This window comes from Pinus tabuliformis, chromosome 2_2, assembly GCF_031772625.1.
Source record: "Pinus tabuliformis cultivar Carrire ecotype Pingquan chromosome 2_2, CPIR1, whole genome shotgun sequence".
Taxonomy (NCBI): Eukaryota; Viridiplantae; Streptophyta; class Pinopsida; order Pinales; family Pinaceae; genus Pinus; species Pinus tabuliformis.
Window position 1 is genome coordinate 715,184,524 of NC_142300.1, and position 72,089 is coordinate 715,256,612.

General features: G+C 35.7%; 1 pseudogene; it reads left to right on the forward strand.

Annotated features, from left to right (window-relative positions):
- The first annotated feature begins 40,982 nt into the window (after nucleotides 1–40,982).
- Nucleotides 40,983–50,772, forward strand: LOC149194669 (putative sucrose-phosphate synthase 2; annotated as a pseudogene).
- The last annotated feature ends 21,317 nt before the right edge of the window (nucleotides 50,773–72,089 follow it).

Below are 72,089 nucleotides of genomic sequence, written 5' to 3' on the forward strand. Positions count from 1 at the left end.
CATGTGTATAAAAACTTCTCTTGTTTTCAAACATATTCCTATTTATTTTTGCCGCTTTCTTTCCTTTCTCCTGATTTCTCTATAGGGACACTTAGTAGTGTAATGACCAACTCTACCACATGCAAAACATTTGAAAGGAAGCTTACCTCTGAATCTTCCAGTACCCACTTGGAGCTTCTTTACAAAGTTTACCTCTTATTCTTCTGATACATAACATGATTCTTCCTTTTCTTTCCTTTTGCAGTAGCTTTTGACGGTTTCGTATCTCATGTCTTAAGGACCACCCTTCCTCATTTAAAATGTTGTCAATATTCCATGGAGTTGATCAAGTGTGAGACTTTTCAGATTATGCATTTCTTCAACAGCAAAGACTTTCGATTCGAACTTTGGAGTCAGAGATCTCAAAATATTTTCAAAAATAGTAGCATCTTTTATTTCTTCCCCAAGATTTATCATGGAATTAAAAATTTCATATACTCTAAGAAAAAATGTTGTAATGCTTTCATCATCATGCATTTTAAATGTCTGATACTGTATTATGAATATTTGAAGTTTAGCACCTTTTACCTTGGTGTCGCCCTCATAACTTTGGATAATATTATCCCACATTCCCTTTGTTGTGTTCAGCTGCATTACCTTCACAAACACAAACTTGGCCAAACTTCCCAAGATGGCATTTACATCTTTTGCATTGGTTTCATACTATTTCTTTCCTACAGTATCTAAATGAATAGAGGTTGGATATTGATATCCACTTTGAACGATTTCCCATACAACAGCTCCTAGTGCCTGCAAGTATGCTCTCATCCTAAATTTCCAAAAGACAAAGTTAGTTCCATTAAGTATAGGAGGTTTGATAAAAAATACTCCTTCGTGGCTACTCATCTTGACAGATCTCCTTGAAGCGATCAAGATTTTGCTAAAGGACTGGCTTTGATTCCAATTACTGGGAAAAATACTAAGGGGGGGGGGGGGCTTGAATCAGTATTTTCAAAACATTAAAATTTTCAATTTCATTTCCTGATTTATGTATGTGACTTTACTAAAGGTAACCCACGTGTGTACACAACTATTTTTAAGACAACTAGCATATATCTAGTAAACTTACTTTTTTGTTAATTCATCTTCTATTTATATTAAGGCAATGCATCAGTACTTCATTCAACATTATACAAATAGTAACCATGTGCAATAAGAACAAAATAAACCATCACACATAATCAACACACATGAACACTAGGATTTAAGGTGGAAACCCAATGTGGGAAAAAATCGTCGTTGTTGTCGTCTCTATCTTCTTTTTAATATTAAGAAAAACTTCTTACAATCTTATACTAGTGCAGACTCATACTAGCACACAGGCACCCACCTGCAGAAGGCTACAACCTATACTCATTCTCCAACAGCCACTGGAAGGGAGCACCAACCCCCTAATCTCGTTTACCGACACCCACCGGAAGGGAGCTCCAACCCCTTGATCTGATTTACCAGCTACAACTGGAAGGGAGCTTCAACTCCCTCAATGAAGGCTCCAACCCTCAACACCTTCGGGGACCACGTTTCATAAATTTTCATACTAGATCCACCTACTACAACACATCACAACTTGTAGGCCATGTTTCATCAAATTTTCAAACTGGACCCACTACCAACATTTAAGCTCAAAACCAAATATCAAAACTCAAATTGATCACTATAAAAAACCACTCAATCATCAACTGAAACAATCAATCTCTGACCCAACTGAATCATCCGAATCAACCAATCAACTGAAACCAAAATAAATCACCTTAAATAACTAGAATGGTCAAATCACTATATCTAGAATACTAATCAACATACTGCACATCACAGAATCCATATTATATTACTGTAAGCCCTTATCAACCATTTATCAAAATGTATATGCTATTTTACAATATAAAACCTGCATGTTTATGTGCTTTCCATGAAGCATACCCGCATATAGATCTTAAACCACTGAATTCTGAAAACTGAACCATTGTCACTCTGAAATAAATACTAAATCACACACAAATCTACTACATCATTCTTAAACAATCACAAAACCTTCACTAAATTTCAATCACAAAAAATAAGTCTCTTCCAAATTATTCAATCAATCAATTCATATTTTAAACATTATGTTAAGCTCAGATCATCAATAATACTTCATTGACAGACAACAGAAACACATCAAGACTAATTAAACTGATCAAACATCCTTTTCATCAAAACCCTAGTTTTTTTATGTGCTTTCCTTAAGGAATATCCGCGTGTATATGTTCTTTTCAGGGAACAAAGTCGTGTATACATGACTTACCAGTATCACACCCATGTGTGTATGTGCCTTGCAGGCTATCAAACCTATGTACAGATATGCAATTTCTTATTCAAACCTTTGCTGCAGCACATAACTTCAGACATACCCAGATCTCAACATACACTGAAAAATCACGTGTTAAGACACTATCAACATAGATCACCTCATAATCAATATTGTCATCTCAAATATATTGGATCTAATCCATCATCAAATTCTCAGGTGCATACTTAGTTTTAGATCAAGCAAAATATCAACAACCCCACTACATGCATATTTTCTTCATATCTAACTCTTTCATAAAATATCCATCACTTGCACACCTATTACAACTTTTCTCTTTATCTCCTTATATAGCTTATCCCTTATCCAATACCACTGGTCAAAACCATACTCCAACTGTTGGTTTTCTTAGACGAGATCAAAACATCCATTACTGGGCTAAATACCACAGGGCAATACCATGGTAAGTACCTTTGGTATTTAGAATACCTTGGTGCGGAAATTGTGTGTTCCTTTGCTTCTTCATACCCGTGTGTGTACGTGGATTTTCTTAACAGAACCCGTGTATACTTCTTGAAATTTCAACTTTGTCATTCCTCTGCCTCTGAACTGTTATTCCTTTGATCAAATTCTCAATCACATGTAGACACATCCTATTTACATATCCATCAAGTTGGTTACCATTAAAGGACAACTCATTAGGTAGGTTTCCATCAAGGACAACACATAATTCATAATTCCAATAATGGATGGTTACTATTATGTGTTTATAGGTGACTCTATATACATTTTTTATAACCTACACGTTACCAATTTCCCAAGCTAATGTTCTTCGTTACAAGCGCTATGACAAAAGTTGTATGTTTTTATAGAAATTCACTCTTCTACACTTGTTATGCTAAGATTGTCATTTATGGTGTGCATTGACTTCAATGTGTCATCGAGCGTTCACATAGATGGGATTTTCGGAGCTTATGCTAAGAATCCTACACTTACTACAAGTTCACCAAAGCCTCATAGGCTTTTGGTGATAAATTCCAACTCACCTAGAGGATTATTTGGTCATATATATATATATATATATATATATATATATATATATATATATATATATATATATATATATATATATATATATATATATATATATATATATATATATATATATATATATATATATATATATATATATATATATATATATATATATATATATATATATATATATATATATATATATATATATATATATATATATATATATATATATATATATATATATATATATATATATATATATATATATATATATATATATATATATATATATATATATATATATATATATATATATATATTGAATACATGCAATGTGATGTGGGAACCCAGATTATACCACATCCTTGTATGTATGCTTTCGTATCTCATGACCATGTACATAATATGTATGTATGCCAAAACATATACATGTATATATATATGGTAAACATATATACATATATATAGGTTTACCATAGATATAAATATATGTGGCATGTATACGTATATTATCATGTGTAGCATATATGTGTGTGTGTGTACACCCATATAACTTATGGTGATTTACCATGTTGCTCTGACCTAGCACTTCCTACACCATATATACATATATAGATATCTAATGGTCAAGATTAAATGTGGCAGATTGACAGTTTGCGTGGGCAGTAACCTCCTAGATAACATCATGAGGGGGGAGGTCTCTGCTGAGATCCTAACCATCCATCCATCAAACGAGATCAATAGTTTGCACAAGGGGTATCCTCCCCACTAACAACACGGGGATGGGGGGCGAGGGAGGGGGGGTGTTGCTCATACTACAGATTTCGAGGTGCTAAATCACCACTTTCGATCGGTACATGGTGGTCCCTTCTCGTTGCCAAGACCCCACCATGGTTATACCTCCATGCACCACACCAATCCAAACTAAATGTTGTGACACTGAAATTAGTGTCTTATCATGGTGTTGTAACACTAGGTAAATGGTCTAGATCTGCATTCTATGAACAACAATGTTTTTCAACACCTTTGGCACAAAACTATGAGCTCACACCCACCAGGACTTATCTTTGTTAAAAAATGTACATAAACATATATACATATATATCGCATTTATGCTATAATCACAGGAAACCGAAAAATAAATATATATGTGGTCATATATTGGGACCAGTAGTCCTTGCTCGATGCCAAGATGCATCACCATAACCTCGCTTGAATTTTCCATGGAAAAGGCATAACACACCACAACAAGAAGCTATTATTCACTCATTAAAAGGGTCTTTTGCACATATGTATAAATAAAGAAATAGTCTACATGTGCCTTTCATTATTAAACTGAACTGTGCACGAGTATGTAGGTTATACAGTTGCGCCATGAGATTCAATGTATAAACATACAAATGCTAGAGTTGTGACAATATCATAAAGTAGTCATACTTAAAACTGGGTAATTATTTGACACCAGGATATGACCCAACTATATATCTTCTCAAACATATGGTTTATGTACATATGTATATGTGTTTCACATGTGATGGAGATGAGATAATGAGTACCATACACTAAAATCAAGCAATTGTCCATATTGTACACAATAACATGAATTTCCACTAGAAGCATTTGCAACCATAGTAGACATTGCACCATTATCTTTAACCAGGATTTATCCCACCCACATTATTCTGAACTATAACCAAATAATCACAGGAAATCATGATATATTCTAATTCCATTACTTGAAACCATAAGGGAATCATACATTCATTAATAACAAAAATGAGAAGAATACTTATCTTTACAATTTTTTTGCAACTAAGTATTGGGAAAGGACTATCCACCCAACCATAGATAGTTATAGCTAATCGTCATTTACAACTATATATGGTTGGGTGGATATCCGTTACCCAATACTAAGTTGCCCAAAATTTGCAAAGATAAGTGTACACCCCCGAGCTAGATTCCAAAGTCTGAGGGGTTAATGCTCAGGGACATATGAGCAGCTACCAAATGAACCAAGAACTAGAGATTATGCCATTTCCTCCCTTCAGTTGATCTACAAATCAACCAGTGCACATGGACTTTGTGGTTCCACCCAGATGCAGAGACTCCAGAACCAAGAACTAATCAAATAAACAGTGGTGGTCTTTAGAAAATTTCCAAGAATTTTCTAAAGACCATGGTATTTCTGATAAATCCCACATCCACCCTTTGGGTCATGGGGACTCGAGAGGAAAATTATCCCTCACCTAAAACATTTTCTTCATGCCAACTAGAAAGTTTGCTTCTCCAATGGAATGATGGAAACATAGTTCAACTTTCCTCTTCTGAACAACAGAACACACTTTGTTCTCTACTTATAAATTTTCCTCCTTGTTCCTCTGTTTTCTCTGACCTACTCTTGAATTAGCATAGAAATCTCATTCTATGCTCTCTTCTACCTTATAATTTGACTCTTGTTTTTCCCATTCTATCTATCGCCTCTGCAGTTCCAACATTATCCCATGGCTCCTGCATTGTCATCTCGAAAATCCAATTTTCTTTTTCTTTGGAAAACATTTAAGCAGCCTCCGTGACAGGAAATCTTGTTGGCCAATTAATTTTGTTGCACCTGTCTGCCTATTATCAGTAGTTGATTGTTGTCTTTAATTGGTTAGAAAGAATGGCTAGCACACTACACCAATATGAAAAATTTCCTTTCATTTTTTTTTTATTCTTTGTTCCTATTGCTTGTTCATTGTTGTAAAAGTACAGTTGAATGGAAAATTCACATTTACCATTTTTCCCAGCTACTGATAATTGTGTATTAGCTCATATTTTTTGTGATAAAGAACAATTTAACATTTTCCCTAGCAAGTAACCTCCCCAACTCTGGAATGTGTGTCCCATTATTCATACCATTTTATATTGCTTTTGTAAAAATCATTACATTGCATTTTATGAGAGAACATGGTTGGGGTTGTCACATTTTCCCACAATGTGCCTTTGTATGTGGTTCCACATGATTATTAAAGTGAGAAATAAGGATTTATACCAAACCAACTCACAATTTCAGTGACCATTTTTTATACCTTTGAAAGCACCAAAGGATGAAGAACCTCATGATCAACAAGTTGCAGCGCAAATCCATGAACTAGCACAAGGGAGATTTAATGCTCTATTTTTCTATAATAGAGCCAATGGTCTAGTTTTTACACTGATTAAGTGACATGACCAAATTAATAGTTGTAATAGTTTAATTTATATTTCTAGTTTAAAATTGTGCATTAAACTTCTAGGATCCCTACCACCCCATTTATGGAGTTGGTAGGCCCCCTTCATCACATATACATAGGTGGTCACTTCAAAATGGAGTTAATGACAATTTCTATGCATTTAATCAATAATTTTGTGAAACTTGGTTAACTTAATATAAATCGTGATATAATTCATGCATGGATCTCTAGAGTAGTGTTGTTTTGGTGATATTTTATTGCCTACATAGGCTAATCTTTGAGGTAGCCCACTTAAGGTAGGGCATTGTGCTAACTTCTTCATGTACAAGTATTTTATTTTTTTATTTTCTAATTAGTTAGTTGTTGTTTGCTCCTATTTATTTCTACCCTCGTGTATTGTTTATCTTTCTTGTAGAATAGATTTTGCTACAAAATTAAAATGTTGCAAAATTGCTCTATTCTCAAGTAGATCCTAGTATATAGAGTTTGATTATAATTTATGGGCATGGCCTCTATTAAATCTAACAAAAAAGGTGCCATCAACCTAGCCACAATTGAGAATATTTAGTTTCCTATGTGGTTAATTTAATTTCTTGTATGTTGTATGTGTGCTACAAAATCACCTTGTTCTTAGGCCATGCTTCATATATAGAGCTAAATGTTAATTTATGGGTGTGGTTACCAATGATTCTAACATGTGAGGTGCCACCAATTGGATTGCAACTTAAAACATTGTCAATTCCTCTAGTTTCATGATTTAATTTATATTTTTATTTGAAATTGCCTTTTATTTTTGTTGTGTGAAGATGGATAGGATTAACCAGTTGTTTAAGAAAAGTTCTTCTTCTATGTATATTGCACACAGAACCTCACAAGTTCAAATAGACTTTGGGTTGATAAATTAAACGTTCTTGTAAACCAAATTTATTCTCATAATAGGAAGACACGAAAACATTGTCACAACCAAATTGATAATTACAAAGGTTGACTTCTAGTCGACTAACCCCCCCAACAAGGTCTATGTCCACCACCCATTATTATTCTATTATTTCTTCTTAACTACCTACTAGGCCTATTTATTATCCATCAACTATAAACTGGTCCTATTCCATGATTATAGCAATGTTACATTATCCCCTTGGATACCTCCCAATGTACCCTATATTCTCCTCCCTATGTGCATTGTAGTTTCTCTATGGATACATATATATTTCTCTTTGGATGTGTTGGTGAGTAATGATTCCTTTGATTTATATTATCACTTCTTGAATTTCAACATATTCCATGGTTTTCTCTTCTTGAATGGATTATTGATCTTTCCCCATGCCTTGATCTTGATCCATTCTTCATTTTATTTTGCCAATGATTTAAGCTTTGTAGTATTAGCTTGAACTGATTGTGCTCCTATTGATCTTTCAACATCCTCTTATTATCATCTCTACAAGTGTAAAATTCCATCTTCAAGCTCCATATAGTTTCTACCAACTCTAATGACTCTATTCTCTTTCTATGCTCATCATAATATGCCTCTTATATACCAAAATCAAAGCCTCTAACAACTTCTTTGTGGATGTTACGTCATAATATATCTTCCATGTCTCATTTTTATGAATAGTATTAAACTTTATTATTTACTTATCCTTGTTAAGACTCTACCTCTACAAGAAGTATGCATATAATTAAATTTTTAGATACATCTCAATTTTGATTCTATAACATTTTCTTTGAAATGTTAGTGATTAACCACTTCATTAGATTTATCAAAACAAGGATACCACCCTCTTTATTCTCAAGTTCTAAATCATTCTAAATCACTTATTCAAGTTCTAGGCCATCAAAATTATTCCCATTTGAATGATACACCATCTTCATGCTTTCATAGTGGAAAAATTGAGGAATCGGCTTATAGGAGCAATTTTATCTTTGGAACCCATTTTGGAGAAGTGGTTCTAAAACATTCTCAGGCCAGCTCGAGGCCTTAAAGGTAAAATTTGTTGGTAATGTTGGAATTTATGTCAAATGGCTATGATTTTAATTTAAGACTCAAAGTTGATCTAATGAAGGTTCATTATAGTGATGTGTAAGCTGTGATGTGTAAGGTTAACCAACGAGTGTTGATTTGTGTAGATTGTAAGGTTGATATAATGAGGGTTCATTACGAGTAGTACTATGACTTCAAAGTAAATTTGTTGATTTTTTTATAAAAAAGGTAAGATTTGTGACTGTCTTACAAACATATGGCACATGAGAACTTGAGAACAAGGTCTGGAAAACTTGACATTTCCATTGAATATTATGAGTTTACAAAATGTTGAGTTTACATATACAAGAAGGAGCTATATAGTGCAATAATATTATGTGTTGGATGTACATTTCAAAGCCACATAGTGCAATAATTGTTGTCGGTTTATATTATTCTTTTTATTACAAAGTTCATTTTTCTTGACTTGATCTTCAAATTCGAAAATCAAGAGGTAGACTACAACTACAAAGAGCCTTGGAATACAAAGAGGAAACCTTTCACTTTAGATCCCTCCATGGAATATAAATAGTCAACAAACCTTGTATATAAAAGCATGCATTTTTGAATGACATATGAGTTAGAGAATTAAATTCCGAGAGTAGAAGTTTATGAATTACCTTGTAAAGAGAAAAAGAGAAAGAAGAGCAAAAGTGTAGCAGAATTGCTAAAGAAATGTTGAGGGTATGAGCAACTAATAGGAGAACAAAAGAAAACCTCAAAACAGAGACAAAGACTAGGTAGCCAACAAAGTTTATTCATAATTTTCTCAGGGGATTGTTATCTCCTTTTAGGTAGAAACCTGAGAAAGAGCATGTTGGTGCCTATGGAAGAGAAATTAGAAGCTTCCCAACACGTTACAGCTTGTAGAAGAAATTTAAGGTAGAAGCCTCATGTAGGTAGAAGCCTACAAAAAAAATTATGTAAAAGGAAGTAGGAGCTTTCCTTCACATCACTTTAGCCAAAATTTGTTGTTTTTCCCTTTATGGGTTTCCACTTATATATGTAGTCTTCCTGTGTTGAATTTTGAATGTATTTCTTGTGTGAATTTTTTTGAATTCATTGTTATATGTTTAATACATACGCAACTCTGCTAACTGTAAAAGAAAATATTAAGATTTGAATACATATATAATTCTTCTAAATGTAGAATAAAATATTAGAAGTTGCTGAATTAATTTGAATTTGGCCATCTAAAAGACACAATTACTAATTCACCCTCCCCCCTCCCCCCGCCTCTCAGTAATTTCCAAGTATTCATCAATTGGTATGAGATAATATGCCTTGATTGTCAGTCTAATAGGTGGAAGGAAGATCTAGATCATAAGAATCTCCAGTGATGATGGATGCTCAGAAAATAAATCCCCTTTATTTAATGGAATAAATTATACCTTCTATAAAGTAAGAATGAAGACATATCTAATGTCTCTTGGAGCATTTGTTTGGGTTGCAATGGAGAATGGATATGAAGAACCACCTGTAATAAGTAATAAAGATGACAAGGTTAAATTCGCACTTAATGCCAAAGATATGCATGTTATTCTTAGTGGACTAAATGAAACAAAATTTATATAAGTAATGCATTGTAAATCAGCTAAAGAAATGTGGGATAAACTAAAAAAAAATCATGAATGAGATGATAAAGTAAAAATGGCTAAATTACAAGTTTATAGAATGTAGTTTGAGTCCTTAAGAATGAATGATGATGAAGGCATTGCTAAGTTCTTTCTTAGAGTGGATGAAATTGTTAATGTCATGATGAGCCTAATTTAAAAATTCAAAGATACTATAATCGTGCAAAAAATACTAAGATCACTACCTACTAAGTTTAATCCCAAGATATCAGCAATTTAAGAAACAACCAACTTTGAAAATCTAAGAAGTGGTATTAGAGTGTAAGTCATGATTTTTATACACACCTTGCTTATGCTAGGGGAAGATTATTGCATGGATAAAATTAGCACTCTCTGGTGTATCTTGACATGGGCTAACTACCTATTGTGGAACCTTAACTCTATTAATGTGATCATTGACTAACACCTTTGAGTTTTGGTCTAACGAAAATCGTGATTTCAACAAAATTTTCCTTGTAAAGTTTGGGGACCCATGATGTTTGTCTAGACTTGAATACCTTTACAACTATGCAAAAATCACATCAATTGAAGTTTGGATGTAAAATTTATGCCTTTTGGAAGTTGTCCTATCATGATTGACCAGTACCATAATTCATGAGGATGTGATGTAAACCCCCATTTGTTAGGTCCCTATAATACTAGTGTATCCCCCCTATTGTTATTATTATGTAGGCTCTGATTATATTGTGACCCCTTAGAGTCCTATCTATACAAAGGAGGCCTTGACATTTGTATCATCCTATAATTTCTCATCTATGTAATGTGAAGGAGGTTTCCCCCTCGAATAGGATAATTTTTAAGTCATTGATCTATCTTTTCTTTGAGTTGGTTGCATAACATTTGGTATCAGATCCTCGGATTCTAGTGTTTCCTTGCTTCAAATAGGCTATCGTGCAATTTTCGCTATAATTTTTTTTATATGAAGTTTCAGAAGCTGAGATTAAAACCATGTGGAGCTGAAAACATGGTGAACTTTTTTCTGGAATATCAGATCTTGATTCACTATACTTTATGAGTTATGGTTTGAGGAAGTTAATGTTTTTTCATGATCTGGAATTCAGTCTCAAACAAGCGACCAAGGGACAATCGTCATAACTTTCTCTTAAAGCATTGGATTGGAATTTTGTAAAAAGTGACAAAAATAAAATGGACTTTAGTTTTTTGTTTATAAATTTCAAAGGCCTAATTCAGAAACAGTGACATGTGGAATTATGTACAAGTTCGCTCTACTAAACCAATCCATAATCAAGCCATTGTGGGAGTTTTGACATAATATTATCTTGAAGAATCCAATTATGATATGACTTATATAATTGGAAATAAGACTCAGAGGGCTACCCCAGGAAGGAATTTCAGACCTTGGAGATCTGAAATTACATAGTTACAATCATTTAAATATCGAGCTCCTAAAAGCAAGAAAAGGGTTTGTATTTGTTTTTAAAATTGCATAAATTTTGTTTGAAAAATCAGTTTGAAGTGATTAAAGGGGAATATTAAAGCATAGATATCATTGTTTGATTCCAAAATTCATTGAAACAAAAAAATGGATACACCTAGTAAACAACTAGAAAACTCGACTATGACGCATGAAGAAGATGAAGAAATGCAGCACAATATATCAAATTTACGAAACCAAGTGCAACAAATTTCGCTCTCGCAAAAATTAACAAAAAATGAATTGGAAGCCATGATGAATGTTAATATAGATGGTATAAAAAGGGACATGGGGGCTTTAAACGATGGTTTAAAAGAAAATATGGAAACAATGATGAATGTTAAGGTAGAGAGGTTGAAGGAAGGTTTGGCAAAGTTGCAAGAAGAAAGGATTCCAAGGGGTGACAAGGTAATCCATGAAAATCATGATGAGGAAAAAAGGAATATGAATTATGATTTCAGAGAATCCAATGTGGGATTTAAGAACCACCACATTCCAAATAAAGATATGAGGAATTTTAATGGTAAGTATCTGGTAACTTGGATACTACAGATGGAGCAATATTTTGATCTACAAGATGTGAAACCCTCACAAAAGGTATGTATTGCATATTTATATTTAGAACCCAATCAATTTGTATGTTATAGATGGCTTTGTTTTGGTAAACTAGTTGTCACCTAGTCAATTTTTACAAAGGAAACGATAGCACATTATGAAGATACAAAGAGCAACACCTTCTTTAGCCAAATGATACATCTCAAACAAAAGGGTTCAATGACGAAGCACATTGAAGACTTCCGAAAATTGAATATTAGGGTAATCGATATTCCATCGGAGCATAGGATTGATGTCTTCATAGGGACTTTAAAAGATAACATCCAACATGAGGTTCTCCTTTAGGAACCTGATTCATTGGAGAAGGCATTCATGGTGGCAAGAAAAGTTGAAAGTGAAATTATGGAAACAAGGAAGTATACCACTCACAAATATAAATATGGAATTGTTGTTTCTCCTAGTCTTCCACAACCTACCAGGTTCACACCACAACAATTGGAGGAAAAAAGAGCAAAAGGGCTTTGTTACAGTTGTGATAGAAAATACACTAAAGGTCATAAGTGTGCTGAGAAGAAATTATTCTACTTGGATTGTCAAGAGGAGGAAGAAAAGGAACAAGAAAGATCAAAAGAGGAGGATATACACCAGGAACCAACCCATATAAAGATGAAATGAATCTGACCATATCTTGTAATACATTGGTAGGAATTATGTCAGGTCCCTATACTACTAGTGTAGCCCCTTATTGTTATTAGTGCGACCCTCTTATTATATTTCTTTTCCCATATAGTCCCCATATCATTATTATTGTGCCCCATAGAAGCCCACTATTGTTATTATTGTGCCCTTACAATATTATTGTTATGTCGACTCTAATTATATTGTGACCCCTTAGACTCCTATATATAGAAAGGAGGTCTTGTCATTTGTATCATCCAAAAATTGTTCATTTGTGTAATGTAAACAAGGTTTCCCCCTCGAAGAGGCTTATTTTTAATTTTTTGATCTATCTCTTCTTCTATTTTGTGAGCTGGTTGCGTAACATTTGGTATCAGATGTTTAGATACTAGGGTTTCATTGCTTTAAACAAGACATCATGGAATTTTCGCTATAACATTTTTTATACAAAGTTTCAGAAGCTAAAATTAAAATCCATTTGAGAAAAACTCTTGATGAACCTTGTAACCCAATTTTAGATTTTGTCTCGCTATATTTTCGGATATATGATCCAAGGAAGTTAGGGTTTTTGCAGGCTCCCGAATTCCATCTCAAACGGGTGACCTTGCTAAAATCATCATAACTTTCTCTCTGAGCATCAGATTAAAATTTTGTAAAATGTGACAATGATAATACAGATTGTAGTTGTTTTAATATCATTTTTAGGGCCGAATGTCGAAACAGTGATACGTGGCACTTTGTACAAGTTAGCTCTACTCAACCAATCTATAATTAGGTCATCCAGTGAGATTGGAATAACTCTTTCTTGGAGAACCCAATCTCAATCAGACTTTTGGGGTTGGAAAGAGAACTCAGAGGGCTACCACAAGAAAAAATTTCCAACCTTAGAGATCCGAAATTACAGATATATAATAGATTCAATATCGAGCTCCTACAAAGCAGAAAAAGGTGTGTAGCTTTTTTTAAAATTTTCATAACTTTTGTTTGAAAAATTAGTTAAAGTGATTCAAAGGTCATAGTGAAGCATAATTATCATTAATTGATGCCCCAAATAAAAAAATGGAAACATCTAGTAAGCAAACTGAAATCTCTACTATGACACATGAAGAAGAGAAAGAAATGCAGCATGATATATCAAATTTACAAGACTAAGTGCAACAAATTTCGCTCTCGCAAAAAGTAATGACAAATGAATTGGAAGTCATGATGAATGTTAATATAGCTGGTATAGAAAGGGACATGGTATTTTTTAATGATGGTTTAAAAGCAGACATAGAAGAAATGATGAATGTCAATTTAGAAGGGTTGAAGGAAGGTTTGGCAAAGTTGCTAGAAGAAAGGCGTCCCAGTGGTGACAAGGCAATCCATGAAAATTATGATGAAGAAAAAAGGAATATCAATTACGATTTTAGAGACTCCAATGTGGGGATTAAGAATCACCACATTCCAAAGATATATATGAGTAAGTTTGATGGCAAGGATCCGGTAACTTGGATATTACAGATAAAGCAGTATTTTGATCTACATGATGTGCAACCATCACAAAAGGTATGTATTGAATCTTTATATTTAGAACCAAATCAGTTTGTATGCTATATATGGCTTTGTTCTCATAAATAAATTGTCACCTAGTCAATTTTTATGAAGGAAATGATATCATATTATGAATATAAAAAGAGCAACACCTTCTTTAGCCAATTGATAAATCTCAAACGAAAGGGTTCATTGGTGGAGCACATTGAATGCTTCCAAAAATTGAATATTAAGGTAACCAATATTCCACAGGAGCATATGATTGATTTATTTGTAGGGAATTTAAAAGATAACATCTAACCTGAGGTTCACATTTGGGAACCTGATTCATTAGAGAAGGCATTCCATGTGGCAAGAAAAGTTGAAAGAAAAAATTATGGAAACAAGGAAGCCTACCACTCATAACTATAAAGATGGAAGTGTTGTTGCTTCTAGCCATCCACAACCTACAAGGTTGACACCACAACAATTGGAAGAAAAAAGAGAAAAAGGTCTTTGTTACAATTGTGATATCAAATACACTAAAGGCCATAAGTGTGCTGAGAAGAAATTATTCTACATAGGTTATGAAGGGGAGGAAGAAAAGGATCAAGAAACATCAAAAGAAGAGGATATACACCAGGAAACAACTCCATAGAAAGAAGAAATGAATTTGACCATATATTGTAATGCATTAGTAGGAATTACCACTCCAAAAACTTTCAAGATAGAAGGACATATTAACAAGAAAAAGGTAATAGTGTTGATTGATTCGGGTAGTATCCATAATTTTACTCATTGTAGGATAGCCAAGGAATTGAATTTCATCCTCTATATAGCACCAGAGTGTCAAGTGATGGTTGCAAATGGAGGAACCATAAATTTCTCTAGAAAGTTACAGAATATAAAGTTATCCATGGGAGAATATGTATTGAATAGTCCAATTCTTTCCATTCAAATGGGACGTGTTGATGTTGTACTAGGAGTCCAATGGTTCCAATCTTTGGGTATGATAGCTTTTAATTTTAAAGAACTTTTTTTGAAATTTTTTTGGGAAGGAAAGGAAGTTGAATTAAGGAGTATTGCAGGGAAACTAGGAAATATAATCATCTATAATGGCATGCCAAATCTTCCAAAGAAAGAACACTAGGGTGTAATTGCACAATTATGTTCACTAGAGGATCAAACAATGAAATCATCTATTTCTATATATCTCCAAAAAGTCTTGGACAATCATTCTAAGGTTCAAGTAGTGGAAGATCACATTGAGCACCAACAAAAATTTCTCCAACTCTTAAATGATAACCTCACTTTAGCACATAATTAAATGAAATAACAGACAAATCAACATCGCAGTGAAAGAAGTTGTGATGTAGGAAACTAGGTGTTTTTACAGCTACAACCATACAAACAAATTTCCCTCACAAAAGCTAAGAATGGTAACAAATTATCACCAAAGTACTATGGTCCTTACAAGGTGTTGCAAACTATTGGTACTATGGCATACAAATTGGAGCTTCCTGCATCTTCCCGAGTGCTCCCAGTTCTCCATGTTTCATGCTTAAAGAAGGTTATAGATGACAAGATCCCAATTCAAACAATATTATCGGAACTTGATGAGGAAGGAAAAATCATATTGGAACCTGAAGTAGTCACATAAACGAGAACCTGATAGCTACGAAATCAATCAATTTCAGAGTATCTCATCAAGTGGAAGAATTTACCCGCTGAAGATTCCACATGGGAGGATGATAATTTTATACAAAAGCATCCATAACTACTCAAGCGTTGAGGACAACACTTTTTTGGAGGAGAGGGGTATGTTAGGTCCCTATACTACTAGTGTATCCCCTTATTGTTATTAGTGCAAGCCCATTATTTTATTGTTGTGCCCATGTAGTCCCCACAACGTTATTATTGTGCCCTTACAATGTTATTATTATATCAACTCTGATTATATTGTGACCCCTTAGACTCCTATATATATATATATATATATATATATATATATATATATATATATATATATATATATATATATATATATAAAGTAGGTATTTCCATTTGTATCATCCAAATATTGTTCATTTGTGTAATGTAAAGGAGGTTACCCCCTCGAAGAGGCTTATTTTGAAGTTGTTGATCTATCTATCTCTTCTTCTATTTTGTGAGCTAGTTGCATAACAAATTACCACTCCTCAAACTCTCAAGATAGAAGGATATATCAAGAAGAAAAAGGTAATAGTGTTTATTGATTCAGATAGTACCCATAATTTTATTCATTGTAAGATACCCAAGGAATTGAATTACTTCCTATATCTAGCACCAGAGTGTCAAGTAATGGTTGCAAATGGAGGAACTATAAATTACTTTATAAAGTTCCATGATATCAAGCTAACCATGGGGGAATATGTATTGAATAGTCCAATTATTTCCATTCTAATGAGTGGTGTTTAGTTTGTACTAGGAGTCCAATGGTTACAATCTTTGGGGATGATAGCTATAAATTTTCAAGAACTTTTCTTTTTTGGAAGGAAAGGAAGTTGAATTAAGGGGTATCACAGGGAAACCAGGAAAGATAATGAACTCTAATGGCATGACAAAGCTTCTGAAGAAAGAACAATGAGGCATAATTTCACAGTTACGCTCACTAGGGGTTCAAACAATGAAATCATCTATTTCTCAAGATCTCCAAAAATTCTTGGACAATCATTCCAAGGTGTTTTAGACTCCCAAAGGCCTCCCACCTATTTGTGATCATGATCATGTGATTCACTTGATTCCAGGAAGTGTTCCTCCAAACATCAGGCTTACATATGTCCTTATGCCCAAAAGAGTGAAATTGAACGTATGGTTATAGAAATGCTAGAGGCTAGTATAATTCAACCTAGTCAAATTTCTTTATTTGCTCTAGTAGTATTGGTGCACAAGAAGTATGGATCATGGCGTATGTGTCCATGTTATAGGGAGTTCAAAAAGCTAACTATTAAAGATAAATTTCCCATTCCTGTCATTGATGAATTGTTGGATGAATTACATGGAGCAATTTACTTCACCAAGCTATATCTTCGTTCATGATATCATCAAATTAGGATGAAGACTGAAGACATTCTGAAAAAAGAATTCAGAATTCACGAAGGTCATTATGAATTTTTGGTCATGTCTTTTGGCCTTATTGATGCACCTTCCAAATTTCAAGGTTTGATGAATTCCATTTTCAAACCCTTCCTTAGAAAATTTGTGTTAGTATTTTTTGACGATATACTAATCTACATAAAGTCTTGGAGGGATCGTGTTCAACATGTTGACGAGGTGCTCAAAATATTGGTGGAGAAACAACTATATGCAAAAACCTTCAAATGTTTCTTTGGAGTACAGGAGGTGGAATATTTGGGTCATATTTTATCTCACGCAGGTGTTAAGGTAGACCCTAACAAAAATAAAACCATTAAGGACTGTAAAATCTCCACAACCATAAAGCATCTTCAAGGATTTCTAGGCTTAACAAGTTATCGCAAGTTTGTTAAGAATTATGGGAAAATAGCACCTTTAACATCATTACTAAAGAAAGATTAATTTTCTTGGACTCTAGAAGCAACGAAGGCCTTTAAATATTTTAAATAGGCAATGTGCCAAGCACCAGTCTTAGCTATGCCAAACTTCAAAGAAACTTTTATTGTGGAATGTGATGCTTCAGGAAATGGAATTGGTGTTGTTCTAATGCAAGAAGGAAGACCCATTTCTTTTGAAAGTCGTCCAATCAAAGGAAAGTATTTACACAAACCTATTTATGATAAGGAAATGTTGGCAATACTACATGCACTAAAGAAATGGTGACCTTACCTAATGGGAAGACAATTCAAGGTAAAAACAGATCAAAATAGTCTTATTATCTTCAAAAGAGTAGAAAAAATGGGTGACAAAGATGTTGGGTTATGACTTTCAAAACATCTACAAGAAAGGGAAGAAAAATGTTGTTGTAGACGCACTCTCAAGAAAGGATGAGTATGTGGAAGCATTTCTTTATGCAATTTATATTATCCAACCTGAGTGGATAACCAAAGAAAGGGATGAATGGAATAATGATGAAGGGGTGTGGTCACTCATTCAAAAGTTGCAGCAAAATCCTAGTACATCTGATACATTTAGCTAGAAAATGATTCATTATGGTATAAAGATCACTTATATCTTTGTAATAATTCCCAACTCAAACAAAATATTATTTTGGAATTGTACACCTCTCCCTTAGAAGGGCACTCATGATTTTTATAAAATTACCATAGGGTCAAGAAGGAATTTTTTTGGGATGGCCTTAAATCTAATATTAAGTAGTTTGTGGCAGAATTTTTGATTTGCCAACAAAATAAAGTTTAGACAATTAAGACCCCAAGTCAGTTACAACCTTTATCCATTCCAAGTCAGGTTGGGAGGAGGTATGAATGGATTTTATCACAGGTTTACCCAAGTCTGAAGGAAAGAATGCCATCATGGTGGTAGTTGATAGACTTACCAAGTATGCACACTTTTGTGAATTATCTCATCCTTTTAAATCAAATACATTTTCTACTGCATTTATGGAAACAATTCAAAAGATTCATGGAAATCCAAAGATTATAGTAAGTGACAAAGATCCCATTTTCACTGGAAATTTTTGGAAGAAACTATTTTTTTGTCATGGTACTCAATTAGCTCATAGCTCATTTTATCATCCTCAATCTGATGGCCAAACTAATATATTGAACAAATGTTTGGAAGAATATATTCATTGCTTTGTATCTGATAAACAAACACAATGGGTCAAGTGGTTACCTCTAGCTGAATGGTGGTATAACACTTCATTCCATACTTAGCAAAAATGACCCCATTTATGGAACTTTATGGATATCATCCATCATCCATCACATCATCTTTAAGAGAAAATTCTAAGTTTCAAGCAATGGAAGATCACATCGAGCATCAACAACAAGTTCTCCAACTCTTAAAGGATAACCTCACTCTAGCGCAGAATCAAATGAAACAACAGGAAGATCAACATCATAGTGAAAGAAGTTTTTATGTAAGTGATTGGGTATTTTTATGACTACAACCATACAAACAAATGTCTCTCAAGTATTATAGGAATTTTGAGGTCTAAAATGGGCCTCATAAGGAAATTATAAAATAATAGTGGAAATAATAAAATAATATTAGATTACATCATCAAATTTTAGAGGGAAAAAATAAAATATTGTTTTTCAACTCATATTTTCAACTTATCTCCCTATTGGTTTACTTAATTTTTGAGTGGAAACACTCATTGGATGCAAAATTTGATTCCTCATCCAAGGAGTACCCATGTTTCATACTTTTAATGGGCCCTGCTACATGAAAATGAGAAATACATGAAAAACATGAATGCAATCACGTTTTTTCATATATTTTTCATTTTTTGTGTAGCAGGGTCCATTGAAAGTATGAAACATGGGTACTCCTTAGATGAGGAATTAAATTTTACATCCAGAGAGTACTCCCACTCGAAATTTGAGTAAAACATTAGGGAGATAAGTTGAAAATACGAGTTAAAAAAATATTTATTATTTTTTAATCTTTTTACTTTTTTGCTCCAAAAATGGTGAATCATACCCCATGGCTGACATCATCATCTTGAATCCTATTGGTTCTTATAAAGTTTATTTTGGTTGTACATTTTTCTTAGGAGGCCCATTTTAGACCTCAAAATTCCCCTAATGCTAAGAAGGATAACAAATTATCACCCAGGTACTATGGTCCTTACAAGGGGTTGCAAAATATTGGTACTATGGCATACAAATTGGAGTTTCCTGCATCTTCTCGAGTACACCCAATTTTCCATGTTTCATGCTTAAATAAGGTTATTGGTGACAAGCTTCCACTTCAAACAGTGTTGCTAGAACTTGATGAAGAAGGAAAATCATATTTGATCCTGAAGCAGTCATGGAAACAAGAACCCGAAAACTACGGAATCGATCAATTTTAGAGTATCTCATTAACTGGAAGAACTTACCCATTGAAGATTCCACATGGGAGGATGATAATTTTATATAGAAGCATCAAGAACTACTCCAGCGTTGAGGACAAGACTTTTTTGAAGTAGAGGGGCATGTTAGGTCCCTATAATACTAGTGTGTCCCACATATTGTTATTGTTATGTAGCCTATGATTGTATTGTGACCCCTTAGACTCCTATATATAAAAATAAGATCTTATCATTTGTATCATCCAAGAATTGTTCATTTATGTAATGTAAAGGAGTTTTCCTCCTCGAAGAGGATAATTTGTAAGTCATTGATCTATATTTTGTGTGAGTTGGCTGCATAACACTATTACTCATGGAAAATTGGCTATCCATGTCCGGACTATGAAGAATACTCTACAAGGGTCGACTTATAACTCATGTTGATGGTTGAATGGGTTAAAATGAACCCCTAGTTGGCTATTGATATATGTTATAATTAGGGCACTAGGAGAAAAAGGGGTTTGATTCTATTAAACTACCTTTTGTTCCATGGTAGAGTAGTGTAGCTAAGAGTGGATATAAAGAGAGCAAAAGAGAGGGGGTTTGTGTTCTTTAGTAGCCCACGAGCCATAGTATCAAGTAACTCCATAGAGAATTCCTTATCCTTTTTATTTGCATCATTCCCATTCCATATAAAAGAGAGTAGAGAAGCCTCACTTTCTAGTGAGGTTTTGTCTCAAAAGGTTTTCCCAGAGAATATCTTGGTGTTCATTTTGGTTTTTGACTGATTTTATTCACATCTTCCCTATTTTCCACATATTATCTATTACATGCATAAACCACAAAATTGTAATAATAGAAATGGAATCTAAAGGAATTAACCCTTCATAGTGTAGGCTTGGATTTATATTAATAGATTTGATGAGATGAACTATCCAATGGAATATCCATAATAGTTTACATATCTTATTATTATTAAATAAATTTTCATTGGGTATTTTGTGGGAAGTTGTAACAGATCATATAGGTTTAAGTAAAAGTTCATAAAGCCATAGAAATGGCTCACGAATTGGTTTATGATAACCCTCAAGATCTAGTAGAGGATAGGTTTGTGTGGTTGGAAGTGTAGACCATAAATAAAAATAGTAATGTGAACCTCCACATGGTGGCCTAACTAGTAAGATTGGGTTGATCAAAGAAGATTCGGGTTCCCAATCAGAGGTTAAATCATAGGGGAAAATGGGGGATTAGGAAGAACCAGAGAAGGATTCCAAGAAACTCGAAAAAGAGCACCCAAGTTTGAGCATTGTGAACTTGGTTTATAGTCCCTCTCTAAAATGGAAGAAAATGTGGCTGTCAAGCCATACTAAGGCGAGGTATATGCTTTGAAATTAAATCATTGGTTGTAGCATTTAGAGATTTATTTTAGTGTTCAACATATAGAGGAGGGTCTGAAAATTCCATTGGCTCATTTGAAATTAGAGAGCCATGAATTGACCTGGTGGGAAATCCACATAGAAACCCTTAGGATGGATAGGATTCCTCTAGTAATTAAGTGGAATTATTTTAAAAGTATAATAAATTTTTATTCTATTATATCAAATATATCAAGGACCAATGGATCCGATGGCATTACTTCATGCAAATACAAGGGAAGAGTGTACAAGAGTATGCCACAAAATTTAGAAATATGGAAATAATGTTGGGTATCTCTTCCAATAACCCAGACATACTCCTAAAGTACCTAGAGGGTCTACACAACCATCTACGAAAAAAATTGATGTTGTTCAAACCCAAAGAAATGGATGAAGCTTGTGTAGAGGCACAATACCTAGAAAACATAGGCCAAAAGAAATGGTAGTCAAGTGGTTCAAATTAGAAGGAACACCAATAAGCTTCCAAGAAGGCAAAGAAAGTGGAATGGGAGGAAGAATAAGAATACATAGTCGTAGCACATCAATGTAAATATAATGTTATGTAATTTAATTAGCTCTTGAATTACATGCTTTAAATGTCAATTCAAGATTCGTATTCTTGTGAATCAAAATTCCAATATATATGCGAGGGAATTAACTTTCGATTTAAAAAGAAATCTAATCTATTGAAAGGAATTACAAAGATTGAAATAATTTCCTATCTATGAAATTATATCCAAAATCAGTACACATAACATTTTCTAAAGCAAGACAAAACTTCAATGTGGTTTAATCTATGAAAGCAATAAATTCTAAACTAGAAAGCACTAGAATTTTAATCTATTGAATTGAAATGAAAGTTCTATTCTAGGAAGAATAAATGTGATTTTTATGAAACTAATTCTATGCTATGATTTTTTTTTTTAAGTTTTAGGTTCTTATTCTAAATTCTAGTCTAATGGGCCATGAAAATCAATCTATTCTATGAAAACCATAAAATTTATTCTATGAAAATTCAATTGACATTCTATTCTAGGAAACAATCAAACTTTGTTTCTAAGAAATCAATACAATCTATGCTATCAAACTCTTATTCTAGAAAGAAACCAAAATTCTACCTTATCTGATGAAAGAAACCAGACTTTTATTCTGTAGAGAAAGCAATCAATTTATATTCTAAGAATATTAAATATAACAATTAACTACTTGAAAAAATCATAAAAAGGCTAACTTTGTAAGACCGGTGAATATGTGTACATCAATTAGAGTTCATTCATATGCAAACTTAACATCTATCAATCTATTCTATGAAATATTAAGAAGAGTAAATGCGGGACTAAAAATAAAGCAAATGTTTTTTTTTTTTTTTTTTACTCAATCGCTTGACCTATAAAAGAGGATAGAAACATGTAAGTAAAAGATAGAGAAAAAACTGACTAAATAAAACAGAGCATTAATCTAAAGCTTTAAATAAAATAGAGCATTGGAAATCGAATGAATTCTAAATGAAAATCAAACTAATCTAGATCATACTTTTGTAAGGCAACCTCCTGAGATGCATGAGTAATTGTAAAGCTCAGATCATGAACTTAAATCAAAAACCAATACTTAAAAATGTGTAGCCATAACTAATATTATATTACTGGAAGTGCATACACAAAGTTCGATATAATAACAAGTCAGAAATTGAACTTGATTGTCAAGACTATTTTTCGCTTCCAAGTAATTTATAAGGTTTTCAAATGATAGTACTAAGAGTCTATTGGCTAGAAACTAGATACATAAGTGACATCTCAGTGTTTGATTCCTAACAAAGTTCTTGCTTTTCATGATTTTTAATCAAAAGTGAATCATGAAAGGAACACATCATCAATATTTATGTATTGTTTTTTCTTCAACTCATAAGATCTTGCTCACTTGACAAACTATTTCTCACTTCATGTCCTTCCTTCTAAAGATGCACTAAGTAGTGCTTTGACTGAAGTTTGAATTTAGTGTTGTGGTTGATCCATGGAGTTCCATCTGTGTCTGATAAGTGGATCATGATCTTGGCACCATTTGGAAACTTCCTATATGCTTCAACTAATTTGTAACTTATGGAATCATATAGAACCTTCGAATTAGTTACAAAATGTTAATGGAGCTAGGAAATATGCAAGATTCAGTAACTTATGTTTAATTAAGTCAATTTCATAAAGAAAAAAAAATATAGACTTGAGAAACAACAAAATTTTACCTTATTACTTCATTTGTATGGTTTTGATGTCTTCTAAATCAAAAAATAGAGTTACGATGATATGAAGATGTTGAAGCCCCGAAAATCGAGTCGACAACAAGGGGGATACCCACCCGGTCCGGACCTTGGTTGGCAGCTCCTTATCCGTTTGGTATAGCGGGTCCGACTGGGGATAATGGGACCAGTTTCCCAATCTAAGGGTGTGTGTGTGTGCAGAGTTGGATGTTGCTGATCTAAGAATACTTAAAGCTAATCTAATTCAAACTTTTAAACTAACTTTATGCTATTGTAATCTAATGAAAAACAACACATCTAATCTATGCTAACCCGGGGTGTATTTCTTCTATTATGCGATCTAAAGAGATTTCAAACAATAACTGGTAATAAAGATCATTCAGCTATCATAAGAATAGAAATCAATTAAGATGAACTACTTTGCATAAAAAGTTAGGCAAAACAGTTGTGAACAACATATCACATAATAAGTTATTCATATATCAGACATAAATAAATGGCTCCACCGTACAAAAGTGAAAAATGGTAACTCACACATTCATGCAATAACATATAAACAACTAAAACTGTATATCACTTTAAGAATATAAGCAGAAATGGCCAAGAGATAAAAGTACCATTTATGACTGATCCTACTCATAAGCTTCAAGCAACAATGATTTATCTCTCCTTGCTCTAACATCTACTAAGAGTACAGAAGTGCAACATCAGTAGCAGATATCAAATGCAAACATTAATAAACCTTGATCCATCCATTCATCAAAACCCCCTCCGAGGGTGCAAAAGTGCATGTTCTGAGGACAAATTTTTGAAAAATTTCTGGACCCTTCTCCAAATGCATGAGAAGGGTTTAAATACTGCTAACTAATTAACTTAATTACATAAATTTAGGATACGGTTTAAATGACCGCCCTTCTTCTAAAGCAAAACTATTTCTAAAAACTGAATCTAATTCCTAACTATTTCTGCATTTGCTCCTTAAATGTTGCGAGCATTCAACATTCGCCTGGGAAGAGTCGGCTGGTTTCCTTCTGCTTTTGTTCGAGCTATGAAAATAGAAATGGCAAGCGCTGGTATCACTTTTTAGTACACTAGAAGATATTTTTAAGAATTATCTTCTGGTTGGGCGAATTTACTGCATATATACTTGGCAACAACCCAAATTTCCCTCAAACTGCTTCTGCTTTTGCTATTTCATTTTCCGGACTTGCGAATGACTAAGCAAGTTAGAGACTTTGCTTTCTAAACAATTTTCTTAGCGATGCGCGATTAGCGCTAGGCGCTAATCGCGCATCGAAAACTGCCTCTGTTCTTTGATCCGGGCTTTTCTGGTGCGTTTTCCTTCTTTAGCACCTTTTTCCTTTACCGGGTAGAAGTTTCAGGATTTTTTGTAAACATGCTACTTTTGTGAGCTTTCTGACCCTAAATGTTGAATCACCTATCGACCTCAGCACCTGGTGAGTGATACTCTGGAATCTGTGGTTCTGTTGCATGCGGCATCTGTTCATGAAGGCATCTCTTCCGAGCATTGACGCTTTCCCCTTTTCTTTAGATGTTTCCTGTTTTTTATTCCTGCAGTTCACGCAAAGGAAAAAGAGTAATGATAATAAATACTGATACGAAAGCTCTAACCTCTATGAATGTATAAAATCATGACACCCATCGTGAACTGACTCTTCGAAAAACACAAAACTGTCCTTCATTAACACTTTGGCATATGTTCATTAATTTCTTTTAAGGCGCGCGCCTAATTTTTGGTTTGCGGACAGCTTTTCTTGAATGTTGAGCCGAGGAAATTTGCAATGGGCGATAGCAGCATCGCGTCATTGCAAGCTTTTTCAGATCGCATTTATCGCAGATTGCAGATATCGCCAGATCGCAGATATCGCAGATCGCAGATATCGCCAGATCGCAGATATCGCAGATCGCAGATATCGCCAGATCGCAGCATCGCAGATCGCATGAGTCATTAAATCATTGTGTGCTGCTTATGCGATATTGCGATATGCGACATCGCACATCGGCCGTCGGAGATTTCTTAAGATTTTCATTTAAGAGCGCTTCTTAATGTGTGCAATGCGATGAATTTCGCGTCGCTTCTTCACAGTTTTTATTATGCTCATAAGGGGATGTTTTATCTTCTCCACGCAATGCGACATAATTTCAAGGAGTAGAATACAAAAAGTTTTATAAAATGTTTTTTGGATTTTTTATTAAGGGTCCCCATTTGCTTAGTGTTATTGCTAATACTAAACAAAGAGGGGGGTTGTTGGTGGCCACAACAGAAGATAAGTGGAAAAATGAGATAAATATAGGAGATAAACTATCAAAAAGAGGAAATTTTGGAGGCTCGATAGATCCAAGGAACCATTACAACATTTATGGTCACACAGAGGAGAATTTATGGAAATTACATCCATAACTCAACCTAAAAAATTGAAAGGACATGAAAAAGAAAAATATCATAGCCACAAATTCAATTAAGCATGTGGACAGTAGCTCAAATTTGGATGAGAATATTTTATGCACATGAAATTAGAAGGGGGTGACTCTAAGTAGCCTTCAACAATAGGAAGAGAAGGAGATGAGGAGGCATTTATGGAAAATGAAGCATTGGCTGAAAGTAAGCCTTTTTCTTTGGCTTCTCAATAACAAGAAAGCATTAACCTAGGAGAATCTAAGGAAGCAAAGTTTCATTGGTCCTTTGTTGAAAATGTAGCAAGAAAATCTAGTTTTGATTTTGCCTTGGTCAAACTAGATTAAAATTCAAATTTATATTTCAGCAGAATACTTGGAGGTAGTTAACTGAGGTGACATGGCTCTTGTCACTCTATTAACTCAGTAAATTCAAGTTGGGGAAGCTTGAGTTCAGTTCTACATGATTTATTACTAATTTGTAGCGATATATTTAAGATAATTTGAGTTATTGTCAATTTAACTAGTTCTAAATGTCAGAAGAACTAATGGAGGTAAAGTTGTGGAAGTTGAACTTCAACCACACTCAATGATCAACCAGTTAACTAATCAATGAGCCCAAAATAATTGTTACATGCAAAGAATTCGAGTTACTCAGTTGAGATGGATATTATAAGGAAATGTACTACCAGCTGTAGCATATTCCCATGTGTACACATGGTGCATGCAGTCATAGATTGACCTAATGCTATTGTGCAATTCCAGAGTGTGAAATTCCTAAAAAAATAGGGGCAATTTCCCAAGGGAATAGTGCAATGAAGTAGGATCTTGGGAAGGCTTAAAATTGGCTAAGTGTTGGCCAGGTTCAGTCAGTCAAGCAGAGGGATAGGCTATACACTTGTAGGGTGTCCTAAATCTTGAGAAAGCATTATATTTATTCTATATTCTCTGATTAATGCAATATAAATAATAAGGGGTTTTGAGCAGTTCCTTTCCCTTAGATAAATCTTTGTGTATGTGTGATGTTTCCTTTTGCATGTCTATGATTCTTGTTTTAGATGGTGAATTTACTTCTGCAGATAAGTAGAGTAGCTTCAAATCTTGTGATTTAGCAAATTTCATGAGAAATATTGAATCTACACATTAATTTCTACATGGTATTAGAGTTGGAGTCGCTGTAGATCAGATATTTCGAAGTTGTCATTACAGGAGATTTGAATTTGCAGATCAGGGTTGCAAGCTTTATTTAGGATTTAGAAGATGGCTTTCAATGGACTAAGGCTCGAGTATGCCCTTGAGGGAATCTTGAATTATGTTTCATGGAAGGACCACATGGAGGAATTTCTGGAGGATAATGGGTTGAAGGAATCCATTGATAATGATATTCCAAAACCAACTGCATCTGATGCAAAGGATCCTGCAGAATGGAAGAAGTTTGTTGCTAAAGCAAGGAGGATCGTATTGGATGGAATATGAGACAATATTTTCTCTAATCTCCATGGGAGAGAGAACTTATATGCAATTTTGCAAGCGCTGAAAGATTTGTTCTAAAATAGTAGTGACCACGGGAAATTGGCACTCAAGGACAAGCTTCGAAATATCAAGATGCAGAGGAACGAGACCATTCCATAGTACCTGAACAAGTTCACAAAGTGTTGTGATGAACTTGGTCAAGTTGGTGTTACTGTAGCAAAGGATGATTTGGTGAGCCTAACTCTTATAGGCCTTCCCAAGAGCTAGCACAACTACTAAGATTCGGTGAACGTGAGGGAGAAAATACCAAATTGGGAACACTTGTACTCCGATTTGAAATGGGAGGAGATAAGGCGAAATACCAGAGATGGGACTTCATCCAAGGGTGAGGATGAGGAGAAATGTGCCATGGATGGAAAATCAAAAGAGGGAAAGGGGATAAATCCCAATCCAAAGAAGATTTGAGACATGGGGGAAAGAAGAAATACTTGTCCATAATCAAGTGCTTTCACTGTCATGAATTCGGGTGCTATGCAACAAAGTGTCCACACAAGAAGGCATGCAAGAAGACTGCGGGAGGAACAATGGTGAAGCCTTGGCTTCATAGTTCAAACTTTATTTTACTCTCATTACATGCATGGCCATCATAGTGACGGCAAGTGTGTGGGATCTCGATAAGAGTGCCTCATTCCATATGATGGGGAACATAGATTTTTTCAGTGATTTGGAGGAAAAGGGTCTCCATATGCAAATTGAGGTGGGAGATGATGGAAGGTACAACACGACCAGGATTGGTACCGTCAAGTTTCATAGGGAGTTGAGCTCCCCTCTTAGGCTCAAGGATTTTTATCTTCATTGCAGTTTTGGAAGATCGTAGCTATGATGTGATCTTCAGCAAAGGAAATGCATTCATGAGACATGTAGCCATGGGACAAGTGAAGCATATCAGGGTTCGAGTGAAGAACCTCTCCAAGATATATGTGGATGATTGTGTTACATTGAGCACAAAGGTGGAGAAGGTGTAGAGCCGAGATGTCGACAGATTTTTCCATAGAAGACTTGGCCATTTTCATCATGGTGCTTTGAAGATCATGCAACAGTTTACCACAAGCCTACCCAAAGGAGCACTAGAGAAGCAAGACACATGAAAAGGGTGTACCTTGGGGAAGTACAAAAAATCCACTTTCCATGATCAGGACAGTAGAGCACATGCATTCCTTGAAAGGATCCACTCTTATGTTTGTGGACATTTCTCGATAGCCTCCACTACCAAGCACAAGTATTTTGTTATCTTTATTGATGCCTATTTCTGGAAGTGTTGTATCTTCTTCATGTGGAAGAAGGATGAGAGTTTCTCTAATTTCTTAAAGTTCAAGGCACTGGTGGAGAAAGAAATAGGTAATAATGTGAAGGCTCTCAGGAGCGATAATGGAGGTGAGTACATGTCGAATGAGTTTAAAATTATCTGTGCAAAAGAAGGAATTCGACGAGATTTGACAGCACGCAAAAACCCACATCAGAACGAGGTGGATGAGAGGAAGAACCAAAGAATTGTGGGATAAGCATGGGCAATGTTTCATGACCAAAGCCTACCTCTGCACTTGTGGCTTGAAGCATGCAACACATTGGTCTATTTGTAGAACAAGAGTCCTCATCGGATTCTTGACATGATCACACCATAGGAGAATTTGTCGGGGAGGAAGTTGGGTGTGTCACACTTTAGGATCTTTGGAGCCTCTTTCTATTGCCATGTCTCCAAAGAGTCAACATCAAAGTTGGGGGTATTTGTGAGTTAGACAGAAGCTCCCCACAACTATTGTGTGTATTTTACATCCGTTAGAATGAAAATTGTATGACAGGTTGTCAAATTGGATGAAGACGAATCCTTGTGGTGCTCTCTTGAGAGAGATATTCAGATCCCACTAGAGGAGGAGCTTTTAGCTCCAGAGGAGGAGCCTTAGGATGTTGTGGAGAAACCACAAGTTGAAGATCAGAGAGTGGAGACATCAACTCAATCATAATCATCCAAAGAAGGAAGGAAGAGAACCAGAGAAGCTAAGAGACTTATGCAGGATGCGAGGGAAAATGTGGGTTCTCCTTCAAATCAGCACAAGCAAAGAAGGTCACCAGATCGGTACACTAGCTACATAGCTCTTATGATTAAGCTAGTAGAGACTGAGCCATCGTATTGTAAGGAAGTAGTAGAGCAACCAATATGGGTTGATGAAATGGTGGAGGAGTACGAATCCATTGTGAAGAACATTATTTGGGAGGTGGTCCCAAGACCAAAAAATAAATTAGTTATGGGCTCGAGATGGATCTTCAAGGTGAAGCAGGCAATAGAAGCATTATAGAACTTTTGAGGTCTAAAATGGGCCTCCTAAGAAAATTGTACAACCAAAACAAACTTTATAAGAACCAATAGGATTCAAGATGATGATGTCAACCATCGGGGATGATTCACCATTTTTGGGGTAAAAATGTAAAAATATCAAAAAATAATAAAATAATAAAACTACCTTTTCAACTTTTATTTTCAACTTATCTCCCTAAGATTTTAATCAAATTTCGAGTGGGAGTACTCGTTGGGTGAAAAAATTAATTCATCATCCAAAGAGTACCCATGTTGCGTACATTTGATGGTCCTTTCTACATGAAAAATGAGAAATACATGAAAAAATGTGATTGAAATCACATTTTTCATGTAGCAGGGTCCATCGAAAGTATGCAACATGGGTACTCCTTGAATGAGGAATCAAATTCTACATCTAATGAGTGTTCCCTCTTGAAATTTGAGTAAACCCATAGGGAGATAAGTTGAGAATATGAGTTGAAAAGGTAGGTTTTTCTTTTTTCCCTCTAAAATTTGATGATGTAATCTAATCTTATTTTATTATTTCCACTATTATTTTATAATTTCCTTAGGAGGCCCATTTTAGACCTCAAAATTCCCCTAATAAAAGCATAGAAAAGTACAAGACCAAATTTGTGGCCAAGGGGTACAACCAGGTGGAGGGGATTGACTATGAGGAGATCTTTGCTCCTATAGCAAGGTACTCATCCATCAGATTGATCTTTGCTTTGGTTGTGCAGATGGGGTGGAAGATCCACCAAATGGATGTGAAAACAACATTCCTCAATGGATTTATTGAGGAGGAGGTGTATATCGAGAAACTAGAAGGCTCCGAGACATATGATCGAGTGTCTCATGTGTGTAAACTCAAGTGAGTGTTGTATGGTCACAAGCACCCCGTGCTTCGTACACCAAGATCAATAGTTATCTCACCAGTTTGGGCTTCACCAAAAGTGAATCAGATGCAAACCTCTATCATATTTTGGTAGAAGGTAAATTTTTTATTATTGTTTTACATGTTTATGACTTGATCCTTATTGGTGATGAACAGTTGACCAGTTCTTGCAAGGAGTACCTTGTAAGAGAGTTCGAGATGAAGGACATGGGCCTCATGCACTATTTCCTTGGATTGGAAGTATGGCAAGGTGATGGGGAACTATTTGTCTCTCATGGAAATTATGTCAATGAGATACTTCAGAGGTTCCACATGGATAGGTGCAAACCCACAGAGACTCTTCTTGTGACCAACTAGAGGAAAGAGGATGCCACTTTAGGTGAGGAAGTGGATGCAACTGTTTACCAACATTTGGTGGGTTCATTCATGTATCTTGTGAACACATGACTAGACATGTGTTATGCATTCTACCAGCTTAGTCAAGCCATGGTTAGTCCAACCAAATTTTTTTGGAGGGTAGCTAAACATGTTCTACGTTACCTTAGAGGCACTACCCAATTTGGACTTTGGTACAGACGAATAGAGGGAGTGAAGTCGTGTGGCTTCACCGATGCATATTGGACGGGAATTCCATCAGACCATAAGAGTACATCAGCTATAATCTTTAGTGTTGGATCCAAAATAGTATCTTGGTATAGCAGGAAGCAGAGATCAGTGGAACTCAGCTCAGCAAAAGCAGAATACATGGTTGCAAGTCAAGCAGCATCTGAGGCAATCTGGATGAGAAAGATACGCGTTGGCTTGTTTGGTCAGATAATGGATCCTATTGTGATTTACTCTGATAATCAAAGTTGTAACAAACTCTCTGAAAATACTTTTTTCAAGATCGATCCAAGAATATTGATATCTAGTGCCACCATATATGGGATTGTGTGCAGAGGAGGATTATGTTGTTAGATTACATTTCAACAGAGGAACAAGGTACAAATATCTAGTTAAAGGCCTTGTAAAGAGGTAAGTTCAAGTTTGAAAGGTGCAGGCTAGGGGTGGTTGATAATCCCTTTCTCGCCAAGAGGGGGTGTTGAAAATGCAGCAAGAAAGTCTAGTTTTGACTTTTCCTTAGTCAAACTAGATTAAAATTCGAATTTCCATTTCAGAAAAATACTTGGAGGTAGTTAACTGAGGTGACATGGCTATTTTCACTCAGTTAAATCAGTAAATTCAAGTTGGGGAAGCCTGATTTCAACTATACATGATTGTTTTATAATTTCTAGCAATCTATTTCAGTTAATTTGAGTTATTGTCAGTTTAACTAGTTCTAACTGTCAGAAGAACTAGTGGAGGTCAAGTTGTGGAAGTGGAACTTCAACCACACTCAATTATCAACCAGTTAATTGATCAATCAACCCAAAATAATTGGTGCATGCAGATAATTCAAGTTACCCAGTTGATATGGAGATTCCAAGGTAGTGTATTATTAGTTGTAGCATATTCCCATGTGTATAGGAGGTGCATGCAATCAAAGATTGACCTAAGGCTATTGCGAAATTATGGAATATGAAATTCCTAAAAAAACAGGGGCAATTTCCCAAGGGAACAATGCAAGAAAATTGGATCTTGGAAAGGTTGGAAATTGGCTAAGTGTTGGCCAGGTTCAGTCATTTAGGTAGAGGGATAGACTATACACTTGTAGGGTGTGCTCAAGATTGAGCAAGCATTGTATTTATTCTCTATTCTCCGATTAATGTAATATATATAGTAAGGGGTTTCGAGAAGTTTCCTTCCCCTTGATAAATCTATGTGCATCTATGATGATTCCTTTTTCATGTCTATAATTCTTGTTTTAGATGGTGAATTTACTTTTGCAGATCAATAAAGTAGCTTCAAGTCTTGTGCTTTGGAAAATTTCATGAGAAGTATTGAATCTACACATTAATTTCTACATCCTTTAGCATGTCCTCTATCCACATCACAGGAGGAAACTCTTCAGCACCTCTTTTTGGATTACATTTTCACAGCCAGTATATGGGAGCACTTAACCAGGTCCTTTTAGGGACTTGACCAATGCCCTTCTTCAATCCCTTTTAATATGGAAGGTTGGAACACCCTGCCCTACAAGAGCCTCATCCTTAATAGGATACGACAACTCACTCCTGTATTTACTCTTTGTATCATCTACAAAGAAAAAAATGCTCAACTTTTCAAGAATCAAGCCCCATCCCTTGATAGATCTTGGAAGGCCATTACTACTCATTTGGACGAAACCATTGCAACCCATCACTTGAAATCTCAAGATTGGGATTGCCCCCTAATGAGAAATCCATTCTTCATGAATTAAATATCCATCAAGGCTCTCCACCCCCTGCTAGCATGCTCTCCAAACCCCTGGCCTCAATTCCATTTCTTTAGTCTCCTATAACATAAGGCTTCCTCAAACTAAACTTTGATGGGGCCTCAAGGGGAAATACTAGTCCTTCTAGCTATGGTGGAGTTCTTTGAAATAGTGCTCGAGGTATAATTTTGGTCTATGCTAGCATGTTGGATGTCCTTACCAATAATGAAGAAGAACAGCGGGATTTATAATTTGGTATGTTTTCCACTCTAAAAATGAATCAATGTCGGCTGCTTGTAGAGGGAGATTCACTCTTTCTAATCTCCATTTTGAAAAAATCATAGAATGGTACATGACTATCGAAGTCCTCCTCGATCTGGCATTTGGAATCCCATCTCCAAAGGGTTTTTGATCTTCTCAGAAGGATCAAGGCTCCCATTCTATCTCACGTTTGAAGGATAGGAAATAAGTTAGTTGATCATATGGCCAACCATGCTCTGAATAGTCACACCACTTCTTTGGAGATAAATTGGTCCCAGACAATCCTGATGCCATTGAAAGCGACCTGTGAGGATATTACTGGGTGGGACTTTCCCCCATTTAGGGTGCTAAATAGAGTTAATCCTGTTGAAATGATTGTCGAGGATTTTTTCACATGACAGGTGGATCGCCACATGTCCAAGGAAACTTGGAAGCACAAAGCCATTAAAACTATCTTTCCTTGCATCTCGTTTAGTTCAGATGAAGAAAACAATGAATTTGATACAATGATGAAGGGCCATCATAATCAGAGGGGTCGACATTATAGCAGGTTTAGGGCCATAATGGTTGGTGCAGGCGATAATAATATAGATTGGCTTATCTACAGGGAGTTAGGCTATTTGTTATGGTCAGAAGAGAATATGGTGACAAGGCCTCGCACTTTCCATGGTAGAAACAATTTCTAAGGTAATAATAGTCTCCAAAGAAACAACAACTTTCAAGGAAATAGTAACCTCTGAGGTAACAACAGTTTCCTAGACAACAACATCCTCCAAGGTAAGAACATTTTCCTAGGTAACAACATATTCCAAGGCAACAATAGTTTCCAAGGAAACGACAACTTCTAAGGTAACAACAGTTTCCTAGGTAACAGTGGCCCCCAAGGTAACAACAATTTCCAAGGAAACAACAACCTCCAAGGAAACAACGGTTTTCAAGGAAACAACAACCTCCAAGGTAAGAACAACTCCAATTTTGATAGCATTTTCCAAGATAACAAAAAATTCGTCATGAGTGAAGGCCTATGTGCCTATCCTCTGCACACCTATATCACAATCTTTGTCATGTCAGATTCTCTTGTAAAGCAAAACCTCAGTAATCTAAAGACTCTAAACTTGTGTTATTGGTCTAGTTTCCCATCAGGTAGTGTTTCTGGGAAAACTTGTGTCTTTTCGAACGACTAGCCCTCTAGGTTTGGTAGCTACCCTAGAAACAATAGTTTAAAGCAATTCACAATTTCTTCTATGTATAATAGATAAGAGAAAGACAATGGAACCAACCTGGAACTTCCGGTTAATCCCTTGCAAGCTCTATCTATTCCACTTATTACAATTGGTTCCACTTGGAGATTTCTTGGATCTCTTACTCATCCCTGGGCGAATTCAGAGAGGCAAGTGTCATAGGAGAGGTTTCTAGAAGATTCCATGAGCAACCACCTAGCAAAATGTCTCGGACATTTGTCCATCCTCACCCATCACACCCTATAGAAGGCCCAAACAGTATGTGTATCACTCAATATGCATCGCACCTGGCCAATGTAGCAGTCAGTATGGTTCAATTTAGGCCATTTTTGGGTGGTTTTTCAGGTGGAACTTTTGGGGAATGATGTAATCAGATGACCATGTTCTTTTAGGGTATGAAACAACTCTTTTAGGGGTTGATGAGCCCTAGTTTATCGACATATAAGATTGGGGTTGAAGTGCCCAAATATGTCTATAACAGGTAGATCAATAATGCAAGGACAAATCAGTTGTAAATTATTGATGGCATAATGAAAAGGTCAACCTTTACACTAAAAAAAACACATACAATAGAGAATTCTTTTAGAGTGGGACGTAGAGTACAGATACAATTGAACAAGGAGAGGCTTTAAGGTCTTGGTAAGAAAATCAAGGCTCTATGATATGCTCCTTTCAAGATACTAAAAAAGGTTGGAGATAATAACTACAAACATAGACTAACCCCATACATGTGCATTTACTTAGTGATGAATGTGGAAAACTTAAAACTTTGTAAGCCTTCTATGTTGGACTAGGAAGAGGAGGAAGTCCTTAGCATCAAATTCTTAGGAAGAGTTAACATACGATATAGTTTTGTAGAATATATCTAGAACTACAAGATAAGTGTAGCATGAGCTTTGGTAGATTGGGTTGAAAGGACAACTTCTAGGAAAAGCCAAATGGTACTCTAGGGAGAAGGTGGAGGAAAATTTTCCTCACCTCATTCAGTAAATATTTTGGGGACCAAAATCCTCACAAAATGGGGAGGTGTGATATGGATTAGATCAATATATAATTTTTCATCAATCTTGATGCTTTCCAAAGAGGAAAAAATAAAGGAATAAGCTTACAAGAGCAATTTTATTGATGGGGATCAATTTGGAAAATGGGGTATAAAACCTTCTTGGGCCTGTTTGAGGCCTTATATGGAATTGTTTGGGGTAAAACACTCTTAGGATCAAAGTAATTAATCACACCTATAACAATTGACACTCCACAACCCTCTCCTTAATCAACCTACAGAACCCAAGGAATAGGATCCCCTTCTCTAAACAGTGGTCCCTCAAGCTATCCCACTTCTCCCCAAGGCTCCAACAAATGCTAGCTAGGAATTCTCACTCATTGGGATTGTAGGGAGTTGTTAGTTGTACCATATTTATTCATTGATATCATTTAGCATTTCATACATACACAATTCTCACTTAATTCATGGTCATAGCCTACTATAATTCTTTTATAGGATAGTTCTCCCTAGGATCATTCAAACTCTTAATAGTTCAAGCTCTATGCTTATTCAAATCACACCCAACCTTCAAACTCCCTCTCCATCCTTCAACTCGAATGATAATTTACCCACATGGGTAAAAAGCTAAATCTTTAAGTTTCATGGAATGAAGGGACCATGTAACCTTACAAAGACCTAAATATCTCCTTCATGTGTAAACACCTATCTTTCCCCCAAAAAAATGCTTTATTAATTAAATAGCAATTAGCTAATAATTAAGAGGCATAGTAAAGTTTTACAAAGACTTTGGAATAACTTCCTTATCAAGATATTTTCCTTAGCTATTTAGCACCCTTTTCTTCCCCTCTTGTGGAGTCATAGTCCCCATTATGTATGTCCTCCTCTTTTGCGGCCAATGATATATTTTTTCTTTTAGAATTTAATGTTTGGCTACAAAGTACATTTGTCAACTTATAGTCATTCATCATGTCCATACACAACACCAAATTGGGGATGAAATTTGGGGTCTTATAACCTTGATGGCCAAAGGAGGCATCCAGACACATGAAAAAAAGTATTTCATGAAGAACCCAAATACAAGAATGACTATTGGTTGTAAACCTTGTGTATTGAATGGAAAAATAATCAAATATATATTTATGTCTTGGTTTAGCTTGAGGGTTTCCAATGACACACAACTATCATGATTGTCCAATATGAGAACATGACAATTGGATTATGATACATTGTGTAGAAATAAGCTACTAAATTGTTCCAACCTCTTCAAGCACAGATCCTTCATCATCCATGTGTTTCGTTGGATTAGTATATAGGATCCATCCTTGCAATCTTTTATGTAGTTTCTAGCCTTCATCTTCAGTTTGAATATTTATATTCACAATAACATAATAAATAAAATAGCATGGATCCATCTTAGCCCCATGTCTATCAAACATGGAAAGTGATCAAATTCCTTGAGATGCAATCCCCTTTTACTATGCAAATACTTGAGGAAGATTTTGCACCTCAAGGTATTTGATCCCTCTTACCACTTGATAAATTTGAGTTTAAAATGAATCAAAACAAGTTTTATTATTAAATTTTTGAGATTTTTTTTTGTAGTTTTAATTTTTTTATCGATATAAATATTAAAAAAAGAACCAACATTGCAAAATTGTAAAATGTGTGTGTGCGGGCAATAAACTTCGTATGAGCTAATCACTCACACAACCAACATGGTGAGTCACTTTATACTTTTGGGAATAATTTTGAAATACTTTCGCTGGCTCTGGTTGCAATGACTCAGGTTTTGCAATATTTTATACTACTTAAACCCCATTTCATCATATTTCTCTAGATTGTTTGCAATGTAATATCATGATTTCTAAACCTACCATGATTTCATAACTTCACCAAAAACTTATTAGTAATAACTTTAATGTGATGACAATTTTTTTAACAAATAACAATGTAGACATTGAATCTCTAAAATTCATCCCACGATCTCTTCTTCCTCCTCTTCTATAATATAAAAGTGAATGATAAACTTATCTTATTTCTCGGTAACAAATTCATTTAGTCAAAAATACAGAGAATTTGACCATATTCTCTATTTTCTTTACATGGTTTCTCAATAAATATGTGCTAAATTCTACACCATTTATGACTTCTTCCATATCACAATTCATTTAACTCCTCCATAAGTTTATGTTATTAATTATTAATTCAAAGCATTGTGAACCACCGTTATGATCTTATCTATTGTTGTAGGATCATACGCAACAATTTTAAAAGTCACTCTTCTTTTTTAAAAGGTTTTATCCACTTTATAATGACATTTCGTGCCATCCTTACCGCACCTTTTTACATTTCTCTTTTTTTTAATAAAAGGTAAAGAATAAAAACAAACATTAACATTATGGAATTCGCAATAGATTGTGTCTTTTAATAAGGATTTTTCCTGCCTCTTTTCCAGAAGTATTTTAAAAACTATTTATGAATAAATAAATAAAATAAAATAAACATCAACATTATGGAATGGAATTTCACTATATTAAAGAGGTTTTGCTTTATTGAACTGTTATTACATTTTTTCCTTAAAAAAATAAACAATATAAATAATAACATTCGATAATCTATTTTTTATTTTATAAATTTATTTTATTTTTAAATAATAAATAACTAAAATAAAAAAACCACTATGTGATTTTTTATCTAAAATTTTTTAAATATACAATATGGAAGTTTGAATTCAGAAAATAAAATCTTTAAATATAGATTATTGATATATTTTAATTTTATGATGAATTACTTTCCTTTTTATATTAATATTAAAAGATATTGATTATTAATATACTGACATTATAATCTGGATATAAACGATTAAAGTTGTTGATTATTAATACTGGCTACTTTCCTTCTTACACTGATTGATTAATGGTTAATCCTCCACAATTTATCTCTATCCATGTTTTCAAGTTAGATTTATAAATCTAAAACAAAATTATTCATGAACCATGTTAATCTGATTCATGACATTAAAAATGACAACAATCCATGAACTATGTCAGTTATACATTCATTAAAATGTTTTCACGGTATTATTAGTCTCTATCTTCTCGGCATGGGATTATAGTAATTGGAAATGACGAGTTTAGTATTACTTGAGTTGTTTGTTAGTTCCAGCTCATCCAGTATAAACAAGTGTTTTAGGCACGTATTAATTTATCATCTTATTTGGCTTCTTCCCCAGAAAGAAAAAAAATAGATTAAATAATTTGTTTGTTTCATATTTTCAAACTCTTAAACACTATGTAAAATAATGTTGGCATGAGTGGAGGGCATTAAATTCTAGCTCAGCTCAGGAACATGCTTGTATATACCAACATCTCTGATATAAGCAGCACGACATATCAGATTGCTGGTTACGCCACATCGCAGTTGCACAACACATCTATAGTCGTATTTCCGCCATCTGTGAGTGCATGTTTATGTTGTGGCGTGGCGTGGGCAAGCAATGGGTTGGATATGCTTCCATTACTACGACAAGTTCACAGGATCTACATCACCTCGAACTTAAACTCATCTAAATCTAAAATTGAAACTACAATCATTTCAAAGAAACTACAGTCGTTTCAAAGAACTACAGTCGATTCTTTGACGGGAGAAACTCCATCAGCTGAATCCACAGTGGGCTGACAATTCTTGTCTCCATCCCCTCATCCTAGCAACTCAAATATTGATGGCTGGAAAACTGTAATGGATTGGTTGCCAATAATATTGTGGTGAAACTCCATAGGTATTGAGGGTTTCTGATATTTATTCCATCCAAGCAAAGATCTCTAGTTCGGTCAGGAGTTGGACTTAAGGGTTTCTGATATCTATTCCATCCAAGCAAAGCTCTCGAATTGTGTCAAGAGTTGGACTTGTCATAGCTGGTGGACTTGGCAAAAGGTTACAGGCATTTGTGGAACCTGGCTTGAACAACAGAATATGACTCTCTAACAGGCAGAAATGGCTCTGTAATTTGTCCATAAGCCTTGGTTGGACTGCCTTCCTTGCAACTTTCACAAGCTTCAATAACACTTGCTTGAAGATGGATGGATTCAAGAATTAGAACTCAATTATTCTAGGAATAGACCGAGTTTAAGTTTCTTCATTCTACCATGTTTCAAGGAGAGTGCCTACAGCTAAGGCGCACGCATAGAAAACGACAATAGAAAACACTCAGCCATGAATTACAGGGTTTTGGAGACACATAAGAGGGCCCAAATCAAGTAAAAGAGCAAAGAAGAACAGTCCAACACTGCAAAAATAATAGTCCAGTACTGCAAAAACATCAAAAGCAAAAAATGAGCCGTGTCGAGCGCGTCCGAGGATCAATCCCCGCAACCGCCAAAGAAGTCGAAGATCGAGAAGTTCCTAGTGTGTTACGTGGCCCATCCCAACACAGTCGTCTCTGATCGAATAGGGCACGCGTTTCAGCATCGTGTGTTCTTGATAGACAAGAAGCCCGTGGTGGGCGACAACCCCGACCGCCTCTCAGCCTGTGAGTTCTTCATCCCGAGCGCCATAGGGAATGTGTACTCTGTGCGACTTGCATCTTGAAACAGCCAGAGCTATGAGCTATGGAGGACATTGTTTCAAATACATCTGTTTCAAGTACATGAAATATGTTTAGTTAATTGAAACACATATGTTCAGCTAATTGAAATAGCTGGAAATTGAAACACATAAGAAGGCATTTGTTCAGCTAATTGAAAGTTGAAACGCAGATGGTTAAGGCGATTTGATTTTAAATTCAAATTATTTTAATCTATGAATATGTGTCTTTTGTGTTGTTCAAGATATGGGCAATTACTAACACTCCGCAATCTCATGACTTTTAGTTGTGAGGCCTATATAGTCCTATCACTTGAAAGTATTAGATAGCTAGTTAAATGTCATGTGTATGTTGTTGTTATTATATAGTATAGAGTAATGGGTCATATTCTTAATATTTCCGAAGCATTGGGAGATATGATTGGAGAAGGCACACCTGTATGGCCTCATGAAATCCATGGCCACTATGCAGATGCAGGGGATGTTTCTTGCCTTCTTTCTAGTGCTCTCAGCATTCCAATGGTTTTGACAGGTCATTCGCTAGGCCAAAATAAACTAGAACAATTATTGAAACAAGGATTGCATTCCAAGGAAGATATCAATGCAACGTAGAAAAACATGCGTAGGATTGAAACTGAAGAATTGTGCCTTGATTCTACTGAGCTTGAGGTCACAAGTACAAGGCAGGAAATTGAAGAACAATGAGGTTTGTACGATGGTTTTGATTTGGAACTGAATAGAAAGATCGGACATCGAGCAAAGTGTGTTGTCCATTTACCTCGGGCTTTACCCATCTGCTTATTTAACTTTGTAGGAACTTGGAAGTGTATTTCATTCTCTGATGTGGAAATCCTATTCTGCATTGATAATTTTTCCATGAATTCTTAGGTCAAAGGAGTAAATGAAATTTAAGTGGTGGAGTTTTTTTGACACATATGTTCTGTGTTGCAGGTTATACCTCCTGGAATGGACTTCAGCAATGTTGTAGTGCATGACAAGAATTCAAAAAATGATTTAGATAATGATTCTGTTCAATTTTCTCGAGTCTCCTTTAAGGGGTGAAGTAAGCAGCAGGGCAAGGTTTAATTCCTTTCCACCATTTAAGATTTCACATAGTTGAAAACTTATAGTCCTCATGCCAAATACGAGGGGCATAATAATAGTTTGTATTTTTAGATCCCACGATTTTTAAACAATCCTTCGAAGCCCATTATTTTGGCTCTTTCTCGACCTGCTCTCAAGAAGAACATGACCACTTTAGTCAAGGCTTTTGGTCAATGTATCAAATTGAGGAAGCTGGGAAACTTGGTATGTCTTTTCTTGGTTCTTAAAATTTTCTTTTTCTTTAGAGGTATGTTTCGCCCTTGTTTGATAAGTTGATAACACATATTTTAGTTGTCCATTTCAAAATTGTAGATGTTGATCACAGGCAATCGAGGTGATATTGATCAAATGCCTGCAGCAAGTGCCAATGTGTTGACCATTGTGTTAGAAATTAAACAGAAGTTTCTAAATCTTAATGTGACCCAACTAATTAATTCATTCTATAATTAAAAGCATTAAAGCATTAAAGCATTAAAGGATTAAAGCATTAAAAAGTTGAATTGGTATATGATGGACGTACCAGATTTAAAGTTAAATATATAAAGGATTGGGTCCTCTCTCTCCCACACAAGAGTTGTATTCTTCTCCATCAAGAAACACATAAGGAAGTGAGGGCAAGAGGAGAGAAACCGAATTCTGAGAAGAAGACAGAAGACAGAAGACAGAAGATGGCAGCCATTACATCCTCCGCTGTTAGTCAAGGTATGTCATCTTAAACAACATATTAAGTTCTGAATGTGAAATATTTGGTGTTGATGATCTTTGGGCTGTTAGTAGCTATATTTTACATTTGGTATCAGAGCAAATCAATAACTGAATATTTCCTATGATTGCAATTGAGCTTTACTCATGATGTTAATCAAATCCGTAAGCGCCCTTACTCGCTCAGCATCGTTTCGATTTTCAAGCTCAATTCTTGCCTTCAAAATCCGAGCCATGTAATTGCGCTGCCGGTGTCAAAACGCCATCCTTTAGGCCTTCGCCTGTAATGGGATCCTTCAATCCGCCTTTGGCAAACTCGTGCGAGATCGCTTCCCTCTCGTAGGTATGGCCATTTGAAATGAGAACAGGGTCGTCCTTCACTTTACCTCTCAGGCGGATCCGAATTCCATTGACTGAACTGTGTACTCTTTTCCGAGTTTCTGAAGTGATGTCCGAACTTGTTTCTCCCATTATGCACGTGATGTCATATTTATGCATTAATTTTCAAGTATTTGCAAGTAGTAAGTATAATTGATGGCGCGGAGATGTATTAAAGCAAGATTTTCACGCTGGTCAAGGTGAACTGATTTGTTTTGACGCTGCTCTTGCATTTCATAAAACAACTGCAAAGCCAATGGATTCGATCCTCTGACCTCTGAAATCCAACTAAAAAACCGACCAAGAAATTAAAATTTCCGTCTGCTTCACGGATACCCAATTCCATAAACATTCACATCTCCACTTGCGTTAGCTATTCCTCTCATTAAATGTGTGATGCTGAACTCCCAGCAACTTAAGGTTTATTATATATGTAATGTGTATATATTTCTTGGCTCGCTATAATGGAAGAAACCTGTACTTTGCTGGCCAATAAATAGTAAGATGCGGTGGGGTTTCCCGATGGGCCATTGGATCTGGAGGTTTTTACATGCGGTAGACCATTGGGCCTTGAGATTTTATTGAGTGCGCGGCATTGCGGATTCGGTGTTTGGGAGCTTGGTCACATGGGACCAGATTGAGGCCGCTAATATTGGGTGTTTAGAAATGCATGATCTGAATATTTGAAGTATGAAATAAAGGGGTTTCAATTGGGTCTTTTCGTGCATCATTTACTGTTTTGGTAAAGTTTACTGGTGCAAAATAATTGTTTGAAATTTGGGCATAAAAGTAATTGCTCTATGACTGATTGTTTTGCATAAGGTATGTGTTATAAATTATTTATGCACATGAGATTTATGATTTTGTTAATCACCAAAGTGGTCAAAATCAGAATGTTGTTTTGCATAAGGTATGTGTTTATGCACATGAGATTTATGATTTTGTTAATCACCAAAGTGGTCAAAATCAGAATAATCATTTAGTGCATAAATGACATAATGATTATTGATAGAAATTGCCAGTAATAATAATACCAATTAAAAACTGGCGTCACTAATGATAGAACCTGAGAACTTACCCAAAGGAAAGTCTTGTTCTATAACTAGTTGACATGATGAGGTTTGATAGATATTTTGATTAAATAAATATTGATCATCCAAAGATGTCAGTTCTATTTAATTGAATATATTTATTACCTACTTATGTTTTGGTATTTAATTATGTTAAGTATAAGGTAGTATCTACCCAAAGGAGTGTTATATTATACTATTATGTCTACATATGAATCGCGTTAGTTATGAGCTTATAGTTATTTCATTTTTGATTTGCAGGTTATCTATCCTTCGTATGTTTTGAATCAAATTTAGTTGAAGTTCCTATTAATACATGGTGGCTTGATACTGGTGCTACAACTCATGTTTCCAACAATATGCAGGGATTTCTTACGATCTGAACCATAAATCCAAATGAAGATCATTTTCTCTTTATGGGAAACGGAATGAAATCTTCAATTGAAGGCATTGGGACTTATCGTCTAATTCTAGAAAGTGGATATGTATTAGACTTATATAGTACCCTTTATGTACCTTCATTATCTAGAAACCTTATTTCCGCAAGTAAATTGGATATTTCTGGTTTTAGATATATGATTGGATCTGGTTGTTTTGATTTATATAAGAATACTGATAATGTTGGTTCTGGTATTCTAATTGATGGTTTATATAAATTGAAACTGAATGACACTTATGCGAATTCCTTGTTGAATGTAGTAAATAATGTTGGATGTAAACGTAGCAGGTTGAATGAAAATTCTGCTTTCTTGTGGCATAAACGACTAGGTCATATATCCAAAGAAAGAATGATGAGATTAGTAAGTAATGAAATTTTGTCAAATTTGGACTTTAGTGATCTAGAATTATGTGTGGATTGTATTAAAGGCAAACAAACCAAACATAATAAGAAAGGAGCCACTAGAAGCAGCCAGCTTCTTGAAATAATACACACTGATATTTGCGGACCTATGGACACTCCAGCCTTTAATGGAGAAAAGTATTTCATCACTTTCATTGACGATTTTTCCCGTTATGGTTATGTCTATTTGCTTCATGAAAAATCTCAATCTGTGAATGTCCTTGAGATGTTTGTAAAGGAAGTTGAGAGGCAATTAGATAAAAAGGTGAAAATCATAAGGTCTGATAGAGGTGGTGAATATTATGGTAAATATGATGAGTCAGGCCAGTGTCCAGGTCCATTTGCAAAATTCCTCGAAAGTCATGGCATATGTGCGCAATACACAATGCCAGGTACACCACAGCAAAATAGTGTAGCAGAAAGGCGCAATAGGACGTTAATGGATATGATTAGGAGTATGATGTCAGATTCTACACTACCTAAGAATTTGTGGTCGTATGCTCTCAAAACCGCTAACTATTTGTTGAATAGGGTTCCTAGTAAAGCTGTTCAAAAGACTCCTTTTGAGTTATGGACTAACAGGAAACCTAGCTTAAGACACCTGCATGTTTGGGGTTGTCCAGCGGAAGCGAGAATTTATAATCCACATGAAAAGAAATTAGATTCTCGAACGATCAGTGGGTATTTTTTAGGTTACCCTGAGAAATCTAAAGGGTATGTGTTTTACTGTCCTAATCATAGTCCAAGAATTGTAGAAACTGGTAATGCAAGATTCATTGAGAATGGTGAAGTCAGTGGGAGTACTAGAAGAGAAATAGTAGAAATAAAGGAAACAAGGGTAAATGTTACATTGCCTAGAATAGTTCCTCCATCTACTATTACTCCAAATGTTGTTCCAGCTGTTGTAGAACAGCATGATGATAATGAACAACATATAAATGAAGAAGTACTTCCTGAAGAAAATGACTTACATAATACTGATATGCATGAACCACAACAAGTAGCATTAAGAAGACCTCAAAGAAATCGTAGGTCAGCTATTTCTGATGATTATGTGGTTTATATGCAAGAATCAGATTATGATATTGGAATCAATAAGGATCCAGTTTCGTTTTCACATGCTGTAGAAAGTAAAGAGTCAAAGGAATGGATTAATGCCATGAAAGAAGAAATGAAATCCATGCAACAGAATGAAGTTTGGGATCTTGTTGAGTTACCACATGGCTGTAAAAGAGTCGGATGTAAATGGGTTTTTAAAACCAAACACGACTCTAGTGGTAATATCGAACGGTATAAAGCTAGACTTGTTGCTAAGGGTTACACTCAGATAGATGGTGTTGATTACAAGGAGACATTTTCTCCTGTTTCGAAAAAGGACTCACTAAGAATAATAATGGCATTAGTAGCTCATTATGATTTGGAGTTGCATCAAATGGATGTGAAAACAACCTTTCTGAATGGAGATCTTGACGAGGATGTTTATATGGATCAACCTGAGGGTTTTTCTGTAGAAGGTAAAGAACAATTGGTGTGTAAACTTAAGAAATCAATATATGGGCTTAAACAAGCATCCCGGCAATGGTATATTAAGTTCAATACCATTATTACATCTTTTGGTTTTAAGGAAAATACGGTTGATCACTGTATACCAAAAGATCAGTGGGAGCAAGTTTATTTTTCTGGTCCTTTATGTTGATGACATCTTGCTTGCTGCAAATAATTTAAGTATATTGCGTGAGACTAAGGAATTTCTCTCAACGAACTTTGAAATGAAAGACATGGGAGAGGCATCCTATGTGATTGGAATAGAAATATTCCGTGATCGATCACAAGGAATATTAGGATTGTCTCAGAAAGGATATGTCGAAAGGATTCTAGAGAGATTTGGAATGAGTAAGTGTTCACCTGGGATAGTTCCTGTACAGAACGGTGATAAATTCAGTCTCATGCAATGTCCTAAGAATGATGTTGAACGAAAGGAAATGGAATCAATTCCATATGCATCTGTTGTTGGTAGCCTGATGTATGCTCAAACCTGTACTAGACCGGATATCAGCTTTGCGGTCGGTATGTTAGGGAGGTATCAAAGTAATCCAGGAAGGGAACATTGGCAAGCTGCAAAGAAAGTTTTGAGGTACTTACAAGGCACGAAAGATTACATGCTCATGTATAGAAGATCCAATGAATCAGAGGTGATTGGATATAGCGATTCAGATTTTGCTGGATGCATCGATACTAGGAAATCGACTTTTAGTTACCTGTTTATGTTTGCTCAAGGTGCCATATCATGGAAAAGTGCGAAATAGACTATCGTTGCTTCATCCACTATGGAGGCAGAATTTGTGGCATGTTTTGAAGCCACAATTCATGCGTTATGGTTGCGGAACTTTATTTCAGGACTTGCGGTTGTCGACACCATTAGCAAGCCGCTGAAAATTTATTGTGATAACTCTGCAGCAGTATTTTTCTCAAAGAACGACAAGTACTCTAAAGATGCCAAACACATAGACCTGAAGTATCTTGTTGTGAAAGATGAGGTTCAGAAACAAAGAGTGTCAATCATGCACATCAGGACAGAACTTATGATTGCAGACCCTTTGACGAAAGGGTTACAACCAAGACAATTTAAGGAACATGTTCAAAGAATGGGTCTTGGTTGTATTAATAATAATTGATGTGTGACATTCTGAGCTCTTTTATGTGTTTCTGATATACAATTATGTGTCTCTTGTTTTAATGTAGTAGTACGTATTTTATGTAATTTTAAACAAGAAAGAGTCTTATAAAGATATTATGTTTAATCATTATGATATAAGACATTATGTGGACCATTATGCTGTCTTATATAAATTATGAGTATGAATTGATGGATTGCTAGTATTGTAGTATATGGAAGGGAATGCATTGAATTAATAGTGCACAACCACCATAACTCTCAGCAATTTATCATAGTATGATGTTCAACACTTAATATTATGAATAGTCGGGTCAAGTGGGAGAATGTTAGGAATTAAACGGAAGTTTCTAAATCTTAATGTGACCCAACTAATTAAGTCATTCTATAATTAAAAGCATTAAAGCATTAAAGGATTAAAGCATTAAAGCGTTGAATTGGTATATGATGGACGTACCAGATTTAAAGTTAAATATATAAAGGATTGGGTCCTCTCTCTCCCACACAAGAGTTGTATTCTTCTCCATCAAGAAACACATAAGGAAGTGAGGGCAAGAGGAGAGAAACAGAATTCTGAGAAGAAGAAGAAGACAGAAGACAGAAGATGGCAGCCATTACATCCTCCGCTGTTAGTCAAGGTATGTCATCTTAAACAACATATTAAGTTCTGAATGTGAAATATTTGGTGTTGATGATCTTTGGGCTGTTAGTAGCTATATTTTACACATTGTCCTAAAGCTTATTGACAAATATGATCTATATGGAGAAGTGGCATATCCTAAACATTACAAACAATAAGAAGTTGCTGATATATATAGGATTACAGCAAAGAATAAGGTTTTAAAAAACTTCTTGTCAAACTATAAAAGAAACTATGTATTGCACTTCTAATTGATAGAAAATTTGAGCTGCATTTGGTGTAGGTGAGACAAAAAAAGTCATTTGGTGTAGGTGAGACAAAAAAAGAAAAAACTTGTCGGTGTAATTTTGAAATGATGATGTTCATGTGTTCAGGGTGTTTTTATCAATCCGACCCTGGGGAACCCTTTGATTTGACTCTCATTGAGGTAACTTGACTCGCCTTTGTTTTTTATTATGATCTTCAAGATGAAACATTTTCAAGATTGCATCGTTATTTAGAAGCAAATATACCTGTCATAGAAGCATCCTTTCATATATCACGCGCTTAAATGAAAAAAAAAATGATATTCTTTTAAATCCAGAAGATACATATGTATCAAGTTTTAATATTATGACAATTATGTTTAGTTCTGGAGTATTTTGAGTAGAAGCATTCAATATATATATTAGCTCTCAAGATACTCGAGAACTGAAAAAAGATACCTGAGAACTAAACAGAGGCATTCATTTATGTCTTTATTTATACTTCATTTCCAAAAAAAATGGGCCTTACAGGACTAGAACTTTTTAGGATCAAAGTTGTGGTGAATCCACAAGCAATATGAACGTCTTTTAACTTAATTACAATTATTTTATGTTAAGCATTAAATGTTGTTGTTTGCAAGTTGCAATATAATAAAAGGGAAAAAAAAAATTACATTTAGTTATAATTATTCGTAGTCTTTTTAACTTTTATATAACTAACTATGAATTTAATATTCATTGGAATTACAAAAATAGAGGTCATGCCTTTAATTCTGTTCAATTAACCATTTCCCGGTCAAATTTAACCATTAGTCCATATAGCCATTGCTTGGTCAGGAAATATAGTCGTTGGAGGTCCTGCTCAAACTATTTAATAGGCAAAGCTAGATCTGTTTCTTCAACTTGTCCTGACGATGAACCACATTTGTTGGTTCAAAACACGTCAACAAATGAAATTTCATGTGATTTACGCCGAAATTTTTCTCATATAATACATTTATGTATATTTACTTCAATGACTGGTATATTTGCTTATGAGTAGTGATGCAAATTTCAATTTTTTATGTGTGTGTATCTAGAAAAGAACAATATCTTTTTTTATCTCTGTTTAGTTATGGAGAATTTCAGAGAGAAACATTCAGTTGCAAAATAGTGAATTTCATTGCATTTTTCAAGGCATTCTTTGGTCACAAGGAAGCAATAAAATGTCTCAATTTTGGTAGTGTTTTCAAGGTTATGTTCTCCAAATTTCACAAATAATAACTTCAGAAGAAGCATTCCTTAATTTCACACTGGCAATTTGATCTAAAGGATTTTTGGGTTGTGTAAAAAGAGTAAAACATGTGATACTTCCAATTTGTTTTAATGCAGGCAATTGCACATGGATTACCTATGGTTGCAACAAAGAATGGAGGACCTGTAGATAGGGTATATTGAAAAATTTGTTATTTAATCTAACATTTTGATTGGATCTTACATGTGATTGATCACTCAAATTGGTTTATTGTTGTGCAGATGTTGAATAGTGGTTTATTGGTAGATCTCCATAATGACAAGGAAACTGCAGTTGCTTTGTATAGACTAGTAGCTGACTAGTAGCGCATAAGAACCTCTAGGCTGAATGCACACAAAATGGTTTGCAGAACATTCATATCTATTCTTGGCCACATAATTGCAAAATATATTTGTCAAGGATATCCCAATGCAAAATGAGACACCCATAATGGCAGAGTGAAAATGACCAAAATGAAAATATGGATTTCGGATCAAACAACGGTTCATTCAAGGATGCCCCAAATACATTCCTTCATCTCTCATTAGATGCAGATAGGCCTTCTCACTCTAGTTCACTTAATAGCCCCTTTGATCTTGATAAACTTCTTCAAAATGAAGAGAACATGGGAGGTATTTCTGAACACATTAGGATGACCATACAGAAGACTAAGGACAATCATTTTAAATTGTGGGACACAAATGACATGAATTCACAGGAAAAAAAAAAGTATAGATCACAATAAGAGCTGAGATTCTTCAGGGAAACTACTTCTGAGGAGAAGAAAGCATCTATTTGTGATTGCAGTAGATGCCCTTGTTAGTAGACAAGCTATTATCATCCAAGAGATTATGAATGAAATTCATTCTACTGGCAACTTTTCATCTCCTAAATTCATTTTATCTACTGCATTAACAGTTCCAGAAACAATTCCTATGCTTCAGTCTATTGGAATCAAAGTGTATGTGTTTGATGCTCTAATTTGCAGCAATGGGATTCAACTTTTATATATAGCTGGTGACAATCCAAATTCACCCATATATCCAGATCCATACTATGGTTCTCATATTGATTATCGATGGGGTGCAAAAGGTCTCAGAAAAAGCATGAAAATTTTGAGAGGTCGAGAGAATTCTCGGTTCCTAGTGGAAGATGTTGAAGCATCTAAATTCCACTGCTTGGCATATCAAGTCAAGAACATATCCACTATAAGTGTCAATTCTAGATATCATTTTCAATGACTGGTATATGTTCTATGAGTGGGATTCAGCGTCCTGAAAATCCAGAAAAACATTGGTTTTTTATTTAAGCACTTCTTTACTGGTTCTAATTGCATGACATTAAGATCCCGTTGCAAATAATTAGAATGGAGTACAAGAACCAGCTTTATTTATGCTAGTTATTAGGGATCCATGACAACTCTTAGTAGGATAAAAACCGAGTTCAGGACTATCATTGAATGTTAGCTAGTATTTTTATCTTTTTTGCATTTTGCTTGGGTATCCCAGGCTCCCAAAGAAGATGAGTTTATGAAATGTATCTGTAAAAACTACAACATATAATGTTTAAAAATCTGACATAGATTTGAACTTTTTTTCACATTTTTAAATGGGGGAGATGTGCATCTCATTAGTTTACATGTTTTGTATTTTTGTTGATTTTAATGAGGTCATGGAGGCATTATAAAAATTGAATGCAGTCCATGTCTTCCTTTATGTAGCTTTTATCTTCCAACAACATTGACAACATGGTTGTTCACATATTGATGTCCATTTTGTCCCGAGTGTGGAATGTTTTGTTCATTTTGGACTTAACCATTTTTTTGGCAGTTATGTATTCCAAAGATTTAGTTGGATACAAAGAGGGTTAGGGAAATCCATCTTCATTAGGAAACAAACTTCTCTTTTTCCAGCACACCACTTCGTAGGTAAAACCCATTATATGTCTTCCTTATGCTCAATCATGTTAGTCTCCACATAACAACTATTGAGTTTTTGGGAGTTTTTAGCCATTTGAAATCAAACATGATGAGATTAGCCTCTCCTCGCAATTGACTTTTTATCTAAAGTACAATCCTCTGTTGTCACAACTGCATTTTCAAGTTTGTAAAAGCTCTGTTGTCACAACTACATTTTCAGGTCTGTAAAAGCTCTAGTAAGGTTTAATTGCTTTACAATTGTTTAATGTGCCCGAGCAAATTGCACCAAAACACCCACACATAAAGGATCTTATAACTTCATGCTCTGTAAACTGTGAATTAATTACTATATTTTACATGAGCCGAGAGTCACTATATTTTACCTGAGCTTAGAGACTCTCGATACTCCTCATACTTCCGGCTCAAGACAAGAACTAGCTACCATGCAGCCTCCCTTATTTGTTATTTTTTCTCTAATAAACTTTTTTACACAAAATAACATGATGTTGTATTTTTATGAAGATAACTTAAAACATTATAATAATATTTTATAATATAAATTGAATTTAATACTAGTATAATACTAAATAATAGAATATAAGTTGAATTTTGATATGAGTATAAATTATATATTGAAATAATATTATAAATTTATAATTTGTTTTTATTAAAATTTATTCAGTTTAATTAGACATATTTTGTTATTTATTAATGTACATTATTTATAGATTTATATTAAATTTTATATCTTATTCCAAACAAATAATATTATTTAAAAACCATCTTTATAATATATAATTTTATTATATAAAAATTTATTATAAATACATGAATATACGTATTTTTTTATTCAGATTTCATCAATACTATTGCTACTACGTTATCGTTAGAAACTATCCATTAGAAATTATATTTAATATCTATTGCTACTACGTTATCGGTAGAAACTATCCATTAGAAATTATATTTAATATCTTTTATATTTTTTATTTAATTATGTTATTTTCTTTTTACCTTTCCAATATTCATAATTACTTTTGATATTTTATAATCATATATTTATTTATTTTCTAAGTTAAAAAATATAAATTTATATTTAAAGTTGGGTTGATTATCTATATATATAAAACTATTTTTAAAAATATATAATTATTTATAAAAAATTATATTATAATAATCAATTAATTGTTGATTTTGACTATATATAATTTTGGAAATTTTATATATATATAGCCTTATTATAGGTTTTAGTATTCACAAAAGATAATTTTGATTAAAATAATTACTTCATATTTTGAACAAAATATTTTTTGCATTGCAAATTTTAATTAACCAAAGTAACCAAAGTAATTTGAGCTTATTAGAGATTTTTATATATATATATATAAAGCCTTATTATAGGTTTCAGTATTCATAAAAGATAATTTTGATTAAAAAAATTACTTCATATAAAGTTTGAACAAAACATTTTTGCATTGCAAATTTTAATTAACCAAAGTAATTTGAGCTTATTTCTCTAATAATGGTGCCACTGAAGAAAAAAAAACAAAAAAAATGAAATTTTCTCATTGCTTCATCATTAGTCAATAGTTATCGTTACATACATGTTGTTGTGTCCTTGCATAGCATATTGTTGCTCCAACTTTGGCTCTGTGAATTCTTTATTGTATCTTTACTCTTCTCCATGCCTTTGTTGTAGTGGTTGTGGTGAATTTGATGCTTCAGAGACTGAATAACAAAGTCTAATTTTGGTGGTATTGGAATGTGTGTTTTTGGTGTAGGTGGTGTAGGATCGATATATTAAAAACCTAGCTTAGATGTTATCTATGTTGTATCCTCATCTACGACCACCGTTCCTTTGCTACATGACCATAGTATGTCCATCTCAACCACCAACAAAGGATAGTATTCTTCATCTGCATCAAAGGTGAATTATTACAAAATTCCTATTGTTAAATAGTTTTCAATTACAAACATATTGTACTCTTTATGCACTATTTTTTTCATATACAGAACTATTTATACACTATTTATTTTCATGTGCATAACCATTCTTTGAAGAAAAATAAAAGAAATCTCATTGGTTGTGTTTTAAGTGTCTCATTCTCTTATTTCAATTGTATTGTTTCAATGTTGCCTTTGCCTTTGGAAGTTCCCTTCCCTATGAATGTGTAGGCATCATGTGGTCTTGTAACACCCCCCCTCGTAATCCTCATCATAACACAAGTTAAGAGGAGATGGTTACTATGTTGACCCAAGATCCAAGGTGTCATTATGGAAATGGGGTCTAAAATTTTGATCCTTTCAACTCACTTAGAGCCTTGGTTTGGAAATGTCATTGTGTTCGTCTTGTCAAGATGATTCCGATGATATACAATTTTACCTAAATCTAAATTTCGGATCAAGGGACATGACCATTATAATTCAGGTGAATTAGGGAGCATCACATCAACATTTTGGCCATGTGGTAGCCATGTAGCTATACCCACCTGTGACCTGGCTAATCACCCAGTGCCACTTGGAAATTAATGATTGGTTGTCTGCCCATTCATGGGTTTGAGTTCCACGCCCCTGTGCTATACTTCTGAGAAACCCCACTTTGAACCTTCGAGGGATACCTTCGATGTACCCCTATTCGAGCCTCCGGAGAATAACCTCTGGGAAATAACCTTCGATGTACCCCACTTCATTCATCCCTGGGAATAACCTCTGATGCTCCTGCTTCATTCATCCCAGGAAATAGCATTCGATGTAACCCACTTCAAACCTCCAAGGAATAACCACTAGTGTACTCTGCTTCATTCATCTTGGGGAATAACCTCCGATGCTCCTGCTTCATTCATCATGAGGAATAACCTCTAGTGCTCCCACTTCATTCATACCAAGGAATAACCTTTGATGCACCCATTTCATTCTTCTTAGGGAATAACCTCTGGCACACCCATTTCATTCTTTTTGGGGAATAACCTTCGGTGCTCTTAGCTTATTCATCCTAGGGAGTAACCTCTGCTGCACTTGTTTCATTCATCCTGAGGAATAACCTCTCGTGTAACCTGCTTCAAACCTATGGGGAATAACCTCTAGTATAGATCCTATGGTTGTACCCCAGCCCCATTACCTCGACTCCTCATTAACGAGTGCCCTGCTTCATGCCTTCAGGAATGAGACCTCTGAGATGACGTCCTCCCAGGTCGACTATCGATCTCTCCTAGTCAATATCAATCATTGTTCTCTCTTGTTAATTATCTTCCAACCCTTATGCACACTTCGCACAAAATCATGTGTTAGACTTTAGTGATCTGGCCTTCAAACCAACCTTTATGTAGCCTAATAAATCCTACCTAATCAAGGATGAGGTTAAAGGGATTAAGGAAGAGGTCTTTCCACATGAGCCATCTATGAAGTTTTACGACCATGGCTCTGCCACAATGGTTCTATAAGGGTGTGGACCTACAACAGAGTCTAATTATCTCCCTTGTAATCCAATGAAGCACACACGATGTTATCCTTCCTAATATTTCAATAAGAATACCATCTCAGGGTTCTTGAAGGACAAGATATAAAAAATAGCACAGGGAGTCATTTATACAAGCCAAAGACTTGCCCATTTGGCCTAATAGAATCCTACAGGTTTCCTTTGATAAAAAGATAAGTATAGCAAGCTTATAATAATAGGTAGAAGGCATAAAGTGCCAAGAAGGACACCATAATATCAATATTTCACAAAGTAATAAAGTAATAGGGAACCCCTCTTTACAGTCCCATTACATCTATAACCGAGATATATATATATATATATATATATAGGCACGCAATCAACCTTATTACAAGCCTATTGTAAGGCCTCCTACAAAATTTACCCAAATTCACAAGCTCACTAGGGTAAACATGAGACAAGCGTCACTATGACATGACTTTTCCTCCATGTTCCAATTATGGTAGTGGGGCTGACACACCGACACTTACAGACATCCTATAGGACTACAAATCACTCATGAGCTAAACAACCACCCTAAGTGATCAATCCCTGAGTTGGAACCCTTTTTCTCTAGCCTAGCATCCCAATCGCATGCACAAGCCTCCTTCCAGATGGTTATGGCCTAAATACTCTATTTCTGAGCATGTGGTCTCAGGATCTGTGCCACCTTTTCAAACCAACCTCCATACAATTACCCATAATTTCCTGAAACTTTCTAGAATGCAACCAAAGGTAATGACAAAGTGATCCAATAAAAAATCAAGCAAGAACATGACCCAAATATGCCTAATCCATAACAAACATTTCATCAAACATATGGAAAATATGTAAGCTACAGGTCATGAATGCATATCTGATCATAAATTGATAGTCTTCGTTTGAGAGTCACCAAGAAGGTTCTAAACCACCTCTAGCTAGCTGCAACAACACTCGTTAGTCCATATATTCATTAACCATTTGATAACTTAACAAATCATGACAAGATTCATAAATAACATACATCAAATAACCAACAATTAACCAACATAGAAACCATGGAAAACCATCCATAATGTCAACATGATAACCAGTACAAGTGCTTATAAATCACAATTGGAAAATAACTCTTATTAACATATGAAAATGCCAACCAAGTCAAGGACCTCCATGTACCACTCGACCATAAATTGCGTTGAACCAAATCTCTCTTTCATTCAATCACCCCCACGCCATACTCCAAACATGAATGTGGGATCTCATGGAATAAATAAAAACAAGACCAACTGGGGCTTCTAGAGGCCAAACCACCTCAAACCTCAACCACAGTGATTCCACCTCTATAGTCCAGAAATCACTAACATAAACCAAATATTTCTCTACCCAAGTTGTCCAGGGTTCTAGGAACTAGTAACTCAACCCACAACCTTCTAGGGCTCTAGAGCATCTGTTCCAACTGTAGCTCTAGGGACTAGTAAATCAACCCACCAAGGGCTGCAAAGTGTTTGTCCCAACCAATGGCTCCGGGAACTATTAACTCAACCCAAATTGTTCCAGGGCTTCTAGAGTGTTTGTTCCAATCCAAGTGAATACTAGAGTGCTCCAAGAATATTTTAAGTGTGCAAGAGTATGAGAGAATGACAGTGTGAATGAGAGAGCTAAAATTGAACTGACGAAAGATGAATATGATCGAAAGATGTGAATTGTTTCTCTGAAAGCTTTTTATCATTGATGCCTCCATTTTCTTCGTTTTCCTTCATTTTTCCTCTATTTTCCCTTGCATGCAAATTTGTGTCTCTTCACCTTCCTTTTCTCCGATTTTCCTTTATTTTCATAAATAAATGCTAATTTTTCCTCTTGCCTTTGCCAATGCCTTTGCCAATTTCCATAGTCATTAGTTAATCACAAGTGATGCCCACTATAATGTTTTTCCCAACATTCAGCTTTGAATATGTGTCCCATGACCTTGGTCTTATTTTTATTTACATGAAAACTTAACTTGGGATTGTTACACCTACAAGCATTTCATTCCCAGTGACGAAATTTCCAGGCATAGATCCACACAGTTGCATGCATAGGCTCATAAATAGAATCACAACAATACTCAATAAAATTCATCAGCAAAACTCATGCAACAATATCATTCAACCTTTATAGAGAATTTTCTTTAAATTCACAACTTTCAACTCAAATTTATTTCACTTACAAATTTAGAAAAGAATGGAAACTGAAAATGGGACTTTGGTTTTCCACCCAACCTTAGACCTATTGTAGCCAAGGTTACTTACACTAGCCACCCCCTAGCCAAATCCACGATCTAAGGGGAATTTCTTTCTTAACAACCTTTGCATAAATCCATATTCAAGACATAGAGGATGGGAAATTATAACAATGGGTGTTTTATTAGCCAATCAAGCACAACAGAATCAATAATAAGGGTGGTTTATCAACTGTGTCAAGCACTTCGTGAGTGGTTTATCAGCCTATAACAAGCACCCTGGGTGGTTTATCAACTAATTAAGCAAAATAGAATTACACAATAATGGGTCGTTTATCAGTTATGTCAAGCACTCTATGAGTGGTTTATCAACCCACAGCAAGCACCCTTTTTATGTGGTTTACCAGACCTATAAAGCACCCTTATGCATGTGTTTTATTAGCCCTAGCAAGCATCTTGAGTGGTTTATCAGTTGTAGCAAGCACTCCATGAGTGGTTTATTGGCTCACATCAAGCACTTAATCCCATCTACTCTTGCTCTTCTAGTCACAATTCTTTCTTTAAGGGAAATCCCATTCCCTCAGCTCATAGCTTATTCTAGCTTTTCTTATGAGCTCCACCAAGAAGAGATCCAACCCCATACTATTGTGCATTCTCCTTTTTATCATTTTCCTAAGGGTCTGTTCATATTCCTCTTGGACTCTTCCTCTTATTTTTCTCATTATTTACACCATAAAATTAATTTAAGGTGTCAGCTAATCCCACTTGGGCTCACGTTTCCTCTTCCCTCTTAGATCATGGATCTATGGTCCCATTAGGCCATTAAATTATTATATTACAAAAATAAGAGGAACAAGTACCAGGGGTGTCATAAGTCTTACTTTATTCTATTACACCCCCAACCTAAGCAGTATGTTGTATTAAATGTTCATTGTTAGTGTAACCTAACTTCTCAATATATATTAAACTTTCCCAAGAGCATGAAAATTTTGGCATTGTAATTGAACCAAAAAATCAATCTAGTTTTGCACCACAACTCGATTTGTATGGAAACAACAATCTCGGGTAGAGATCTAGAGTTGTAATAGTGCAACGCTTGAACTGGACCAATTATGATAATGTTGAACTTGCATTACCTCCCCTACTATCATGCATCTTTATCCCTCCCTTGAATAACTTATGCCTAAGAATTGGGATGAGTCTTAGTTTTTGTTTAAACGATACATGTTGAGAACAAAACTCCTCTTGCTTGTTCTTAAGGTACATAATTTATACATGTAATGAGTTATTGGTGTATTCAAATTTTTAGATGCACGATCAAGATAAAGATGGTTAAATAAGGTAAATTTATAAAACAAAAGAACTGAAAAATGTGGGAGAGTGGAGTGAGACTTGAGACAATTTGGGCGTCTGCACTAACCACTTCGAATATAACCCCTCTAGTTATCATAACAAAGATTGAAATACTTCAAGTAAATGTCAAATTCAACACAAACAATTTTCAATCTCGTCTTATGTTTGTTGTAGGAGCTTGAAAAACAAAGAAATGTGACCTTCATTAACATGTATATGGAAAAATTTGTATCTTCTACATCAATGCTGCTTAGTAAAAGCATAAACTAAGAAGAAAACATGGCCAAAACTTAGCAAATAGAAAAATAATATAAGCGATATTGCTTTCCTTTCTATCGTTTCCATCATTCATATCATCAAACCAATATGAATATAACAAGACATCTACACACTCCTAGTTGATCCCTGAGATAGGTTTCCAAACCTATCAAGCTATGACAAACTATAGCTACGCATAATATATCATGTTGGGAAAGATCATCTACAACACCTATTTGAACAAGTAACAATGATAAAAATATAGGTTTGTGTCATGTGCTAACAATGAACAATTAGATAACAACATTAATCAATGTACCTTAAGCGTAGGATCCCTCCAAGGAGAATTGACCTTAATTACTGGATGGCTAGGGTGGGTGCCTAAATAAGAGAAATTTGGAGATAAGACTTAGGATTTCTCAGCGGTCGCTTATGCTAATTTTGAATCTCAATGTAGACTTGTAATTATTCCTCCTACCACTTTTTACACAGTATTTATTTGGGAAACAAACTAAGCACTAGTTGTTTCAAACCACTAGACACTTGGCCAAGATAGACATCCACCTGTTGTGAATGGACATAACTGATGTCTTTTAATTAATTATTATTTTTGACAAAATGATCTCGTTGCATGAAAACACTTACTCCCTCATGGGCCATTTTGTAAGGATTGCATCCCATGCTTATCCACACTTATCTATCTCCGACACGGTTTTGTATAACATGGGTAAGGTTATATCTAATTAGTCACCAATAATTTATTTCCAACCAAACTCAAACCACAGTTAACCTGCAACAAAATCAAATGGGACAAAGGAACATAAGTCTAAGGTAACACTACCTACCACCCCCTAGTAATGATGTGGGCTATGGAAGGTGTTATTTACCTTTTAAATTCAATTTCTCAATGTATTGGGGTTACAGAAATACCATTTTTTTAAAACATACCGAATTAGATATTAAGGTTGTCATCACCTCCAACTTAGTGAGACTTAAGGTTGTCATCACCTCCAACTTAGTGAGACTTTCCAACGATGTGGAGACTTTCCAACGATGTGAATTTTTTGTTTGTTTGAGTCCCGGATCAAAATTATGCTAAAAGAATACTTGACCCATTAGCATTGGCCACGACAATATTAGCATGGACCTTTGGATTTGATCCACATGGCTATGCCACGTAGAGCAAGGTGTCCACCGCAATAGTTGGAGACTTATTGAAAAAGCATATATGTGTATTTTGCAGGTATTTAAAACATGTTGCGGGTATTATACCCGCATCATGTATCTACATTGTGCAAACGAATCACAAATATTAAATCCATGACATATCTACAACCAATTACATTACACGTATAGAATAAAATCCACGCCACTCAATATAAAGATGTTGCATGCATCAAATTCCATGATATATGTGTGTGAGCCAATTTAAATCGTAAAGACAAGGAAGACCCACCTCATATATATTAAGTCCACAACATATATATAATTTAAATCTGCCCCCATCGGGTACTTACACACACCGACCATCCCATTGATATCTTGGTCAAGTTATACATGTCATGGGTCATTTTAATTACATTGATTAATTTTAAAAGGGATATATATCACTTTTCTTATGGACCCAAACGATTATTGATTCAAGGTTATAAGCAACCTGAGTCGAACGGTTTATGTTGAATTAATCCTGGGCCGAACTATTTACGACATTTTGCACTTATTAATTTGGCATTGTATAATTCGAGTGGGTGACTTCATTGGCCCATTTTAAAGGTGAATAAAAAAACAAAAGTTGCATCTTAAATATGATTCTCCGACTTCAAGACTATATATATATATGTGCGCTAAAATGTAAATATGATATATACACAATACCACTTCGCATCCGTTCAACCGATAATTTAACAACATGCATGAATTTGGAAGATGTGTCCCATTTAGCATATAGAGCTAGAAATTAAATGTACTGGTAAATTCACATTGAATGTATATTGATGAATTCAAAATTCACAAACAATACTCAAATTGAAATTACTTATATATATATAAGTTGAATCTCGTTGGTGACACACTATCCTCTCGTTGGTGACACACTATCCTCCTCACTGTATGCTAGTTATGTTATTTAATCTCGTAACTAGCCACTCCCATGCTAGGTCTAGAGTTTGAGAGTTAAAATTTCACTAGGCAATACACCACTTAAGCTAAGAGAGGGTGATATCACTTGTTTGTGGTTTAACAACACTTTAGAAAGCACTAGTGGTTTTTGAGTCATAGCACGCATCAATGGTTTCTCAACCAACTACAAGAACTAAAGATTCATTATACGAGTGGTTTCTCGACCTAAGGTAAGCACTGGTGTTTTCTTAGTTGTAGCAAGCACTAGTGGTTTCTCAGTCTCGATAAGCACCAAATTATTTTAATTCAATCTCTCTCTATGCCCAATCTAGCAACACCACACAAAAATTGAAGATTGACCAATAACAGTCCAATGAAAGTTGAATGCTCTCCATGAGTTATTCCTAGCACTCGATCTTCCACAAAAATTCTCTAGAAATCTAAAACTTAACCCCCTACCTAAGTTTTCTAGCATATTTATGGTCGTCGAGTTGTGTCTTAGACATGGACGAGAGGTTACTCTTTTCCCCCATGTTTCCTTCCTTTGCATGTTACCCTTTCAATTCGCAAGAAGGGAACAATCGGAGTGGCGCTGCGAGTTGCATTAATGACCAAATCTGATTAAAGTGGTTTATCCCAACCATAAGGGTTTGACATTAAATTTGATGAGATGGGTATGGTAGTTCATGTCAAACCCCATCTCCTCAGAACTCGGGCTTGTCATCCCTTTTCCTCAAATTTCATTTTTCGATAATAATAATAATAATAATAATTAATTAAATACTAATATTTTAATTAATATTAATTATTAATTAAAGTACAAAGCTTTAATTAATCCTTTTTAAAATTAATTCCAACATTAATATATGATTACTCTAATTTTGGTATTGATCAAATCATTAATGCGTGACTAACATAAAACAAAACATTCATATGATTTGGTACCATGAGCAAGACACAAATAAGTTTTAATTTCATTATATTTAAACATAATTTTTGCTAGCAATCAAATATTGCACTATGGTGCTCAATTATACAAAATTGTTTATAAAGGTCATAGTCAACACAAGGGATGTTACATCGAGATCAAGGTTGCATGGGTGAGGTTGAAAGTCATGTACTAAATAGAGTCATAGAGGTTCCATGCAAATATGACCACAACTCTTCTACCTTCACCTATCAATGCCTAAACATATCATGGGTCCACTTCTCATCAAACAATTTTTAATTAAAAAAAATAGTTTCTCAAAATGCTTTAGGGTTTCATTAGATACAGAGTAGTAATAGGTAGCACCATACATAGAATTTTAAAAAATTGTTTCTCAACTCCCTCGAGGTACATCCGATAGAAAATTGAATTCCCAAGTCACTTAGGGTGCATCAAATGGAAAATTGAAATGTTTTTTCAAGGTCCTTCTGTTTGGCATCAGATATGTAGTTGATGGATATGAAGTAGTCATGCAATTATTCACTACCATCTAATTATTTTCAATGCTTTTGCTAATTTTCCACATATACATTGGTACCTTTATCATCATTTATATCACCAATTGTAGGGTTGAATTTTGTGTTGGACATTATAGTAAAACTTTTTCAAAAGGTTGTACTAATTATAATAATATCATAACTTTATCTTGGCTATAACATGAGATTACAATTAAAATATGAGATAGATCTAGCATCAATCAGAGTAGAAATGGTTTCCCATGGTGACCTACATGTGTCTGTCTTCGACACAACCCTGCATAGCATGGACAAGTTCATAGTTTATGTCCAACGAAACAATCCCGACAATCACATATATATAGTTGCTCTCAATATGGTTCTTTGAATCATTTGTAAGTTATTAATTGTTATATTTGTCAATATGTTAGTCATGAAAGAAGACCCACCAAGGATCAAAATTGAATATTGGACGTATTTTAGAATTATGATTTATTAACCATTACAGTCCATTTTTGACCTCTTAGAGGAAACACATGTTCTTAACCATTATGCCCACTCAAGCAAGTATATTCACAATATGTATAGCTAGTGTATATGTTGTTCTTGCCCTTAATCACTTTTGTAAGAGGGCTAAAAGGTTGAATTCAAGACTTCTGGCTTAAAAATTAATCAAATCAGTGATGGGATCAACTGTAATGCCTTGGCGCCATGACAAAAGCTCTAATGCTAAACGTGCACCCATGGAACCCTCCACTAGGAAAGTGCAATGGGATAAAAGAGGAAATTAACATAGGAATGCTTTTTTGTTTAAAGTTTGAGGTGGATCGTTGTCCATCTCTGCCTAACCAGCCCCCAAAAGAATTTCGGGGGGTAACTTGCGTGGTATAGACTGGTGCTATCCCCCCAAAGTTGAAAAGTCAAAAGGGTAAGCCTGCCGATCCAACGGCCCAGATTGATTCTGAGGGGTAACTGTTGGATTTGGCCTCCTGTTCTTTTACCTGTCGAAGGATGGTGGGGACCACTTGCCACATCATATGTCCTCTAGCACCATTTTCAAGCAAGCAATGAAATTAAAAGGTAAACGATAACTTCTCTGTCCTTGCTCCCCTTCACCTGTCATCTACCACTGCCTAATCCCCTTCCACCTCGTGTCCTCCTTGTGACACCATCCCATGTCAAATGATCGTTCCCCACTCCCTACCTATAAAAACCCTTCCCACTTCAAATTTTTAAATTTTTGTTTCACTTTATTGGTGCAAGCTCCTCTCGCCATTCGTCTACTCTGTAACATCATTCGATTACTTAGCTGGTCCAGAAATCCCCTCCAACGTTGTTTATAGCTATTGTTAAGACAACTAGGTAACCGATCAGTCCCCTCCACCTTAAAATTATTTGAATATTCATTAAAACATGAAGAAAGTGACCCCCAAGACCCCCAAAGCCAGTGAAGTTAAACCCTCCTCTAATTTCGGACCTGTCATGGACAATGAGGCTCAAATTTTAGAACCCTATTGTTCTTTCCAACTGTCGAATCTATAAATTGACTTCTATGGTCACCACGTCAGAGGAGAGGACCTGCTACATGTAGTTGACTCAGGGTTATATTATCAGATCACCCCTTCTGTACATCACTTCCCCGAGTTCGTGTCTTGCTTAATTGCAGCTTATATAGAAGAGAAGAACTATTTTCCCCCACTAGAGCCAATATCCCAGAACTGCCCCAAAGTTAATCCAAAAGGTTCTGATTTACCCAAGCTCCCCTGAACCCCAATAGTTCACATAAACCACTCTGGTTTATAACTATACACTCTTCCAGCTATTGAACATCAATCTTTTCTACAAATGGTCTTAGCCCCTTACTTACAGTCCTTGCCCATTACTGATCATTTACTAATAACTATCTTTTCTAAGTTTGTGCATCCTATCTTGTCTATGATTGCTCACCTTTTTGGAGATGACAATGCCAATATGGCCAACAAATCATACCTAGGGTTTCTCAGAGAGATGATGCAACCTAGTCACCTATTTGACATACCTTCTTACTTGGTCGAGTCTATAGAATTCCAATTATGAAATTTTTCCACCACCTCATACTTCGGGTATTATTCTCTATTGTTCTATTTATTTGTGTATACCCATGTGGAGGAGATTGAATGCCTGGGTCTTATTTTGATGGCCCCAAACAAACAAAGGAATTTTTTTTTTTTGACTGGGACACTGTTGTTAGGAGGAAACTAGAGAATGATGGCTATTCATTGTTCATTTCCTCCTACATGGCCATTGCCTATAAAATTATTCATAATGTAGAATCCTCCCTCAGTGTAAAGAAATCCTTCAACTGAGCAAGGACACCAGGGTCGGAGACTGGTATATGTTTGAGGATTACATAGAGATTTGGGTCTATGGGTGTGAGCTTCCTCCATATTTCTTTCCTGTATTCATACCTATTAGGATATTCGCCATCGATTTGATTAGAAAGATTCTTAAAGTGGACCAATCCACTTTGTCCCTACCAAGAAGGATATATGTTCAAGTTGGGTAAGCCTATAGGGCCTTTTATTATTAAATCTAGACAAGCCTTCTTCATAGCTGAGGAATTACTGAAGAAGATGAATTTTGATATCAGAGATGTTTAGCATAATGATCATCACTGGGGTCATTGCAAAGAAAAGAGAAAGCATAAAAGCTTCAACTTATGAGAATGAATATAGGCTTGATCTTGAATGGAAAGCTAACCTCGATTCATGGCCTATTAATATAGAGATGGAGGTTGAGACTCCAGCAACAAAGGACAAGGTGTAGAAAAGGACCATTGATGAGATAGGGGATGTATAAATGGAAGATGTACAAACCAAAAAAAATCCCAAGACCTAAGAGATAGAAGAAGAACAAAATGAGACTAGGTGGGTCGAGACAAAACCAGATCAACTAAGCTTCTAGGTGACTTTGGAAGACCGACAACAAGTTGTTGCCTCATCATCCTATTGTAGCAGCTACAACCACCCTCCAAAATTTTTCCTTAGCTTCGTTTTGGAGCCTCCCTACATACCTTTCACAACAGCATGTCTTGTCTTGTAAAGTACACAAGATTCAAGGATTTTCTTGCAAAATGAAAGCCTGCCCATCAAGGCTTGTTGCATCCCTCTCATAGTTTGTTTCACCGGAATTGGTCCAATTGCAGGCTGAGCAGCTCCCTTAAGAAATTGTGCAATTATGGAGGGAAACTAGCCTTCCCTCCAAAAATTGCTCAATTTTGTCTGGCAACCTGCTGGGCTCTAGAATTGCTCAAATCTGCCTGTCACCATTCACTGAAAAAATTGCACAATTCCTCCCAGCAGGACTGCTCAGCCTAGAAATTGTGCAATCTTGGGCAGTAGTTAGCTGCTCTTCCCAAAAATTGTGCAATCCCTCTGGGCAGCCAACCCAACTCCCTCCCAGAAATGTGCATTTTCTCCTCCCAGCTGACTGGAATGTTGCATGTGCAGTTGAGTTAATCGGTTCCCTCCGGGACCGAGCAAAACTATTTTGCATGCATGGGCTACTCCTCCCAAGGCAACATGCAAAGGCATCCCTTGTTTCAGGGATCTATTTTTAGCAGTTGGAGGTTACATGCAAAGATCATTTCAAAAACCTCCCACCAAGTGTCGCTTTCCCTAGATTTGTGGCATGCGCATCACAACCTCGATTTTATCAAAAATCATCAACCGAATGCTACAAAGATCATTCCTCACATCAATTTTGCAGCTTTGACATCCCACATTGCATATAGGAGTTGTCAGCACATTCAACTCAACTGTCTTGGGCTAAGCTTGCTGCTCATGACTCGCGCTATGTTTCTGGCGCTTTTTGTGTTTCACCTCGTATGAATGTTGTCTACTTGATTTCAGTGAGCGCTTTCTTTCATTTTGATACATACTAGCTTGTGCTAGCATTGTTTTAGTTTTCGTTTGTATCTCACTACTGTTGCATGCATGACACTATTTCGCACGGAGGGTCGTTGTTGCAGTGAATCGCTTCAAACACATGAATGCTTTCTTGTTTTCTGAATCCTGAACTTGTTGTTTGCATGAATGATCATTCACTCTTGTTTGCACTCATCTCATCATGCATTCACACTTCTCATGTTTTTAGTCGCCCATCGGTTGGAGTGGGCTACCTTGGCCCAGACTGTGCCTTGCCCGGCTAGCACTGTGCATTTCCAGAAGCGAAGGCTCTGTCTTCCCTCCAGAAAGTGTGCAAGTCTAGCTAGGCACTGACCTCCAAGCTTGCATTGCACAATTCTTGGAGGTAGTGTCTTGTTGGCCCCAGAAGCTGCACAATGCAGTTGCTGGTTGCATGTCACTGCTGATTGAAATTACTCATAGCATAGTTTCGGTCCTCAGCAGGCTAGGCTAGACTTTGCATTGCACAGTTCTAGTAGTTAGTCAGTCTACTAATAGCCCAAACTGTTCCTCGCATAGTTTTGGCAGTCAGTCTCCCGACCTCCCGACGGAAATTGCATGACCTTCGTGATCAGTCACACAGGTATGTTGCAAGTCATTTCTCAATTTCGTTTTGGTTTTTCGACTAACAGATTTCTTTCCATGAGTGTTTCCATGTCTCAGGTATCCCAGGTGTTCATCTGCCTCTCAGCAGCATAGGTACAATGGTTTCCAGGAGAGCAGAGTTGAAGACACCATTTAGAGCACACTTGGAGATGCAGTCACTCAAGTGTCTATGAACTTTCCTACCCACAAAAACATCAAGTTGCTCGTAGACAAGGAAATCAAGATATGATGACAGCAGCATCACAAAAAGAAGAACCATGAAAAACAGCTGAAGGCAGCACACCATATGCAATGAAGGCAAGAGTAAGATTGTTGACAACACAGAGGCGGAACAAAGTTGCAAACTCGAGTAGATCCACTTGTGATGAAAGCAACTTTGGAGACTCAAGCTATGAGGTGACGACATGACATGAAGATCGCATGAAGATAGAGGACAGAACAAAGAAGGAGGTGCATGTGCTGAAAAAACAACTCAAGGAAGAACAAAAGCTGCATGGACGAGAGAATGAGTTGCAACAGGAACAAGTACTGCAGCGAGCGCAACATGCACTCTCGGATGAAACTATGCCCATACAAGTTATAGATCCATCCTAGCAGCTCACACGGAGTAGACATGGTGAGCATTGTTGATGATCGCAAGCAAGGGAATTCAACAACATGCATGTCATTGTGCACACACATGCGATCCCACCCATTCAGCGCACTCACCAAGGCAAAGACACGAAGCAAGTATGACTGGATCTGAACATGCAATTGACAGTTGATGCACATGACCACCAGCACACATTGGAAGATCAACACGGACACTATGCATTAGTGTGTTTCTGGCTCAACCGCACCTAAGAAGACCATGTGCATGCTAGTAGATGAGTTGGATGGAAGAGCCATACTAATGCACCCAGATGCAATGGAGGCAAGAGTTTTCTTCAACAAGATGTCACCATGGAGTGCATGCACACCATCATGGATGACCAAGCTTGGCATCAACTCACCACCTTCACCATCACAAGCATGTCAAAGAGTTGGTCTCACCACAACGAACCAAGTGTCAATGATGTCTTGCATGGCTTTCTCAAGCCATTTTGTCTCACATGGGCACACGTGCATTGTAATGTAACATCTTGTCAAGTGGAAGTTCAAGTGTCGATAGTTGGATGTAACAATCATAGAGTAAATGAAGAGTCATGAGGGTAGTTGAACTGTCACAAAGGGGAATGTCAAGGGCCACCCCACCCTTTGCTATAAATAGTCCCTCATAACTCATTATATAGGATTTTGGTCAGCCAAGCTTTTGATAGGACTATCTTAGAGAGAGCTTGGACAATATTATAACGAGCCTTGGCTTCTCCACTATGCAGAGCTAGTACATCTCTTTGGAGGAGCAAGCGGTTATGGCTGTAACATTCCACTATCGAAACTAGTGGTTGGACATGAATGTATTGTATGACTAGAACTTTCACTTCTTAATATAATAGGAGCCAGCACGTTTCATGCATATGTTGTATTGTATTTCAGCTATCTGTTTACTCTAAATGATATATGTATTTGCTTTCTTACGCATTCATGTATAGCTATTTTTGTGTATATATGTATGAATCTTTCTGAAATGTGCTGTTGGTTTAACCATCACTTTGAATTACTAGCTAACTTGCTTTCCATGTTGTGATGCATATTTTCTCGTGTGTTCCCTTCTTAACTCTGTGTTATCACAGGTTTCCAAGGGGTGCACTCATCTCAACCCCCGTGTGTTTGAACTTCTCATGCACCTTCCTTGGCTTCAGTTGTCACACCCTTGCTACCAACAAAGACATATTACTTGCCTCTGTGCAAAATTGTGGTCAAGGCATTATCGTACGACCCATTGATGGGACTCCTACACCAAACAGTCTAAGGTCTAATTGGGACTTCTTATTGGGGAGATCCCCTGACATGTTGGTGGGTCCAACACCGTCAACATTTTGGCACTAGAAGGAGGGCTAGATGACAAGTTGAGTCCTCACATCTGTTTTGAATCTCTACATATCTATCATGACTAACTATAGAGTTTCTCTTTCGGAGTGTATGTCTTATGGAAACGACTTCATTTTCTCAGAAAAGCTCTGGATAACTTGTCACATAAAACATTTGATGGTGGAGGCCACGTAACCTTGGTTAGGCACGCAGTGGGCATTGTAGGCTCATGCAAAATACATGGAATCTTTGAAGAATACTTGACCTATGTGTTGTTCATCTACATGGTTCGAAGGCACCCAATGCACTGGTGTACCACGCTGCCCGAAAAACCTATTCATTCTCATGCTCATCTGGTTGCAGAGATAGACCATGCTTTCAATAACTTTAACCATAAAGCACTCGATCAAGAAATTTTGAAATTACGAAAAGCACCCAATGAATCTGTTGATCATTTTTACACACGCTTTTGTAATCTTGCATACCAATTTCCCGAAGATGAAATTGATTGGGAATTTCTTTATGGGATATTTTAGTATCTTCTTCCCATATCTGAACCCCACTCATCACACTTCCGTGATGGATCTGCACAATCACAGTGAGGCATAGTTTCTGTCACAAGTGTCTGTTTGCCTTCACCTCATCAAATAGATCCACCACTGCGAAGTGATGTGGGAGATCATGCATACACATCTGTTGAACTATCACATCCTCCAACCCCACCTACTCTTGATATATGCACCTATTTGGCTTGCAAACCTGTTAGTCGTCACATGGATTCGTTCCCTCAACCTCCGTCCCCATGTTCTGTTGATCCTCCGGATTGTATTGTCTTATTTTTTCCCATTCTGAACTCTTCAACTGTTGTGAACGAGGATCAATTTGTTGACAAAGTTTGTGTTATGCAGCCAACTTGTGCCAGCATTCATGATGAGTGTGTGCGGGAATCTAGAGAAGAACCCATGGTGAAGGATCACTCCCTTCCAGTCATGCCTCATCTACTTTATCCTAACATCCCTTGTGATTCTGCTAGTGCTGATTTCCCCTATGAAAACCTATTTCTGGATGTTTCTGCTTCCGATCATTCACAGGACACGTCGGATGTCAACCTGTCATCACAGTGCAGAGAGGACACATCTTCCTCCGAAAATCTGTCCAATCTATCATATGTCATTTCTAAAAATACAGAGGGTGAACATCTTCACTTCTAATCTACCCCTTTGCCTGATTCATCAAATCATGAGGATGCCGACAAACATCCTGAATTTTTTGATCTTGGTTGTCGTGATCTATCTACTTCTTCATCTGATCACGACGTTGATTCAATCGTTGTTAATCTATCTAAGACACTAGTCTACAATGATCTATCTGTCAATGAAGTTGAAACCCTGTAGACTATTGAGGCACTTTAGCCTGAGCTAATGGTTATGTCAGGCCCTCGCTGTCCTGGCATTGGTTTCACTTCCTGTTAGGAAATTGTTGAAACACTCAAGGCTCCTCATCACTCTCTGCTTTGCATTGAAGATCAACCAAACACCTAGATTTTGCTTCCTCCACCTGAATTACATGATCCCATCGCTCGTGCATTGGAGGAATCTTACAGCAAGCACACATGCACAATGTAGGTGGTCTACCTATCTCATGTTTTCTTGCATGTCACAATCAAGAGAATGCATACACTTGACATTTGCATGCAGTGTAGCATGACACCATGGCAGCTCCACAAAGTGCATGTCATGTGCTTTCAATCATCTTTGTTCTATGGTCACTTGTAAGCTCGGAGTGTGTTTTTCTTCACTGTTATATATTTCTTGCTTGTTGTTTCGCATAACTGTCTTGTTCGTGAACCATGCCTTCACCAACATGGGTTGACCAATGCACCGGTGGTTTCATTGGAAATATCACTTCTCGTGATCAGGCCCATGCATTATTAGCTTAGGAGTAGGAGTAGTGTTTGCTTTTGAGCTATTTTATTTCATGCATGTTTGCTTCTTTCTTTTTGTGTTTGTTTACTTGCTTGCTTTTTTGCTTATTTGCTTTGCTTTTGCATTTTCTTCTGCTTCTTACTTTGAATTTTGATTTGTTTTCTTGTTATTGTCTGTAGGTTAGTTTCACATGGACCGTGTGCGACTCTTGAAACAAGTTGGGTAAATTACAAGAGGCCTTGTACAACTATCAACATTTGGTTATATGTTGTCCTCTCTCTTATGTAAGAACTGGTTGTCTTCATTCCATGATACTTCAATGGAAAATACGTACTATTCGAAGTGAACCTTGGTGAAAACGCAACGCTTGCATGCTAACTAGTATCACCTACTCTAGTCGGTTGTTTTTGGGTTTCCTTGCCAGCTCAGTCAAGTAGAGTAAGGTGAGGGGGAAAACCTTAACAAGCACGCCAGAGGTATACATAAACTACTTCTCTGAAGGAACAACCTCTTCTACTCCCAATAAGTCAGGATCCCTCTTTTGCCTCTGAAATGAATAAGTGCTATGCACAGTTATGAAGATGAAAAATGAAAAAATGAAAAAGTGAAAAAAGTTTGAAAAAAATGAAAATGAATAAGGAAAAATAAGAGAAAGGCTTCCTACATAGAGAGGTGATGCTAGTAACTCCATCGGGGTACTGACTAGGCTTGCTGGAAATGGAGCCATGATTGTGTTCTTGCGTGACTTCGCCGAGGTATTGTCTAGGCCAGCTGGCAGCGGAGCAAGACTAGAGAAGAAACTAAGACTTTGACGACTATACTACTTGTGCATCATACACTCCTCAATCCCAATCGAAACAAATTTGTTGGCTTGGCTTGGAATGTGTGTTGGCCAACCAAGGGCTTGGAAGATGCTACATCTTACAATCAAGCAGTGTGGAAACCAAGACGAACTAAGAACTGAATAATACTTCTGGAGGTGTTAGACTTGCTTTTCACGAACAAGGTTGATTAAGAGAGATGGAGTTCTACCAAAGTGTCGCCAAGTGTTGTAGCGGATACAACCACCCTCCAAAACTTTTCCTTAGCTTTGTTTTGGAGCCTCCCTACCAACCTTTCATAGCAGCATGTCTTTTCTTTTCAAGTACACAAGCTTCAATGATTTTCTTGTAGAATGACAGTCTGTCCATCAAATCTTATTGAATCCCCCTCACAGGTTGTCTCACTAGACTTGGTCCAGCTGTAGGCTGAGCAACTCCCTCAAGAAATTGCGCAATTCTAGAGGGCAACTAGCCCTCCCGATGCAGGAGCATCTTGCTCAGAAAAACCATTACATTTTAGTAAGCATAGGGTCTTGTGTTTCAAGGGACC